The 72089-nt window shown below is 44.8% G+C and overlaps 1 protein-coding gene across 2 annotated transcripts; it reads right to left on the bottom strand.

Moving 5' to 3' along the window:
• Positions 1-28948: 28948 nt before the first annotated feature.
• Positions 28949-65902, bottom strand: WT1 (WT1 transcription factor). 2 transcript variants are annotated; one of them, XM_075047075.1, is made up of 9 exons: positions 65233-65902; positions 60710-60832; positions 60360-60462; positions 53954-54031; positions 44427-44529; positions 42783-42933; positions 35434-35523; positions 33700-33792; positions 28949-30270 (listed from the first exon to the last, which is right to left on the bottom strand). In XM_075047075.1, the coding sequence occupies exons 1-9, from the start codon at positions 65621-65623 to the stop codon at positions 30149-30151; spliced, it is 1254 nt and encodes a 417-aa protein (XP_074903176.1). In that variant the 5' UTR covers positions 65624-65902; the 3' UTR covers positions 28949-30148. The 2 variants fall into 2 exon arrangements, with proteins under 2 accessions (XP_074903176.1, XP_074903177.1); XM_075047076.1 differs by having other exon boundaries at positions 33709-33792.
• Positions 65903-72089: the final 6187 nt, after the last annotated feature.

Below are 72089 nucleotides of genomic sequence, written 5' to 3'. Positions count from 1 at the left end.
CGGCAATAAACAAGTCCTTATCGAGGTGTTGTAAGTATTACATATAAAATGGCACTGTTATATAGATACTCAGCAATGTCATAAGATCCACACACCTCCCCGCGCCCGCTGTAATCATAATTCTCCCAAAAATCACAAGTGAAAAACTCATGCTCACAAAACGTAACAATACTGTTTCAAAAATGATGATACTTCATGCAAATCAAAATATATTCTCCATGTGAAAGAAGAGATCAACCTAAGACATGACTTACCTATTTTGCAGTTCTCTACAGGGAATAAACCTAAAGACCATGGAAGGAGGTGCACAGTAGACATATCAATATAAAGCTAGTATTTAAAAATGCATGGGAAAAATCCATATATAATTGTATTTCACTGCAACTGTGGATAAACTAAACTGGAATTTTGATGAACATGCAAACAATTTAGTTACAGTTATTATGTTATGGATTTTAGCCTAATGAGGACAAGTTAGAATTACCTACAGCCCCACTGAAAACAAGCTGAACTCATAATTCACTGCATTTTGGCTTTATATCCATATTTATTAACTTACAATACAATAAAGATTTAATTAACAGAATGCTTTCATATCATCAAATAATTTCACTGGCCAAGCTCAAAGCATACCAAATCACTTTCTAAAAGACAGACAGAATGTGATTAGGAAGTTTTAGTTTGCAAAACTTCTATTACTGCATGTCACTTTTTTGGGGTGGGAAATTGAGCCAATTATGAATTTGCAGATATTTACTCTTTTTACTTATTATTGCACTCTATTATTTTGTGCTCTTGCACTTTGACTTCTTTTCATTTAAAATTAAATGAAAGTGATCTAACTTGTACTGTCCAGGACAGGGAAGAAGAGAAATCGTCAAATTCTGGAATCCTCGAATGCAGTGTTTCCATAGTTTGAGACTCTTGCAGGGATCTGAGACAGAGGATACATAAACTCCTATCAACTTAATTTCAGTAGGCTTGCTTTATTTTCTTATGCTTTGGTTGCTTTTCCAAGTGAACACAAGAGGGCACAGCTCTTGTGCAATCTCAGACTGTATTTGTATTCAGCATATGCCAAATTCAAATCACTTCTTCCTACATGCAAAGTGTCCCCCTGTGGAAAGCTCGCATGCCAAGATAAGGCGAAGCGATAGACCAGAAATCTTATGTACATATAATTTCAGCTATTATATGAAAACTAAAGTGCTGTAAGTGAAAGAACATAAGATTACCATGTGATGAAGGTAAATCAGGACCTCAAAAAGCAATGTGTAGCATGTACAAGTTAAAATACCTATTTCAGGAAATCTGACACTGATTCCGCTAACATCTGAAGATCATGAATATAAAGCATCCTGGAAAAGGAAATACGGAATGACTCAGGAAAAGGATCAGCCTGATAACTGGGGGGGAACAAAATGAGAATATAGGATTCTTCCCTGCATTAATCCTTTGTGGTCAAGCTTATCAGTCTATTTTTTAACACAGTGATTAAAAAAAAAGGCTGAGGTTGGAAGACTTAGTAGTTTCTGTACTCCACAATAGTAAATCAGGTATTCCACTAAAATATAATATTTTGTGCTCTGAGATAATCCAAAACAATTTTTAAAATTCTAGCTATAAAAAATAGGTAATCGTCAATAACAGAATTAACCTTTGCCAAGTTAAAACAAAACAAAACCGCGTAGTGTGGGTAAGCAATACATGTATTCAGAAGCTACGTGCAAGCACCAAGAAGCTAATCAAAAGTCAGGGGCGGATAAGAAATACTGTTCAGACTTGACTGTTAACACTGCTGCTGCAGCTTCTGCTCACAGCTCAAGCACCTTCTACAAACATTTTCTCCCAGTGCAGAACCTGACAGGTAAAAAACACCAGGTACTTGGCCATCTCCTCACTCCCCTGCTAAAGCCCTGGACTAATGGAAGAGCCCTGCCTTGGGCTGTGCAGCACCACACTGCACATAAGGCACAGAACTTTTCATTCAAGCATCTCCAGCCACACACAGACAAAGCCCACTGCGGTGTGGTACCACCACAGCCTACTTCTACGAGTCAGCGAAACACCTGGTTCCTAAAAGCAGGGCAGCGGTACTCGCAGCAGGCAGGCTGTACCATTTTATTGAGTTTGCCCGTGCATCTCTTGCTGTATCAGTTGCATTACTTACAGTATCACTTCTGCCTTCAGAGGAACCAAGCCCATGAATTCACCCACCCAAAGAAGAATGGTGCTCTTTTACAACATATGGTAACGTTACCAGTAAATGCAAGCAACTTCTGCTTTTTGCACATATTGACAATTCGTATAAGCAATAAACTGCTCTGCCTTCTTGGTTTAAAAGCACCTGTCTTCCTGGGGAAGGTAAAGCCTAAGGAAATCTACCGTGAGGTCTGGATGAGAAAGATGCAGTCTGAAAAGCGGCTCACAAGAAACATGCAAATGAAAATAGGGGTTGACATCAACTTTACAGTGGAAATCTGCCCTAAAAAGGACTATAATATACAGGCATGATTAGAGCATAGATTCAGTGCACATTCTGTAGTTTCTAGGATACATCACAAATCTGAAAACAGCTTTGGCTATAAGATTTAAAATCTTTTTTACATTGTTGATCTTAGCACACTGTTTTTCCCAAATAAATACTTTGCTTTTGCTATTAAAATTTTAAAAAGCAGGAATGGGACTGGAAAGACACTCCTGTCATGACATTACTGCCAATGAGACATCAGAGAGCATGGTTCAATTCATGACAGGACTTAAACATGGCAATGCTCAGCATCAAGATGCTTGGCTGTAGGTGCTCAGATGTGTTTGAAACTCCACCTTCCTCCTAGGTGAGACTCTATCTCACATGCCCAAAACCCATCCTGCTCTTCAGATGCCTGTGCCATCTTGTTGGATATAGATGACTGGCTCACTTTTCTTTGAAAGTAAGTACAGTGAAAACACCACTCTCTATTTAACAGTAATCAGAGTGTCCAAAAAGCAAGAAACCCAAGAGTACATCCTCCTCAGTGAAAAAAGTTCAACACTCCTTCCACCTTCCATGAAACTGCCCTAACCACTAGGCTGCAGGCAGTAGCACAGCGAAGGCATCTGCCACCTCTCCTACAACAGCACACCACTGAACACACACAGGTTCTGATCATCAGAAGCAAAAAATAACATTTTCCTCCTCCTTTCTTAGTATTACTTATATCAGCAAGTGTACTATGTCTGTTTGTCCTCAGTATAAAGACATAACTGAAAAATAAAATAGTTCTCCAGCTAGGGTAAAATGACAAAAAACAGTCCTAGTATGTCCGGAGTTGAGTACAATAAGGGAGCAAGTTCAGGAAAAGAAAGCAGAATATAGAGAGGAAGGAATAATCACATCATCATGACAAAAGAATAGACTGCTTCTATTATCAGCTGTAGCATATAATTTTAAGCAAAGTGATCTTCAAGATGAAAACCAATTTCCAAAAATTACAGCTCAACAAAATATAAAGCACATCTAACTATTTGCTTTCACCTACTTCAGTAGTATGATATAAATTTGTCATAAAAGCAGAATTAATTTTTAATTCTTTTCAGAAGTAACCATTTCAAAAGTAGTAACAGCCTTTAAAGGAAAGCAAAGATCACGTCAGTCTACATTAGTTTCTGGCTCCATTCTCTGAAATGTTATATGTTATCGCACACATGTTTGTTTTTATCTGTCAGTGTGGTTTATTGTTAGGGAAGTGTAGTATCAGCTGTCTCTTCCCTGCCATCAAAGCTACTTTGTTAAAGTTAATAGTGTTTGACTTCCAGAGGATCTTTTACCAAGGTAACACAAAAAACTTCTGCTCGTCATTATTTTTCCAGCAGTAAAGGCAGCAAATGGATGCAGTATCCCCTTTACCTTTAAAAAAAAAAAAAAAATCCATTGCATTAATCCATTGAAAGCATTTAAGAATTCTGTTTGTCATTTACTAAATTACTTTAGCTGTGAGCAACTAAAATGTTAACCACACACCATCAGATGGCAGACCACACTGAATTGATGAATATCTGCCTCGGTTTGCGGAAAACTACTGTACAAAGGTTCCTATGCACCTGTGTTAATCTGCACTGCCTTCTGTCTAACATTGCCCCTTAACGGTTGTAACCATTTGTGTTAACCAACATGAAACATTTAGCAAAGCCCTGCCTCCAGACCAAATGAACACATTATAATACTCTTAACTAAAGAACATTTAGAGAATATAACATTGATTTGATTAATAATTTCTGCTTGGTCTTAACTAATTATAAATTGAGAAGTGTTTGATAAGCTGTATAACTTTAAAAACTTCTTTTACACTTCCACAAACATATTCCTTTTTATGACACTGTCACTAGTTTTTAGTCTCTGCATTTATATCCCTCCTCAACTCTATTTTCTGCAAGATACTGTAACTACATCTGATTTCAAGAATAAGGCTCTTTTCAAATAACTGATGTTATTTTGGGGTGGGGGTGTGTGCCAGGTAAGAGGGAACTGGCAATACATTTTATTATTTTTTATCAGAAATTGCCAATTCTGTGCATATCTATTATATTAATAAAAATATTAATTTTTAGAACTGTGGGAACATAACCAAACATCGTTAAAATTCATGCTGAAAAATATTTATATTGAAAAGCTGCTTACCTAAATAAAATGCTGCTGCTGCTTTAAATAAAAACCTGTTAATTTTCATAAAACCACTTAGGGACTGAGCATATGGGGTTTAGTATAATACACATGTATTCTATTAACAGTAAAAATGCAAAGACATGACATAATCATCAGGAACTTGTTCCTGTATAGCAGAAGTTATCTTAAAAATAACAAAACCCAGTAATCTTTAAAAAGATCAACACAGTTTCGGATATGCTAGAATGGTCTGGTATATTCACAAATGTTTGTTAATTCTAACAAATGTTTATCAGCTCAAATACAAGAGGACCCAAGTTCAAATCAATTTTACTCTTAAGTATGTGATATATGCTATAAAAATCTTGTGAATCTCAATAACCTGCAGCAAAAGAAAAATAAGAAGTATTTTATGCGGTATTAAGAAACATCCAATCTCCTGAAAGATATTAAAATAAAATATTGCAAAAAGAGAGAGGATTCATCTAATACTTACAATAGTAAAATGAGTGTTTTGTAATAGATAGTTTTCCCATGCACACCCCCTTTTAAATACAAGGAGGAATTTTTTGTGAGCCATTTTTTACCTAATAATCTCAGTACCATCCTTTCAACATATACCAGTTCATCAAGACTACTCATGGTATCTAGGAATACATGAGGTCATTTAACTGCTAAATTGGCATTGCTGAGGAACAAGACACTAAGGCAGGTATGCACATCTTCCATTTTTAAAAATAGTGGGTTTTTTCAATATGCTCTTCATCTTAGTAAGTACATATGTGCGTGTGTATAAAACTATTTTGTTTATCAGAAAATCATGTCAACTGAAGCGTACAGAACCTAAGTCCAGCAAACAATGTTTCATTACATAGAACCTGAAGTATATTTACTTAATGATCAACTCCATGTGAAATTACTGAAGGCAACAAGGTTGAAAATAAACTATGTATATTGCATGAATCAACTATTAAGAGTTCCCAAAAAAGTACAAAAAATATACCTCTAGACGACGCCTGGGAACACGACGGGGTGTGAACAAAGCCCTCGGTAGCTAGCACAAGGGGGAGCAGTTGGGCAGTGCTGACAAGGCTGGTGACCCGGCTTGGAAAGGTTGAAGTCGCAGGTTTACAGAACCCGCTCGCAGGCTGCCGCAGCCTACTGCAGAGACAGCTGCTTTTCAGGAACTCCCTGACATGCCCTCAAACAAGCACCTACCAAAAACCGAAAGCTCACTTCACCAAGACCACCCTCTCCACCTGCCTACTCCAAAACACAGCTTTGGCAATTTCACCGTGCAGTCTGATGCAATGTTTGCAGCTGTTCTCTAAAGAGCAAAAAGAGTCATTACAGCTGCGGTCCAGTTGCTATTTTTCCTCAGTTGCAATATCCAAATGTTTGTGGGGAGGAGAGAACTTCTATACAATTATTTCATTTTGGTAATACAGCAACACTGCAAATCAAGTGAATTACAAGACACCAGAGAGTATCATGTAAGTCTCTATGTGCTTTTGCATTTCGATTAATTTCAAATGTTATAAGAAAATACTAAATGTCAGCTTTTCCTCCATCCTGAGGGAACTAGTAAGTTGCAGTGCACATTGAAATATACTGAAAGGAATTTGTAAGTCATTGGCCCATATGAACTTTGCTGTTTTACTGACAAAAGTGATCCTTCTGCAGAAATCTGAAAGGAGATCCTCAACCCAAGTTCGTTGTCACAGTTCACTGTAATGTTCTTCCAGATTAATACAGCTGTAGCGCTTCCTGTGTTTGCTGTCTGGAAATCACCTTCTCCAATACTCAGGACTGTACGCTCTTTAAGGACTCAGAATCCTTTTAGTTTCATATTTGCGAAACACAAAGTTAAACACAACAACCTTCTGGCCGTGACTAGCAATCTTTGCTGCTACAGCTAACCACTATTTCAAACAAAAGCTTACAAAATAATTATCACGATAAAAGATGTAACCTTTCACACTGAAGTGCCAAACGAAAACTGATTTAAAAAAAAAAATCACCAAGCTAATAGATTAGAAGCAGTAAAGCAGAGTAAAATGAAGAGTTCACTTTTAATCCAGAGCTTCAATCAATAACTGCTTTCTATGTAACAGATGTATTTCATAATGAATTTATACTATTATCATATCTAAGTCTTCATAACAACTCTGAGAATGAAAACTGTAAAAAAACAGGCAGAAAAATCCTCCATCCAGCAATTACTCTTACTAGTACTTATTCCACTTTTCAGATAACTTTATAAAATAAATTCATGTGTGCAAAACCCCACCCAAATTCCACAGAAGCCAGTGTGACTCCTTCCACAGAAGCCTGTGAGAGCTTCACTGATTTCATAGTGTTCACTACACCACAGACCACAATCCATCCATTAGCATTTTGAAAGCCACTAAAACACTAAAGCTTCATACTCAGGTAGGGTACCATAAATAATTAAAAAAAAAAAAACCACCACCTTTTTAAGTCTTACAATCAGTTTGATATAAGCTTTTTCATAAATTGAAAGGGTCACCACCCCAGTCAAATTTTAAAACTATTACTCTGCAACACCTGCAAGCACCTTTTATCTCCACAGAATTTCTGAAGTTAAATTTCACCAGGTGAGAAGACCATGATCATCATTAAAAGAAATGCAACAAAACCCCTTCAGTGCAGCAGAATCTGAATTGCAAGTCCAATAAATCAGCTGGTTAGTTTAATTATAAAGAGCATATTTATAGTGGAATCGCTCCAAAAACATTACAGATAGGCCAGTTAGTTACAGTCTTCCCTCAGGGTAAAGTGAACGTAAGCTGTATTCTTACTTCTGTAGGTTACATGAAGATTTTCATCTGGAAGAAAAACTTTTCTCATTTAAATCCATGTTGTTCTTTTTCTTTTTTACTTACTGCACACTGTTGTTACCCGAAGGAAAGATTTAAGGGTTTTTAACCAACGTATCTGTTGGAAGTTCCAAGTAAAGCCTTGACAGGGCCCAGCTTGCCAAGAACTGCGCTTTCTACCAGCAAGCAAGGAAATCTATCCAGCTTTTTTTTTTTTAATAGAAAAAAGACATTTCCTTTGGAATTTATTTTCTCTTCTAACAATTCTGTGTGCTCACTGCCCAACACAAACACACACCTTTTGCAAGGACAGGGAAAAGCTCTGAACCACCCCGGGGCCTGCGGTGGTGGTGAGGCGGCCCAGCCGGGGGAAGGGGACCAGACAGCCATTTTCTGCCTCAGGACACAGCCCCAGGCAAGGGGCCTAGGCCAGACGGGTGCTCCTGGGCTGTGGCTGTGCCTCCGCCAGCCGCACTGCTTCCCGCATCGCCCACAGGTTGTTTCTCGACGTTTTTGTGAGGAAGACCCAATGTTTTGTTCAGAAATGCCATCGCCTCCCATGGGTATGGACCTGGTGCCTGAGGCAGGAGGGGGAGCACAGGCACTGCTGCCAGAGAGGGCTGAGAAATGGTTGGGGGTAGAGAAAAGGTCTTAACCTTTGAGTATGTGCTTTAAGAAACAGGGCAGTCTTTTTAGGCCTTGCATTTCACCTCCCTACATCAGGAAAATGCTATAATCTGAAAGACTGCCCTTTTATTTTAAAGGATAATTTGTTCTAAATACATGCCTCCTTAGTAGGACAGACTGATAGATAAATAAAACAAGTGTGTTCCAAACCATTCACGATATGTTTTTATTACACAGTACACCGTACGTTATACTGCAACACTGACCACTTGATGAATCCAGTTCATACAATGGTGCTGACATCCCTGATGTGCCTATGAAGAAAAAAGACACTGGACACATCTAGTCTAGATGGTAAGAAGGTAAAGAGTCTCCATGCTGTCACCTGATCCAAGACTAGTTTAGCCAACAGCACAAAGCAGATCCGTAGTACGTGGTTATCTGGGGTTTTCTTCTCTATAAACTAGGTTGTATCACGGTGAAGGATTTGTACAATCTAATGAGAAAGCAGTGAGTGTATCAGAGCAAGCCCGGCTTTCATGGAAGTATTAGCCCTGGGCAGGTTATCAAAAGGGCCTCTGGAGTGTAGTCATAAAAAGAGGGATGAATTTCAAAGGTAACTCAACACAACAAATAGCTGAGCAGAAACAACTTCATGTAACTGCCAAGCAGAATATGGCTGACGCTCAAAAATTCAAAAAAAGCAGAAACATGATAAGAATAGAAAGGATGTTCATTTTCAAGCAGAAGATAAGATATGGATTAAAGTTCATTCTCAGAATAGTGCAGAGAAAGATTTTACAGCTACGCTAACCCCAAACCAGAAGATTCCTTACCGAGTTATTTAAGTAATAGGGTAAACTGAACCACAGTGCTTACTGTACACAATGTGTGCTGCTGTGGGATGTAAATCCTGGCACACTTACATTGCTTGGGATTCTGGTGGCCTTTATTCTGGAGTTGTGGTAGAATTAAATTTTTATAATCTTTACATGTCTATCTCTGATTTTATCTACATGGACATTAAATTTATTCATTCCTTTATGCTCTTTATCTCAGTCATTCAGTTTTTAGCTCTCCCTCAAGAAAAGGAAATAACCACAAAAAGGGTGGTAACTGTGTAACCTCTTACATACAAATGATGTTAACTTTCCTTCCTTTTTTCATTACATACATATAATTTCTACCCATGTACATCTTGGCCTAATGATGATCATTAGTTAATTCATTGGAGAAGGAAAGCTTGGGAAGGGAGAGGTGCTGGACAACAGGGGTCAGCTCAAGGAAAGGATTCCTTGCTTTCTGATCAGCATGGCACACCCTGCAAAATTAACTGGAGAAGCAGCAAATGAGTGGATTGACAAGGCTTATATCACTGGCAAAACAAGGCAGGGAAAAAGACTGGGGGCAATATTAGTTAGGAAGGGACAGGCAAAGCATGGTTTTTAAGCTAAGGAAAGAAAGTTGAAGTAGAACAAAAATCTTCTAGAGTAATTTGTGAAACTGTATTAAGTTTCTTATAGAAGTGGCAATGGAGCAGTCTGCAAGTATATATTTAGCCTTCAAAAGTGATCTAGGACACCCTTAAAGTGTATAGTGTGAGTATATTGAGTCCATTATTCAAAACAGGAATGAATATGAATGATCTTTGCTGTTAGGAAGCTCATTGCAAGATCACATACTGAGTCTCAGTTTCACCACCATTTTAGCTTCCTTCATGTCCTTGGGCAAATCCTGGCAGGTCTCTTCCTTCTTCTGTAATACAAATCTTGGTAATATTTCCCTTTGCCCATTCTTTGTCCAAGCAGACAATAAACTCTTCTGAACAAGGACAGTCTTTTGCATAAAAGTGCTACAGTAATAAAAGTAATGATTTCTGAGTTTTTTCAGACTATATATTCTTGGTTTACTAAGGAGAAATATCCAGGTTTGAAAGACTTGATGAAGTTTTCTGAAATGTTATTAATTATTATCTATGGGGATACACCAGAATTCACCAAAGTTCATTAGTCACCTTTTCAGGCTATGAAGAAGTATTTGATTAGTTATGTGGAAAGGAAAAGCAGACTTCCAGGGTCCCTCTTGTCCTACTGTTCCTTTGATATTTTTCTCCCACTCTCAGCTTCACTTCTTTTTCCATGTTGCCTCTTATAGTTTGAATAACTTCCCATCTGCCACATGCCAAATCTCCTTTAGATCCTTCCTTAAAACCTACTTCCTTCACATAGCGTACTTATGCTGATATTTTCACCAAGACATCTCCATTCATTCCCCATCTGAACTATTGTCCCATAAATCATATTTGTCTTGCTTAGATTGTCAGCGCTAAACATAAAGCATGTCCCGGACATTCTAGCAGTCATTCCTAGTCTGCTGCCACATGAATGATAGCAGGGTCTTGTATCAATTTCTGTACATTTCCCAGCAGGACAGAGGAGAAAAAATAATTCAAAGAACTTCACAACAGCCCTCAAGGCTTGTCTGTATTACACAGCTGGGAACAAACATTTCTTCCTCCTGTGAACTACAACTCACGACATTATTAGTTAACCAAAGGTTAAATGTAAGTAACAAATGTTTGTTCCTATTACACCCGACAGTTCCTTACACATATACAAACATCTCAGTAGATATTTAAATGTGCCTTTCTTCTTGGTTCTGGAAGTGAATGACACAGTAACTGAACTGGAATAGAAAGAATAATTATTAGTCCTTAACAGTCAATAACAAATATAAATTGCTTAAAATTTGATGAGAAAGATCTGTGAACAGTTTTGAAAATTAATTTTGTCAGGTCATATTCAGTCAACAGCTCTCTATTTCAATTGTGAAGATTAATGTTTTTTCCATTAAACTAATGCCAAAGCTTTGACTCACTGGAAATAAAACATTAGTTTAAAGAGCTACTCATTATCATTTGTTTTACAGTAAAAAATAAATTTCATGAATTAAGATATAAACCATTTTGTCACATAACAGTATGTTGGAGAAGACATGGAAGGTGACCTGTGTACAAATAGTTCATCCATCGTTGCCAAGTTCCCAACTACTGTAACACTTGCAGAGTTTACATGGACAGAGAGAAGTTTTGCTTGCTCAGACTGTTGACTTAGGTTAGCTATCCTCTGTAAAATAGAAATTATAATGCATACCTTATGGGAGTATGGTGATGACTGACTGTCATTTTCATTATCCGCAATGTGCAGAATCCTCCCCTGTATGCTAACACCCGCTGGCCTAATATCAGCACTGGCCTGGATGCACACTCAGTGGGATCTTCTGGGACACGACACCTTTACGCATGTGAGTAGAGATTTCTCATATGCACAGGAGTTTTCAGAAAAAAATCCTGGCATAGGGTAAAGAGGTTGTACAGGTTGTAACTACAAAGTAATGAGCGTTTCTTGGAAGTACCTCTACACCTTCAGCATGTATTGCTGCTTATGTGAAAGAACCAACAATAGATCCCAAGGTCACCTTCTTGCCTGCAAAGACTTTATTCCCACAAGAAAGCAGCAAAACTTGGGAGGTTCCAAGCACTTGTGGGAAATGATGAATGGAAATGGACAGTGTCCAGCATCTTGCAGGATAAATTCATGTTTGTTTGAAATCAAACTAAAAACTTTAGCATTGAAAATCTATATTAAATATCTAAATGAGACAAGAAAAAGAAAAGATAGGAATGATTTTTTTTTAATATATAATAATATTAACTGTCAGTGCTGGAGTATCAAAAAAATAATACCAGGAATTCTTGCAAATTTTGCAAATTCTTAACTTCAAATTCTCCTGTATTTCCCAAAAAATGCCGTGGACAGCAGTTGTTATTCTGTCATACACTCAGTAGGATGTATCTCATTTTATACTGCATTAAGGTTTTATTCTTTTTTTTTTTTTGCTTTGTGACACACTGGTTTTGTCAATTTTGCTCTCAGACCAGATTATTTTTTCAGATGTTTTTTCTCTACAAAATATTTACACTCATTCTTAACCTACTGAGATCTGGAACTGGTATTCTTGGCTTTAGGGATACTCTAAAATGACAAAGCTGGGAAAGCACTAGCAGATAGTGCCTTTGCAAGTGAGGACAGATGTTTTGCAAAGGCTGAGAAGCTAAGGAATCTGCAGAATTCCTAAACTCCAGTGGGTTTAATGCTCCTTGCTCTCTCTAAAATACCGATGCTTTGATGTGTGTCCCATTTCCTGGATTCACTAGCACTGTGAATTTGAGGCTCTTTGCAGAACATTTAAATTTTCACTTCTGAATATACATCCTAAATATTTAGAAATACTGAATTTTCTGAAGAAACTGCCAGTGAAAACGTTAAAGTAAAGGTAATTCAGAGCACATGTAAATAATCTGAAATGTATTTCCTCTGTAAAAGGTGATTTCTCCAAAGTTCCTAATGCTTGCTGGTCATGATGTTGGTTCTACAATATGAAATACTTTGAAAAGGTTGTGATTTTTCAGAGGACTGATGAGTCTTTTCAGAAAACAATACATCTTCTTTTTCCCACCTGGCTACTTAAAAATGGAAGCATTCGAAGTTTCTAGTTACCATGGATAAGTTGGGCATACATAAAACCACTGTGGATTCTTATGCTGACTGCCTCTTGTTCCATGTCCAAAAGTGCTCAGTTTGCAAATAGGAACCTCATCTTTCTCTTCTGCCAGCTTTCCAAGCTCATTTGGATCTTAATATTTACAAGAAAGACTTTTCATGCTTTTCACATTATCACAGACGATAATTATTCAGGTACATCTGTGAGAGCTTACCACCTTCATTTCAGCCTCTCCGGTTCTAATTCAGGAATGCACTTCAGCAAATCCATCATTTCTAAGCAGTGTGTAGACTACAGACATATTCAACAGTTTTCTGAACAGGAATGTTTTCTTATAGATCATACAGTTGGACCATACTAAATACTTATTGTCATGTAGCACAAGAATGAATTACATCCAACCTTCCCAAGGTTAACTGTTCCAGGAATAAAAAAATTTAAAAAAAAAAAAAAACCACACAACATAAACAAAGGAAATACATTGTTTAGAAATAAAGTTGCTAGATGCAACTGAAGGAACAGGTTCCTTGAACAAGCAATTTTACATTGCCATTTTTGAAAATCAGACTGAACTTGAACAGTTGAGTAAAACACAGTAGTTAACTGAATGCAGACATTACAAAACTGGGAGTTAAGAATGAATTTTAAAGAGACTGCCTCAAGGAGACAGTAAGATTTTGTTAAATTACCTTTGATGTTCTAATAGCCTGAGCGGTAGTGAGGGACACTGTTATTGGGAAACCAGCACTGCTGGACACAGCATAGAGGTAAATCCCATCTGTGCTGTGTGTGAGGGAGCGATCTAGTGCCTGGCCCATAGAAAGGATGGTTACGATCAAGGAAAATACTGTTTACATTTCAGAAGCCTGCATATTTTTACAAAAATAACCATCATCATCATCTGATGCCAGCTCCACAGCATATGCAGCGATTCACCTGATTACAGCAAAGTTTTTTAGGATCCATCCTTCCATCCCTTTAAAGAGTGCCAATAGTAGGACTTCAGGAAAGTCAAAGTATTGTGTCCAAGGGATATTGTGCTGAGCACGTTGTTCATTTCTTGATTCAATAAAATCTCCTTTGTTGAAGCTACTCAACATTACCACAGGATTTCCAGTCTACTAGCAAAGTTCAGAGCTGTTATCGCAGCAGTCTGTTCTGGCTTGCTTCATGACATAGAAAATATTTCTTGTAACTGATTAGCAATAGATTGTTTTTATAACGGTGTGTTTCTGTACACATGCCCTCCTCCAATATCCCTTCCCTATTCCCAGGACAGAGACACCAACTCAGTAGTCACAGACTACTATATTACATCAGAGAGTCTCATTAAATCACCGTAGACACAATTATCTTTTGTATCCATCAAACCATGAAAGGTTACCTGAGTTACTAAAAAATTCCAGGCGTGTCTTCCTAATAAACAACAGTATAGTGATTAATTGCTGAAAGAATCTCATGCTTTAGGAGTACCTTTTATTTGGAAAGTTTAACATACTCATTCACCAGACAACTGAACTCTCCACTTCTCACTTTCTCAGGTCACCTGCAAGTACTAAAGATTTATGTGAGCAAGAAATATTGTTACTTTTGAACATGGTGATGTTTTTTTAAGCAACATATTTCAGATAGAGATTTAGCCCCATGATGCATACAAAGAAAGAGACTTTGCCTTGAGAGGATTTGGTATGAACTGGGTCACAAAGGCAATTAAAAGTCGTAAACCAGATGTATTATGTCTGTTCTATCCTTTTCGTTTGTGTCAACGGGTGAAATCGTAGCATGGTACGCCCTGGTTCATTTTGTCATTCTAAAGCTAGAAATGATGTAAACAACAAAGCTGCTCTCTTATTTTTTTAGTATTCTGAAAGATAATAATTTTATTCCACTTAAATCAATGATAGATTTGAAGCTGAAAATGCATGTGTATTTTTAAAGAGTCTGATTCTACAAAGTCCATTCTGTAGTCTGGATTTGCTTTAATTGTGATTAATTTGTTTTCTTCTATATACCATAGTATCTGTACATAGGATGAAACATACGTAAATAAACCACACCATTAACACTGTGTTTTCATTCACCTGTGGAATCCTTCATAAGAATTACTGGTTCATTTAAAGTACACACTTTAACTTTCATGCCACTGAGCTGGGCTCCCAGTACGCCTTCTGCTTCCATGGAAGATTAGTTTAAACACAGTGAAATAAGTAAATCATGTATGTGGTTGCTCAGTACGGAGTTACTCAAGTTAATTATATTTCTGTTGTTTTTGGCTAATAACTAATGCTACAATGTTTACTTTAATAAGCTGAAGTAAGCTCTGAGCCTCTTTAAAATCACACTCTGTAGAGTGCAAAAACTGTAAACACTGCAGAATGAGGATTCCACTCAAAAATAGATTCATTATTTATTTGCCAAACTTTCTGCAAATGGGGGAGGATTTGCTAGTCTCAGTGAGGTATCTTTACAGGTAACTGCTGGGAAAACTGTTGCAATAACTTGGTGGCAGTGAGCAGCTGGTGTTGTGGGATCATTCCTAAATAAATGCCATCTTTGAGAGCCCACCCATTGGGGGACAGTAAAAGTCTTTTTGGCCTCTTTGCTACCTAATAGAGTGGAAATCAGTACCCAGTAAGTTCATAAAACTAACTAGCTTACATGTCCCCTTCTCTGCTCTAGTCCCAAAGAGCCACTGTGTCGGCTGCCCAGGACATCTCCAGAAACATAGGATGCTGGGGCATAGAGGCATTTCCCTCATTCCTTCAGGTTTCCTATATTCCCCATGACACCAGTCCCTGAGGCAGAACTGATCAAAATGGGTAGAGATTTCCATGACTGCACCTCAAAAAGTTAACCTTCATTAACCACCTGGTTCTTTCTTCAACTTGCATTGTTGGGTCATATTTGTGCTCTCATGTTCACCTGTGGGACTTTCAGACTCATGCCTGATAGAATTATCTGCATTTTGCGGGGGCAAAAAATGCCATATGTCGTCCCTAAATAGCTTACTTTCCACAGCCAGACAGAAATGTGCCTGTAATTTGCTTTATGCTGCTAATACTTTTTGTGAGAGGAAATTGTTGGGGCACTGGAAGTTATTTATTTTCCACTATATTTTACTAGGTTCTTTCCTGTTTTTCTTCCTTTTCCTTTGCTCTGTCTAATTTGGCAGATTGATTTGCTTCTTGCACTTTCCTTCCTATTAGTTTGTTCTCCCAGTCCTACTCACCATTTATTTGTTCAAATCTTCTGAACATCAGCTGAATCTTAGAAAGTAGAGCTGGCCAAGGATTTCAACATTTAAAATGTGGATAAAGTTTTTCAGCTAGTTTAAAGCTTCAGGGTTGCCATTATAGTAACGTCCAAATCTAGAAAACAGTCGTTTCCTCCATGATTTTTTTTTGCATATTTATTTTCCCTTTTTTATTTATTTTCCCAAAACTTTTGCTAGCCCCTGTTTTATCTTCTTCCTGTTCTCACTAAAGTCAGAGTTAGACTGGCCCAATTCTTCTACTTTCTGTGTTAGCACGTTCCATGTATTAGTATGTTCGCAAAAACCCAGGCACCTCAGTAGTTTTTCGACATTTAGACTGGGACTGGTAGAGGGCAAAAGAACTGGGAAATAACAAAACATTCCTGGTACTACCTGATGAGCGTTGGGCAAAACGGAACATTTGTTTGGGGTTACATAAGCTTACCTGGCCTAAGACCTTTGGTGTTGAACACTTTCACCTTCCTTCTCTGTTAAACTCAGTATAACTATATAAAAAACTTTTACTTACAGGTGAGTACAATATTCAGCTTTGGCCTCCAGAGCTCCATGTCTGTTCTGTACTGCATATTTTATTGTTGTGTTAGGAAGCTAAAATTGCTCATTGCATGATAAAAATTAACCATATTTCTCTGAAGGTGAATTTTCCAATCTACCAGCTCACAAATTTCTAGTGAAATGCTCTATGCTTCAGGAAACGAGTCCCTCTAAAGTTATGTGCCCCTCTAGACTGAGATAAATTGAACAACATTAGATGCATCTATACCTTGGGAAAAGGGATCATTAAGTTCAACTCACAGAGAAACAGCCCCAAGGGATCTTGGGCTTATTCAGGCTAGCCAAAGGCCATAGCCAGCACAGCAAAAATTCCAAAATTTGACATATTTAAGCTATTAATTTGAATTGCCAAATAGTCTTTAGACATATTGTTACAGAGCCCCGAAGTGGAATTGCTCAGCGGTTAATTTTACTCATCAGCTGCATCAACACATGTTCAGGGAAGGCAGGAATGTTGTGTTATTCTTGCAGCATTTTATGATTTCTCTCTTCAGAAAAAACAAATGGATTTGTATTTGTTTTTAACAAAGGCATTACTTTTGTCATAACTCTTCAAAATAAACAAAACTATTACAGCACACTATTGATTCACTTCAGCAGCACATAAAACAATGAAGAAAAGAGACTTACCAAAATGTTATCATCGCAAAACCCAAATGAGGAAAACTCATTTATTTTAATTACATACTTAGTAGCAACTGTGCACAAGCCATCAAAACTGGACAGGGAAACTCCTAACATGGCTTTCCTAATCAGTTTCTAAAATGTTATCTAGGTTCCAGCATTTGTTAACTAAGCACAAATTTCATAGCATTGAGGGGAAGCAATACACTCAAAAGAGATTACAGAGACAAGAATATGCTGATACTAAAGGCAGTGAAAAAATATTTTTTATGCCAAGAAAGAAAAAACTTGGGGTATGACCTGGAAATTTGAACACTTGAAGAACAAGGGTTCAGCATTTTTTATTTTTCATTTTTGGCACACTCCGTTCACTCCAATTTACTGCTCATGCTTTTGGACACAGATTCAACTGTCTCCTGTATCCAAGGATAATGACCTACCACTCCAGTGATTTAGTAAACCTCAACTCTGTGCAGCCACTCAATCAGTGATGGGCTAATCCCTTAATGGCCATTTGTGTCTTTCCAATGCACCCTAAAGAGTTCTGCAACACTCCGATTCTGCTGCACAGAATTATGTGCACTTCTTCCACCCTTGTTATCTTATCAGGTAGCTAATTCCCACAAATGATCATGCAGTTTCAAGTTTAAGATGAAATTGCAATTGAATCATAAATTTGTCACTCTCCAGACAGCTGCTAAGTCAGTAAAATCTTGATCAAGTGGGGATTAGTCACTGGATTGAACAATTAAGACCTGTGAGTGCATCTGGCCCTCTGTCAGAGACATGTTTATTGATAAAAAAAATAGTTTATGTAGAGGTTTAAAATGTTATTAATTCTTAAGTGGGGCATAATCCTTTATCTAGTATATTGTGACACATAGCTAACTATCCCACTAACATCTTGTTCTGCTCAATTGACTATTTAAACAGAATTAATCTTTTGAAATAATGATGACTGTGAGTCTTTATAAATTACCAGAGCAGAGTGCAGTGAGAGATGTCATTTACAAAAATTGTTTGCTTCCATGGCTTTTTTTTAAAATCTGTAAAGGGAAACAGCCTTTCAGATCATCACCTAGTTATGTTTTTATTTAAATGTTCATATACATTAAGCAATATATTTCCTACACAAGAAAAATATGTTTCCTGCAGAGAACTGACATATACGCACATCTCTGAGCCCTATTTTGAAAAAAAGTAAGGCACAATGGCATACTGGAATGCTATTTTGCACTGCTCGTTACATAATGGAAACAAATAAAGGAGATAAGCACTTCCCTCAAGTTAGTGACCCCTATCCAAAGTTTTCTTTAGTAGAGATTTTTCCCACTGTATCACGTAACCATGTTTTACCATGATCTATTTTTGTTAGTTTATGGTAGGAAACAGTGGATCTCTGAAATGTGAAATGTTACTGTTCCATGGCGTAAATTTTATACTTTTCATATTTTGAACATTGAGATAGTTTCTTAACTACCGGTATAGATGGTACTACTATAGTTCTTCAGTTACAGAGTTTTCATTGTGTTGACAACCAGCTGTGAAGAACTCAACACAAACTAAAAGCCTCGTTTCAGGCACGCTACTAACAGCACCAATTTTTGTTCATCTTTGTTCTGAGACTTCAACTAGTAAATTAAAACTAAATGATTTAAGGTATAATTCACTTATGATACCATGAGCATGTGCAGTCTTGTTGTCAATAGATTCAGTGCCTGCCAGCTCTGTAGTAGGTGATCATTTGACCAGGCTCTTCCAGTGCCACCAGTATCAGTTTTTCTGATTTATCTGGTGTAATGAAAAAAAACCCCAGCATTCCTGTATCTGTAGATAAAAATGTGGTTTGCTTGCCTGATGCAAATCTCCATGTTGTACTTGCTTGTTATGAAAATGATTCACTGGAATTACACCAGACAAAGGAGAAAACTGAACTTGCATTTTCTGCAGCCCAAATGCTCTCATTCCGTAGTGCTGAACACAAAACTTTTTTAAGCAGATCTGTACCCTTCAATCCCTTTGCTTTTCTCACAAGATACTGAAACAAAACATTCAGTTTGGGGTTTGAGAGAAGCATTTTGTTCAACTTAACAGTTTTTAGCATTTTATTTCCACAAAAAAAGACCCAAAAGATTAAACGTAAGTTTGGCCCAATGAAATTAAAATTTGGGACAGATACCTAAGTTTGGCTGCCCATCTGAAAAATCAATTCATATCCTTAATTAACTTGGCAATGTGCTTTATACTGCAGTGTTTCAGAGTTCAAAGCCACATCAATATAATAACAATGCATTAACTCCACACAAGAAACTAAGATGAATTAATGTTATGGAGGAAATTAGTATCTCCTTATAGTAACACAGCAGTGATATTTTTCCTTGCACAGTTACACTGAGCAGCGCCAAATGCAATATCATATGCAATAAACAATCATCATAATGTTTAGCTATGTTAAGTGTTCACAGAGCTCAGCTGGAAATAAAGGTATATATAATTTTGGCAGGGCATAATTCGTTCTGTACCTTTAAAACACTCTTTATCCACCACTTGTTACCAACTCCGTGACTGGTGCAGACTCTAAGTAAAGTGTAGAAATGAAACCAAGTATGGTTGAAAAAGTTCTCAAGGAACAGTTTAGTCAGGCAGGTACTTTTACCTGCGGTATAAATATTGGCTGGATTTAGCACTGGGATATGGTGGAAAACTTCAAGTCTAAATTAACTGTCTTCTGTTTTTTGAGCAGAAGAGCTCAACAGAGTCCCAGCCATTTCACAGACATCACAAGGAGGCCTCAAACTCTGATTTCAATGGCTTACTCATGCAAGCCAAAATTATACCCTCAGAGATACTGTTCGCAGAATCCCTGAAGTGCTTAATTCACAGGCAACTACAGGCTACAGCACACAGGAGGGGAAGTTTTAGTCGCTATTTAGTCAAAGGTAACAACTGCCATGGGCACCGGTTTGCAGAGGTGGCCGAGTCCCTCGGGACTGCTCCTCCTTTGGGCTTTGCTCAGTGTAGCATTAGCACCTATGGCTTGTTAGCTGGGGGTCTGCGGCTGAGCCATGTACACCTGCTGAAGCTGGAATGTTTAAAATTGTATTCACTATGGCAAATTCTCCCTCAGTATCACACCCTATGTTCTTTGTCAAATCACAGCTGAAGGGCCTCTTGCTCAAGGAACGCAGCCCAAATTCTTCTGACAACCAGGTTGGATGAGGGTGATTCACTTCATGAATCAGACAGAACATGCCCTACACTAGCCATTGCTTTTCCATGCTGCTCAGAAGCATAATTTTGTAAATACTTTAAAATCCTGCTCTCATGGGTCACAGTCATTTCATTTTGCCCTTGCCTGTGGCTGATTAATGCAAATTAAATTTCATGCCAGTCAGCTCAAGCAATCTGCACAGTGTACAGGAATCAAGAGTTTCCACTAGAAGGCAAAGTTGTTTTCACCAGTTACTAGTGTTTTCAGAAAAGGTCAGAATTCTAAACGCACTGATATAAAAGAGAAGAATTAAAAAATTCAATCACAATAATCTTTGATTTAAAAGTACAACTGAAAAATCCAGCTGGGTTACTTAAGACTTTTTTTCTGAGTTTGGTATATGCCTGAATAAAAACATTTAAAATGTAAAACAACAACCCTGCCTTTAAAGATGGAACTCTGCAAAAAGAGCCAGGAATGTACTAAGCTATTTCCAGCAAGTGGCCAAGTTAAACAACACACAATGACAAAATTTCCCCTGACTAAAAACAACGTTATGCATTTCATGACTATTCACTACATTGCTCCTAAAGTGAGTTCATATTTTGGGCCAGTATTTCAACTGGGTCTCAAGATTAGCTCATCCCCATCTTCTAACACTAAATACTTATTCCAGGCAGAGAGGGAAAGTTAAGAAAAACAAAACCAACCAACCAAAGACCAGAAAACCTGTCCTAGGTTTCTCTGCCACCCAAAATTTTATTCCACTTAAATAATACACAAATCTTACTGTGTTAAATGCAGAATCATGTATCAGAGATACTGGAATCCAGCTGAACTACATGATATATAGAATATAATCCCCATACATAGACCCTCCTGTAGTCTTGCTATCAATGTGACAGAACATCCTCTAACTGTATACTCATGAGGAATAACTAGGATACTAAATTTGGAATAATCAGGGGGTTTTGAACCTAATCCAGCAATTTTTGGTCAGGTAGAATTCGTACTTGTATTAACTTCAGGAATATGGGGCTTTTCTAAGTAAGAGTCTAAGATTGCAGATTCAGCAGAGGCTCATACTATTAGAAGTGCATTACATTATATTACATTTATTAACAAGGGAGATTTCTGTTTTAACTGGCTGGTCTCAAAATTCATAGTTAATTGTGAAATTCAGCCTTTAGTATTTTTTGGTTCCCTATAGTACCCAGTTCCAATAAATACTCTGGTGCCATTAGAAATTACGTTGCATATGTCTCTATTAAACAAAACATTTCAAGATGTAAATCCTTAAAAAGAGCAGTATACGTTTTGCTGAGGCCATCGCCCAAGAATTGGTTTGGGTCAATCCAATTTTTTATATGATTTTGCATATCTAGCCTGTACAAAACTTTCTGTAATTTAATTACATGAAACAAAATAGCACATCAAAGGAAAAAAGGTGAACTGTAGAGGCTCTTCACTAAGAAAAATTCACTTTCTTTTTTTCTTTGATGTTCTTTAATGAAGAATTTTAGCCCTCTCTGAAATGCTCAAGAAAATATCTGTTCACTAGGCAAACATCACCTATCTATCTATGAGGTTTTAAATGTCGTGGCTCTAAAGCAAGTGTCGCTGAATAGCCAAATAACATTACCAAGTTATCAGACGCTTCATGTTTGTCATTGTGGATATGGAACATTCTCCTGTTAGCTGACTGTCTTTAATTTAGCCCAAGCTCACAATAAAATGTTTGCTGGGATGATCAGTGACTGATGTGAGGGGAGCCTGGGGACGTCGGTCCAGCTTCTAGCGGCTGCACTCTCCATATGCGCAGCCATGAAGCATGAAAGCCAAAGACTGGGAGGGCAGGAAGAGCAACCTGTTACCTCCCCACAGGGTGCAACTCCAGGACTCTCCACTTTGGATCTGCAGTATAGTGGTAAAGGCCTGAAGTGAAAAATACATGGCTACTGCCTAGTATCTCTGTGTTGTGCAGCTAAAAACAAGGCTGTATCACTTGGGGCAGGAATATTTCCCCCTCAGTGCAGTCATTCCTTTTTTGCCTTTAATAGTTAGTGATTTGTTAAGGAGACAATGGAAACATCTTCAGTGCTTGATTCAGCTTTAGAAAAAAAGGGAGATTCTGAAAGACTTAACTATTAGACCCGTGTGTGGTAGACGAGAACTAAAGGGTTAAAAAAACTAATTGTGGACAGCCATCAAGCAGCTGAGAGTAGCAAACAGACTGGACACAAACAGGTGATAAAAGGCGATAAGTGAGATCACAAAATTAAGAAAATAAAGAACACTGTTATAAAGATTTATAGATCAGCTAAAGCAGAGCAAAATAAATGATAACAAACACTGATAAAAAAGAAATGGGGCATCAGCCATATAAACACGCAGGAAACTTCAATGCTTCTGTATAGTACTATGACACTGCTTTGTTTACACCAGCATTGACCTTTTGCTCCCAAAGAAGTTTATTAACCATCTTGGTCTTTCTTTGTGTTGCTTTACTCATCAGGAGAAAGTTGTACAGGGTTGATTCTGATGAATGGCTTTTTCAGAAAGTCAAGTTACCCTTGACTAGATGCAGATGGCCTAGTAAAAAATGAATGCTGCCAGCAGACATTGTCTTTATCAGTAGTAAAAGTTCAGCAGGGACTAGACTTCCTCATCTCTGGCCAGAGAAACCCAGCCTTCTGTTTCAGCACCATATCACATATTGTCCTAATGAATTCTTGTAACACACTGCAGCCCAGATAAATATGCTTATATTAATGTTTTTTGGCAGTCTGGGGCATGGTACAGAATTGACACAAGTGTTTGGATTCTGCCTGCAGCAGACACTAGGAATTTACACAGCTCAGAAATACTAGACTGTTGTTAGGTTGTTTGTCCTGTGTGATGACCTTCAGTATTGCAAACTGCAGCTCATCCTCTCCAGACTGGCTTCACAAAGGGGAAGCCTGTAGCAAGCCACGCTGAAGTCCTGCAGCTCGGAGCAGGGTGAGGAAGCAGCTCAGTCACTCATCCATTCCCCAACAGTACCAAAACTAATTTGAGATTTGTACTTCAGACAGTCCAGTGGACCTTCACAAGGGCAATATCCACTGCAGGCTATTCAAATCCTGCTGCCACGTGACCTTTCCATTCTTTGATTCTCTATTAATTCTTCCTTCTAACAACAGAAACATACATCTCCACACTTCTGAGGTAATAAGCAGTGAGTGATTTACAACACACCTCTCTCCAGAGCATGAACCACCATCCTAGGCAGCCTCAAGGACAGTAGGAGCTTGGCCTTTGAAGAGTGCCCCGGGCAACCAGATTTTTAAAACCCTGTAATTCTCAATAGCTACCCAGACCCCCTTGGATAAATGCTGTCATTACAGTAACAGCACAATACGGTCCTCAGGGTACTGAACTACATTTGAGTTGCATTACATGATCGTCTTCGGCTCTGACTGCTGTTTTGTAAGTCCTGTAACTTTCTGGTGCAAGGTAGGAAATTCCTCCAGCTGCAGCAGGCGGCTTGGCTGCATTGGGTTCCCAGGAACACAGCTGTGCTAACAGCAAGCAAACCCTCCAGGCTGAGCCGTCTAGTGGCTGAGAGTGAAACAGCTCTCCTGCTCTAAATACAGGCCTTTGTTGGGCTGGAGTGCTTGCCATACAGTAGATAAAAACTTCTTTATTTGCCTTTACAGTGTACCTTTACTGTGCAGCTAGACCGATAACTTAACCTAAAAACCTCAGCGATACACTTAAACATGTCAGAGACCTTCCTGGGAGGAAACACTAAGCAGACATGATTATTGTACAAGTAGAGCACGTGCACAAGGACACACCATTTCCCAAGAAACTCTGGGGAAGGATTTTTTCCGGGCAGTGAGGTTACTTTTTTTGTAATTATGTTTTTCAACATTTCACTCGAATGGGAGTTCTGGAGCATGACTCAGATGAGCATGAGCCATAAAAAGAAAAAGCCTGAGAATAAATACAGTTGTATTTCTCTCCTGCACCTCCGTACTACAGTGTCTCAGTGCCCTGGGTTGTTCTATAATCCCCTTGCACCAAGAGGGGTTTTTTGATGCTGGGGAAGGGCAACTAGTTTTATATTAGATTTATCCAGTCATTCAAGCCAGCATGACCAGCCACGTCTTTCCATTACTGTTCAGCCTATTTTTGCAGATTAAGATCTTGGTTCTGCCAGAGTTCATCAGAACATAACTAGCCTATTTCACATAAAAACCAGTGATATTCTAAAATTATATTTATACCTATGGGATAGGCATTTAGTCATCAGGAATAGAAAAGCCCCACGTGGGACTATACTTTCCCATTCAAGGTTTTCAGTGCCTTTAAACACTTCGTTTTTAAAACCTCACCTGTGGCTTGCAACCTCTTCAGGGCAGAGTCTTCCAGGTACTTGGTGTTCCTACAGCACTTACCACAAGATCTATGTTATGTGTGTCTTCTAGGAGAATACCGTCTTTCAGATCATCCTCACTGCTCAGAGCCCTTTGAGGTGTCAAAGCTAACTTTCTCAGCAGTAGAGACAGGCATTTGTGTTTGGATTGCAATCCATATAGAAAACTGCATTTTATTTATTCGATGCTCTGGCCTACTTCCAGTGGCCATGCTGGTCTTGGTTTAGCTTGGTCTTGGTTACTGTGCTGGTGGAACCACACCTGCTTGTCAGCACAGAGGTGGCCAAACCAAGCACTTAAGACTAGGCTTCATCATGCTGCTATTTGAAGCCACGGAAGTTCTGCCAGCTTTTTTTATGGGAATCGACACAGGCTGTGCTGACAACGTGAAAGCATGCAAAGCTTCGTACAAGCAAAGAACATAACCTTTGTATATTTTGTCTTTGCCTCATTTGAATCATATTCTAGCCAACCCTGTTCTTTACTGTACTACAAGTAGTCTTTCATGAAAAAAAAAAATTTCTTTCTGTTTTTTCTTTTCGTGTCTCTTTCTGTGCTTTGCATTGGTAACTTGCAAGAAGACAAGCTGCTTGGGTAGAAGTTCTTCAAAAACCTGCTTTTTAGCAAGTCTGTCAGGGCATCTCAGCAGTGAAACCAAGGGCAGCACTTCGGACCAGTGCATTGAGAGCACACCCATTTCGGTCTGCCAGGCTCATCTTCCTTTCAAACTGTTCTGGCAGTTTCCCTTCATCCCTCCCAGGACGCTGCTGACAGCCCTGGTAAGTCTCCCCCAAACACCAAGAGCCGCTCTGCTCCTCTGCTGAGCAACTGGGGCTCAGAGCACTCTCTGAGGCTATTGGCCCACCGTGCCTGTCCTCTGGGTTTATCTCAACTCTACCCCCGGTTTTGTCACTGTATCCTTCAATCCCCTCTCTCCCCATAAAAGTGTCTAGCTGTCTCTTAAACTCACTTTACCATTTGCTTCTTTGACCTCACTTGGCAACTTATCCTTGTGTTTATTATTTGAGGTGGAATAGTTCTGGCTACATTCCTGGTTTTAGTCTTAATTGTCTAATTTTTAGAATGGTGTCAGTGGGGTTGGGATTTGGGTTTGGGCTTTTTTTAACTCATTGCTCTTGTGACCAGGTCTTCTGTTTCATTAAGCTCCTTTGTGTCATCAGGACTTCCAATAACTAAAAGAATCCTAATGAATCTTTTATTGGATCTTCCCAAATATTGCAGCTGGGCTTTCTTGTCCATTAGTGCCATTCTGGACTGCATACACTGCCTATAATTACTTTTTTGTTAATTGGATGGGTGGGAGGGGGAAGGAGGATTTTCCCCAAGCAAGAAAGAGTTCCCCGACTAAAAAGCTGAGTGATTCTCCCTGCCCATACTTGCCCCAAGGGGAAGGTACAAACAGGGCTGAGCAGGACGGAGCAGTAGAAGTTGTTCATGTCCTCTGGCAGCAGACCTCTGCCTTCGTGTACCCACCTCACGCTAGGTCCAGGCAGCTCTGAGGTGTGGGGCTGCAGGCACCTTCTCGGAGCCCCTCGATCCACTCCAGAGCCTTGTCGGGCTTTCAGACAAGGTGCTGGGAGCAGCTTGCTTACCATATTGGATTTGCTGCCAGGTCACACTGACGATGGGAAAAGATTGCACATGATGGGGTTTTCTCAGTGCCTGTCTGGGGAAAGGGAAGGAGGAAGAAACACTGATTTAAGGCACCTACCTGCATCTTCAGGAACTGTTCCCACTTGCTGTAAGGTTGCTTGGTGGAGCAGTGAAATGATTCCTACTGACATCCTGAAACAGATAGGCCTGGTTGGAGTGGCTTCTAAAATGAACAACCTGTTTAACCCACCACGGAAAGAGAAGGAAAGAGCTACTCACTTGCAAGTCCCCCCCTTTCCCTTACAGGAATCAGCACTTGTCTGAAGAATGCACTGCCTTCAGGTTGGTTGCTTAACTGCAGCAAGATAACGCCTTTGTACCCCCTGTTCAGTCAGTACAGTCCATACCCTTAAAGACTACGACATGCACCAGAAGTAGATCATGTGGTTACAATTCAGGCATGTTAGCTCTCATGTTTTCCTAAAGTAGAAGGGACACTGCTGGATTCACCTACCTTGAAAAAACTGGTGCAAGTGAATCCTTGAATCTCAGCTGACACCACTGGAGAGAGAAGAGATCACGTTCCCTTTCCTACGTAACACATCTTGGACATCATGAAGTGACAAGAAAAAGTAGAAGTGTTATCTGCACAATTAACATTCTCCCTTCTGGGGGGCTATGGAAGCTACAGGACAGGAATAGTGTGCCAGTCACAGTAAGACATTAACCATCAGCCAAAATAACATCAGTCACTATTTTCAGTTTAAGAACAGAGGGCAGAGACATAAAAGACTTGCTCAATTAATCGTGGGATTGAAAATTTTCCAGAGAGCTAAGGATACTTGTAAGATATAATAGAGTGCAGCCCCCTCATCTTTCATATGGAGGTCAAGCTCACAGAAACTCGGCCTGCTGAGCAGTTTCTGCTTGCCGCAAAATGAGGAGTTGCAAGCTGCAAGAACCAGCATCTGGGGGCTGCTTCTGAGAAATTCATGTAGTAAAGCACTTCAATAAAGGTGGATTACCTTGCTGATAGAATCCTGAAAACAGGGAAATGAAAGGGAGAGACATAAAATGCCTCTCATGACAAAGACTGTAAAATAACTAGGAATAAAAAGAAAAAAAAATCTTGTAAACATTTACCATTGCCCTCACTGTATTCAGTGGGTTGGGGATGTAATGATCATCAAAGAGCAGAGTAGCAATAAGTACTTTCATTGAAAAAGTGGCGACAGCAAAAACAAAAGGACATGCTCTGTCACTCATCAACCCACGCTTCATTTTTTGTAGCCATATACCATTATTATCTGGCATGCAATTCACTAAGCAGCAAAACCATGGCTGTAGTTGTTTACAGGTCACTGGAAGCATGGCCTGTGCTGCAGTGGAGTTTTGGTTGCATTTCACAAAAGATACTTTTATTTATGTTTGACTAATGCAGGCACGACTGGAGGCTGATTTTTCTTTTTTTGGCTTTTAGTATAAACACTTGTGGCAGCTCTCTATTTTAGGTGCAGACTGAAAAACAGATTGTTTTGTAGTTGCAGAAGACTGCTGGATAAATCAGAGGACATTGTTATTGCGACTGAACTTTTCTCTCAAGAAAACAGGAGGAGTTGCTTTATTTTTTAATTCTGTGCAGTTTTATGTACACCATTCGTTCCAAGTATTTGATGTTTGCCACACTTGTTATGAGTTTCTCCAGAGAGGTGCTGTCTTTTGGCAGCAAAAGATAAAGTTGACTGATACAAATGAGTCACAGTACCCCAACAGTAATTAACAGTGATGCAATACCCATGCGAAAAAGAGGACTTGAAGAATTAACTGTTGAGTTTTCTTGACGATGCAGCTGCACTTTAAGAGAGAAAGCTCAACCCATCATAGAAGTCCACTGTGTACATTAGAGAAAAAAGCTTGGCAAGATACATTAAAGATTTTTGCTAAAGAGATACAAATATTTTGCAAGGTCAAAGGGCATTGAGGCAGGCTGTACTTACTTCCAAAGAAAAGTAGGCAGTATGACAAAGAAACAGTATTTTTTTTTATCTTCATTTTCACACTTCATCATCTAAGAAAGACTGTCTTTTTCAACCTGCTGAACTGATTTAAACCACCCCAACTCTAAGTTAACTTTTACTTAAAAGTCAGTGTATGACATCCTAATCTAAGAAGTTATCTGTGCCTGTGGTTTCAGTGCAGTTCTACAGAAGGCCAGTACTGCTATGTATAAACTGGATTTTACTATTCTATAAAGTTCTTACACAAATCTTACGGGTCAAAAGAAAATGAATAGTGTGGTAAGAAGATGAACAATTGAAGCAACTGCTTTATAGCGCAATATGAAACTTGACACTGTTTTCTGCTGCCAGTATGATTCCCAAGTGAGATGGATAAATTGTGGTCAAGACCTGGACAGGTTAACTAGTGGTCATCAGTGCTGGTGGTACCTTTATATACAAAAAAAAATTGGATACTATTGGACAGGGCATTTGAAATTTAATACCAGACATGAAACAAGACATCTGTTGGACTCTCATTTGTTTCTCTTTGAATGGGCTTTAATTGAAAGGTCAGTGAAAAATGCAGGTTACATTCTTAGTGTTATCAATAGTTTGTAACAGCAACAACATCAGAACAGTGATGCATCTAATATTTATACACTTTCTAATTTTAGATGTCTAAGAGCAATACATTATCAGATATATATATACACACAATTTCAAGCAATTAAAAGTAAATAATAAACCCCTCCTCCCAAAACCCTGAAACAATATATTTCCTTACACTAATAATGTCTTTTTCACATATACTTGACAAAGAGTCTTTTTAAGTTACTTATCTTAAGAGTAATCTGTTAATGGAGATCCTGGACCAGCCCCATTAAAAGTTCAGTTTTAAGTTTATACAGCTTGCTAGCCACATAACCAGTGTGGCTTTACATTGTAAACAAATCCCAAATGTCTACAATGATTGGAATTAGTTTTGTGTAAAGGAGATCTATGTATCTCATGATAGAATAAATTTAAACCAATACATTAAGAAGAGAGAGAGAAAAGGAGAGAGTTAATTGACAAACAAAACAGTGTTGGGGGATCAATTATGTGATTATAAAAAACAAGTTAACTTAATGGTGTAAGATTCTTATTTTCTGTACAGAGAGGCTCTGGTTCATCTAGCTTTAGCTGCTCTAGAAATACATCCTTTAAAAAAAGGTTTGATTTGTGAAATTCAAAAGCAGAGCTTCCAACTTTAAAAGCTTGCCCTTTGGCAGTATGAATACAAAGTTTATCAAAAGTATCTCAGGTGATTGTTCCATCTCATTTTGTGAGGGTAGCTGTACTAGCATTTGGAAACCTCAGCATATGCACGCATGAATTAAGTGTAAAGCTTACCTTCAACAGGGAGGAATCACCCTACCCACTGCAGGACTTAAAAAGGTACAATTTGTACCTAGAAAAGTTCAAGTGAAAACAAAACCAGGAAACTGGAGACAGACGTGAAAGGTAAGCATAGTTTACAGAAATCTTGAAACTGTGGCAATCTTGCTTACTTTTTAACAGAATTACAGATAAAAATCTATTGAACTTATTGAATAGGAACTTGTGTAAATCCAAATGGAAGACAAGGCTGAGCAGAATCCTACGGTTTAGTTAACTTGTGTCAAATGGGATGCGAAGACAGTTGCAGCTTTCTGACAGAGGTGATCAAAGATGGCTGATAAAGTTTGCAGTAGCTCATAATGTCCCATCTGGTTTATTTACTTGTTTGAACTGTCTAAAGGGCCAACTGCAGTTTAGTCATGTTCCTCTGGTGCATGTTGTGATGACGAACTAATTCATCAGACCTGGCAAATTTTTTTTGACAGCTGGGCCACCGGCAACTGAAAGGCTTTTCACCTGTTAACAAAACACCCTGTTATTAACTGGGTATACAGCTTGCCTGAGACACTGCTATTTGTTTTCTTTCTGCAGGGCTGTGAGGAGCTAGGCAGAGCCCCTGTCAGGAGGAAAGGCATCCCGGGCTGTCCTGAGAGAGTGTGGGAGTGCCCCCAATTCCCGCTCACATCAGCGCTCAGTGCTTTCCTACATCTCCCTCAGCTGAGCTTTAACAACAGCCTTTTCAGATGACGTAGAACATTCTGCAGTGGTTCGCTCCTGAAGACAGGCCCCTAATGAACACCGTGTTGCCATGTCTACGCGACTCTCAGCTCTCGAACGAACCAGTTTAAAAGTCACTCTGGCATTCGCACAAGCTTCAGTCACACCTTGGACTGTGGCGCAGACTTACTGTTAGTCACTGTGAAAATTGTCAGTGACTACATAGAGCTTGACCTCAAGTCAAGGAGAGTTTTCCCAGCTAGTTCAATGAGTTTTGGCTGAAGTTCTTTGAAACTGGTGAGTGTAAGTGAATATGGTAGAAGCAACAGAGTTCAGCATGAAGTCTGCTGAGCTAAACTGGAAGTTTTCCACTACTGTCTAAATAAAGGAGATTCACATCTATGGGAGATGTTAAAGGCTCAAAATATTCAGTATTTTTCTAGCATTTCCCTGAGCATAATATTCACTAAAAATTACCCCAAGCAAAGCACATTCAATTTTAACAACAAAAGCCATCACCTTTTTACAGTTTAATCTAGTCTCTTGATCTTCTACAATGTTTAAGTGGAATTTCAGACCGTGTTTCTGATGCCGCAGGAATGCTGATGGAATGCTTTCATTAGCTCAGAGCAGTGCCCAGTGACTCATGGTTCTTTTAGAACTGCATTTTCTTTTTTTCCTCAAAAAGTAAATGCAGTATTTTAAAGTAGGTTCAGCTCTGGGGCTGGGCTCTTCAGTGCTGTCTACATACCTCATACTCTCCAACTCAAGACACACCGGGGTAGTACGAGCTCACCCTGACATCTTCTCCTCTTCTTTGCCTCACACTTTGTGCATTTCACAAACATCCAAATTCAGGCAAAAGGGGATCTGGGACTGGCATAAATGTGTATTTCTGTTTGCAAAATCTGGCGCAATACATTTAAGGGGAGGTGGTGTTTAAAATCCACTTCACCCACTTAACATACATGCTGGCAAAAGCATCGGCTATCTCACAGGAGTGCATAAAACATCATGGGACAGAATTGATCTGGTCAGACCTACCATTAAAAATCACAGATTATATAAAAGTGGTCTTCTTTCATCTCAGCAGCATTAGCAAAACCATCCTGTGAACCGATGTGAGTTATCTTTTACTGAACCACCACAGTAAAAGCAGCACAGTTTTGCCATTTCACAAGCAATTCTGGTTGTCCTCTCACAACAGGGGGCAGCAATCTCTATTAGTTCCGTGCTGGGCACAAATTACTTTGTATAGCTTCACTGTACAGATATCAGAAATCACATTTCCATTGCTAATAGTGTGTATAGATGTATGGAGCTTTCCTTTGATTCATTTTTTTGCGTTCTACAGCAAAGATTGCCGTCACAGCTTGTGGAGACAAAACCCCCTGAATTTGTAGCTTAACAAATAGTTTGGCAGTTGACTTAAACTTAGGATGGAATTAGATGGAAGACACCTGGGCTTTGCTTCATCAAGATTTAACACGGAGCAAGTTAACTTGAGCTAGGTGTTTTGCTGCAAAATTTAGGGGATACAAGAAGGAGAGAGGAATGAACCTACAGGGCGAGATGGAGATGAAAAATCCCCACCCAACTCTCGTGCTCATTCCCCTCAGGATATGTGCATTTTAGTCAAAGGAGCATGACACATCCAAAACCACTGACAGGAGCATCATCACAGCAGCACGCAGCTGGGCTGCAGAACTCCCACAGAACCTGAGCCAGTGGCAGGCAGCAAACCCACGCAAAGGTTTGTGCTATGAGCTTATCAGTGCTCAAGTGAGGCTGCTTTCACCAATGAATGCAGTGTGGGCTTGGATCACATGGAGCAAGGAAGAACTAGAATGGGCAGATGAGTTTCACTAGGAAAAAGAGAGCAAGTTCTTCACTGATTTAGCAAATCTGGGGTAAAAAATTACCAGAGTCATGAAAGTCTTGAATTAGCAGATCAGTTAGCAATGAAAGGAGATAGGGAATGTAGTTGATCCTGGCTTGCTAGCATGTGACAACTGCTTGCCATTTTGTCTCTACCAGAATGTTACCTCTTGCTGATTAAGAAAATATCTTTCTTCATGCAAATGCACACAGACCCAGGCCCTGCAACTCATCATGAGACTATGGGGAGAACCCAGGAACACAGCCGTGCCCTTTACCATTTGCAGATTGCAAGTGCAGATATGGCCATTACTTGAAGCATTTATGTGGCCAGTGCCACAGAAAATGCCACTGTTCTCAGGTGAATCATTTCCTTTATTAAAATTTCTCTTTTATTTTTGAAAGTCTTAAATACGTGTTTTTATGTTCCAGAAGAGAAAAAGAATCCTTAGCAGGGAGAAAAAGATTTTCAGGCTCCTTCTCCATCTGTACAGAGACTGAATTTAAAAAGTTAACACCAGTATAGAAAACACTGTGACATCTAGTAACATGTCAAAGTGCTCAGTAAACAATTACTTGTTAAAAGTATTGCATACATAGTGGAAGGGAACAGAAAATGTCAGTTCATAGGAATAATTCTAAAACTTAAAACTAAAATATAGAGCTTGCTGCAGTTGCTCCTTAATGGTGTTTACATTTACATGAGGGCAGAGTAGACTAAAATGGCCTCCTATTTTTTACCCTGTATTTATATGAAATACTATGGTTTCTACAAAAAGGTCTTTGAATATTTGAGTAAGCTTTTACTTTAGTGTCTGTCAGTGTGAGTTTGCAAAAGGCACTCCTTTTATCTTCTGGAGAGATTACAGTACACACAGCAACAGCAAGAGCTTTGCTGTGCTATCCTGCATTAGGCTCAACTGACACTTAGGAGGAGCATGAGTAGGCATGAATACTTTAGATTACAGACCTTCAGCTGAAGCTAGAATTAAAATTTCTATCTTGTAGGGTTTCTTCAGTAAAGGCAGTAGATCAACTTGACATCTGTGGGCTGAGACCATGATTTTCATTTCATAATATCTGACAAAATATATTTTGCCAAGCTGAAATTTCTTTAAACATGATGGAAGAAAGTGTAGTTTCCAAAATCACCTAAATCCCTTTGTGAAAAGCGACTATGACACTTGGGAAATGTAGTCACATTGAAAAATCAGCACACTTTGAAATTCCTTCTGTTGTTTTGAATATTTAACTCCTGGGTAAGAGACTTTCTAATCGTGTAATTTACAACAACATTAATTTAAACTTAAAAAAATAATGAAATATAAATGTGAAGAAAAGTTTACGCACTTGTTTTACCTGTATGAGTCCTGGTATGAGTCTTCAGGTGATCAGATCTGGAGAACTTTCTCTGACAGGTTTTACACTGGAAAGGCTTCACACCTGAAGAGACAAAAAAAACCCTATTCTTATATCCCAACACCTTTTGGAAGGGTGAATGAAATCAGCTATTTCTGAATTTTCAAAAGCCTGGATTTTTTTGTACTAGTTACTGTAACTGCTCCACCCAGCTTCATGCCTACACATTACAGAAAGTCATTAATCAGGCTACCATCCCTTTGTCTGGGTCTGAGGCATCCAAACAGCACCATCACAAAAAACCACCCATTTACGCTGTAGGACTAAGGAGGATTTGTAGAAGTTGTTAATTCTGATCCTGTGGCTTGCCACTATTGGTATCATGTATGAGCAAATATGACATAAAAAGAATAGAGGTGCAGAAGTATATTTTTATACGCTCCCAATAGGCTTAACTTACTTGACACTTCTATGACTTTATGCACTACCCGTAAGTCTTGGGGCTGCTTAATACAGATATGTTCTAGCATACAGTTGCTAAAAATGTATCATCCCAATAGAGTACTTTTACCACCAGCTTTCAGAGACACTTCCTACATCTCTGAATAACACCGTTTAAGTGGGATAGAACATCTTTAATAAGAAGAGTAGCAGGCAGAAATCCACCACAGAACAGTGACCAATTGTCAGGCCACTCCCTGAGATACAGGAGACCCAAACGCAATTTCTTGCTGTGAGTCAGGGGAGCACTCTGAAGCCCTTTCTCATGCTCCATGCAGAGTGCCCTCATGGTTCTACCCCCAGCCAGGAGGCTGGAATCATCACCATCTCCTCTTCTGTGACTTTGACAAGGGCAGCCGTCTCCCCTGTCAATCTAGTCTAGACCTCCAAAACCTCCTGAAAATCTGAAATGAGCTGTCTTGACATTTCCAGAAAATGGTGTATGCACAGAAAACAACATGCTGAATGTGGACTGAACTCACAAGTGGTTTTGGCTGTCTCGGAACATTTCACCCAGCAAATGATTCACAGGTCTAGCTAGGACCCAGACCCATTCATGACTGCTGGTGCCCTCTCTACTATATGTGAACTGCTGTACACTTTCCAGGCTATTTTTGCAACCCAACCAGCCAGATCTTTGACGTTTCTTTCCTTGCTGCTCCTAGAATCCCTTCATTGGCAGAATTCAAGAAAGGCTCAAATCTAAGTGGTTTGCTGAATTAGGATCTTAAGCATTACAGCTGGTGTGACTTTTCCTGCTCTGCTTCTGCTTTCCACATATAAGTGCACAGTAATTCCACCAGCCTTTCAGGTTATGCACATGCAGCGTTCACCTATTAGGATTGCCTCACAAACATTAGACTACCAACAGTAGTGTTTATCAGGTTACTCACTGGCAACTTTTTCTTGCAGAACTGTTTGGTTTTTAAAAATAGTATACTCCCTATATTGGGGATACAGTATAGAGCAGTTTCAGTAAGAAAGCTGTTTCAAAAGATGATGGCAGGATGAAAGGGTCACTTATACAACCACAGTAGTGCTGAAATGCCAATAAAAAAACTCAGCTACAGTCCTCTCCTAAAGCTAACTTCAATAATTTGGCACTGGGTATTGTGTATAAGCAGACACAATATCAGAAAAATAGAAGTTTAGAAGTACACTTTTTGGATCGCAATTCACATATAAAGATGAACTCTAATGAGTAGACATATGTCGTCAACAAACCTGTGTGTCGTCTTTGGTGCCGTTTGAGTTGGTCTGAACGAGAAAATCTTCGTTCACAGTCCTTAAAATCACACTGATAAGGTTTTTCACCTGTAAAGGACAAACAGTTTATCAGAAAATGGGGCTAAATGAGGAATACCTCAACTAGAATTGGAAGATGAAACATGTTACACTAAAAGACTTAGACTCCTCTCCTGTCTAAAGCAGTCAAGTGGTACACCAGGACTCATTTGCTATAAAACCATACAAATGTGCTGGAATCAGTGGGGAAAGGCTGGCATAATTCTACTGAATTATACACTGATAATACACTGATATTGAATCTGCTCATTCTAAAAAATAGCCCATTAGGTTAAAGCTACAGAACATTTCAGGTTGCATGAAATATTTTTATCATTTTCTGCTGGAAAAGAACAGAAATCTCTTGGTTTATATTTCTCTGAAAACCATATTAAGCCTTTTCCACCTGTTTCAGTAATATCTAATTTGTACAAGGGAACAACTTGCAGTTTGCTCTAAATTGGATTCAAAGCAAAAACTAAACAAATGATATCCATGTAGGTGGCAATTTTAACCACACTAAATGAATCAAAAGAAACTGAGCAAAATTCAACCACAGAAAAATACATATTCTTCCCCAAAACACAAATTATGTTTCTTCCATAAAGCACCATTAAATAGAATTTCTCACATAGTTGCACACTTCCCACAGGCAAGCATATGAATTATTGCAAAGCCTCATGTAAATATAAACTCTTCCTCCACCTCCCATACAGTTCAGCAGAGATCCTCAGGATGGGTTTTCTCTGCAATGAAAAGTAAGACTCTGACTTTTTTAAAAAATGAAATCCCTACAAGCTAGTGTCTCAAATGAACATGGTTTTTAATGCAAAGGACTTCACCAACCACATAAACATGCAAAAAGAAATGCAGCAATCGAGGAGCTTGAGGAAAGAAAGAGATGCTGCTGGCACATAGCATGCCACAGAGTTGGTGAAATTTGGCCAACACCAAAAGAAACCCAAAATCCTTAAGCTGTTACAGAAGGAGCTGTATGATCCTTCACATCTGATTCCATCTAGTCTAAGGCCCGTTTGCACAACACTGGAATCCTGCAAAAGCCTCAGATATAACTACATTTATACCTATATAAAGTCTGGTTACAGTGCCGCAGCCCTGCACAGAGGCCTCAGCACAAGAAGTAATGAAAAAAACTCTCACTGCAAAGCTGGGAGGATCCTGGGTTTTATCTGGAAGGTACACACAAGACCAGCTGGGACCTGCTTTGTCTACTGTGGAAAGCTGAGATGTAAAACAAAGGGCCAGAAGGAAGGACCTAAAGAAAAACATCAGCTGAAGTGGGCAGTGGGTTTAATTTCTCTGGCTGTATTTTTAAACACATATCACTTTCATAAATCTTCACTGCAAGTGTCTGCATTTCTGACTTTATTATGATGAGGAAATGTATTCTGGTTGTACTGGTATTCTAGTTCAGTTTAAAGCAGAAGCCTTCTGATCTAGATGACACAGTGTAAGTAGCATATTAAGGAGAGCATTCTGAATTCATACCGGTGTAGCTAAGATCCAAACTTTACAAAAGCAACTAAATCTGCAAGAACAAGCTAACTTCCTGTGACAGTCACCCAAAGGAGTTTACTGATTCTCAAACCGAGGTGTGGACAATTTCCATGTCTGCTGTGCTTAATTTATTAGCATAAGGGATTAAAGTTGCCACAGGTGTTTGAAATAGTTCCGTACACTTTGACCGCAAGGACTCCCTGGGGGGTGCCTGCTCTTCAGAAACCACTTACTTCCAAGGAATTCAGTCCTTTGGCAGATTTAAGGGGGTGAATGTCAGCAGAGCAGAATGCAGTGACAGGATGATTGTCTGCTAATTGCAATATAAACGCAGAAGATGGTTAAGGAGGAATTTGAATAAAACAGTATAGCAGGTCTGATGGCATGCACATGAAAGTATTTCTCTAAATACTTTGAAATATAATCTTGATTAAATTAAGGACAAATTTAACCAATGCATATATTAATGGAATCAATCTAAGATGCTTACACAGAGGTATGATGACACTGTGTAGAAAACAAAAAAGCAAACAAACAAAAAGGGGCACAATATTTGGACAGAAATCCTAATTTCCCTTTCCTTCTACATCTTCCATGTCAGCTAGAGCCAAGCAAAATGCCTGCCAAAGCCAACTGCCACATACCTGTTAACTCCTGTAAGTTTTATCAGAACAGGACAACAGAAATGTCCCAGATTAGAAAAAGTCTGCTAGTACCTCATTAAATCACTATACTGAGAGGGGTTAGAGCAGTGTCTAGTTTCCCCAGGCCTATTAAAGCCTCGCCAGTAAAAGGCTAAAGTCCCTTAATGTATGAAAAATATCCCATAATGCTGTCACCTTCCTATGTGACCACATACAATTTCAAAACAAAACAGATTAAGATGAAGCTTCACCAGTCCTTCCACCTGTGACTCAGAGGCTTCCATGATTATTTACATTTCATTACTGAAAGAGGGCACACAAAAGAAAGGCTAAACTTAGTGCATAATGAAATAGTCAAGATGAGAGAGGATAGAGGGAATAGCAGTTCTTTAATATTTAGGAAAATATTTAGAAAAAATAAAGCTCAATAATCGCAGAACAAGTATGAATCAGCCTTTGCACGTATCGCAATAAAAGCTTCTAATAAAATAAACCTATTTGCTAAAAATTAGTTAACTTAAACTAGAGGAAGCATCCACATTTTCTCTGGAGCAAATTCATTTGCCCAGATGCATGGGAAAACAGAAACTCCTACCACTGTAGCAGTTGCACAAAATATTCATAATCATTGCATTTAATTAAGGACTACTGCAAGAGCAAAAGCCCACTGCTAACAAGAAAATGTGAGGAGAGGAGGCTGATTTTGAAACCAGAGACTGCAAGTCTGAGTGAGAATCTGAAGGCTTGTCTATACTCCCTTCACCAATTTAAACCCCTTTCTTGTATACCCACTTAATCAAACAAGCCCAACCCCATAATCACAACTTTACCTCACTAATATAACATTTTTCTATTCAATATCATTTGCTTTAGCAAACTTAGATAAAAAGTATGTTTTTTTATTTAGGAGGGAGCCTTTATAGGTAACGTTTTCTGTCATCTTCACACTGTAGTTCAGGTGTGAGATGTCATTACTGTTTTGAAACTGATCCTGTATTTTAAATACGTAAGTATTCTTATTTTATGCCATAGAAATGAAAGCCTAAAAGCAGTCCATGCTGGGTGAGGCCAAAGGTCCATCCAGCCCAGCAGTCTCCCACATGGCTCACCAAAGATGCCTGCAGGAGAGCAGAAGATAGCCAAGATGCAGCAGTACTTTCACTGGACACTCTCCTAGTATCCAGCAGTTCATGAGTTAGCAACTTTCTAAACCAAAGGTGGCTTCCTATTTAACACTCATTAACAGAGTTTCTCTCCATTCATTTGTCCCGTTGTTTTCTGAACCCACGTAAGCTTTCAGCTTCCACAGTATTCTGCAGAATGGTATTGCACGGCTTAAGTATGAAGGTCAGTATTTCAAAGTAATATTAATGAGAGTGCTATCCTAGAAGTTACCACACTAGACTCTTCAGAGAAGAGCCTGTGCAGTTCCCAGCTCAAGCACAATTACACCCATTTATCAATTTATCATCTCTGTATGTAGAGGACATAGTTTTGTCTTTCAAAGGTGTTGTAATGATGAACTGCACTGCACTCATGACTGTAAAGCATTTAGCAGCACGGTGGCACATGCCATAGTGAAAGGATATTTGCTTTCATCAAAGCAAAATCACTGTTAGATGATTAGCACAAAAATCATTATTAGACTGCATTACTTACATCCCCCAGAGCCTCAGAAATTCACCACCAAGACCTGAGTTCCCTACCACATAAAGGACAACCTTCCTGATTTACAGATTCTCACACTTCATTGTAGAAGCTCATACCTGCAGTTGAGCATATTTAGGCTGAAGAATATCCCTGGCAAACAGGCAGAGGATATTTTCTCTGCAAAGATGCTCAGCTTTCCATTAGGATAAATCCAGTTTTTTCCAATGTGTGGCACTGAACCCAAAGGGTGTCTGGCAAGAATGCTGATGTTTCCATCATAAATGAAATTTATGGAGGTCTAGGCATTAATTTGTTTCTGCAAAGAAGTCTCTGAAGTCTGACACAGGATGACAACTCACATTATTTGCGGTACTGTTGAAAAGTTATATGTATTTTTTGCATTTCCTTTCAGAGGCCTATCTACTGCAGCAAAATACACCAAGATAAGAAAAAAAGGGTTTTGGCTGTACGTGTTTCAATAAAGGCATCGTTAACAATGGATAAGCAGTCTTAGAGAGTACAAAATGTCAACATATTTTCAACTACGGCTGTGTTGAAACATTGGTAAAAACTGATTACAGAATCAGACTTCGTGTTTCAGGGCCCTGCTTGATTTTGCAATGCTGCAACTGGTGAAGAATGGAAGATCTGATGAGCCAGTCCTCTGTAAGTATCTATTATAGAAAGAAAAAAGATAATCAAGAGCCAACATTATTCTGCAAAGATACAATCTGCTGATTTAATATCAGATATATGTAACAGCTTGTTTTCAAATCATGTATTTGTAATTTAAAAAATTAACTTACCACTACACTAACAAAGGTGGAAGAGCTTCAAACCCATGAGTAAATCCAGAACCACGCTACAGGAGGACTAATAATCTTACAGGAGGACTAGTAAAATTTTTTGTTGGCTGTAGAAAGGTATACCAAACACAACCAAATTATCCTCCACTTGAGCTGACATCTGACAGCTCTCCTGACTTTAGGCTGTCTAGTCAGGATTCCTCTCCATCAAAATATTGAAGAAGAAGAAAAGACACATCCCTTTTTTTATTAAGAATATTAGGTGTTATGTTTGCCAACTACTTTCTGTCTAATATGCTAATTCCACCAAGCCCAATTTCTGTACCTAGCAGAGAATTCTAGAATAGGGTTCTGGAGTTCATTGGGTTACAAACAGAAAGATGACCAGAGACCCTAAGAGACAGCCACATATAATTATATCCCCATACATATAAAAACAAGCAGGTGGAGAAAAGAAAGAAGGTGCAAAGAAGTGTGAACTGTAGCTACTATAACTGTTAGTAACAAGACACACACATTCTTCATAGTGATGATTGATCTGCCCTTGGAGAAAACTGGTTTCCAAATTTTGCTTTTGACAATCAGCTTTGCCACACGCAGGTGACAGAAATCAGGGTTAGGCAGACAAAGACATGAAGTTACAAAGGAGACTGGAAATGGCTTTGCATCACAACAGTCGGTTCAACTGCCCAGGACACCTAAAGAGCATGGGACTGAAAAAGACCATTACGGTCACTAAGTCCAGACCCTCCACCACACCAAGCAGCCAAGAAAATAAGTTAACTCAAAAGTGTTTGTAGACTATCCACTCCACATGCTCCCATACAGCATAGTTCACCAAGCACTCCCAAACACTAGGACCAACAGACCACAGGAGAAGCCAAGAAATGAAGAGCATCATATCCTAGAGCAGCTGGGAATTTGGTAAGTAAATTTCCAGACAATAGTCATAGGAAATGGCTAGTACCATAGAACAGGCTGAGGACAAAAGTCTGCCAGCCTGATAAAGGGGAGAACTCCCTTCTGATCGTAAACCTGAACACATCAGCCAGGCAAGTTACCCAAGCAATTCTCACACCAGCAATGCACTATCCCTTGCTTCCTCTCTTTAGCTGCAACCAACCTTGAAGGCTTACATAGTGTTCTCAGTGGCAATGTTCGTATCAGCAAATACAAGGTTTGGGAATCAAGTTGGTCTCTTATGAAAAGTAACTTGCAAAGGTTTGAGAAATAAATAAGGTTCTTTGTCAACACATCAAAATATAGGGGCAGAAAGATCTGAGCCCTCCTGTACAGAAGAGATGTTTGAGGGGAAAAAACTGTTTTTCCCCTACCCTGTTCCACTATAGTGTAAACCAAAGAAGGGGCATGTATGACCACAAAGACAATGGGAGAAGTCTCTCTAGGGATGTTAGATGGCCATAGTCCTACAGCCTATGTCTTTTGGGGCTTTTGTGACCCTACATGCCTAGATTATATGTGGTATACTTCTGAAAACCTTCTTCAGTTAAGGGAAAAAAAACCCACAGATGTAAGCTCAAGTCCTTGTGAAGCATCCATAAATAAAATTGCAAAAGCCAAGCAATTAAATGGCATAAAATACAGAACCAGAACAAACAAATTATGACTGTTACAATAGAGAGTAAATCAATTTAGGAATGAAAGAAACAGTGATTACGAGAAAAATTCAGAACTCTTTAGGCATACTCAAGAAAAATACTGCAGTTAATGGATCTCAAAAGACCTCCAAATTTTCTTGTTTCCAATTTATTTACAGAAAATAGAATAGCATTTCTGTAGACCTTCATCTCTAAAGACTAAATTCCCATTACAATCTAAATTATCTTGAATGTGTAATCCAAGCAACACTGAAGATGTCTATCTGAATATTTTGTGACTTGCCCATTCAGAAGCTAAAAATGCTTTGTAATGTTCATTTCTCACCTATAAGTATTTTACACAATTAACTAATGTCACTAGATGGTTTCCAGAAGGAAAAGTTTGCAACTCTTTTGTATGAAATATTAGACAATCTGCTAGATCACAGCAGTATGGATTGCCTTCCTGTTATCCATTTCATCCCTTTGACCTTCTGTCATATTAATGGCTAACTGAACATCCATATTTACAGATTTTATCCACAGATTTCTAGATTAGCACAGAAAGAACTGTCTAAATAAAAATGCGATGGGCAATCAAAAAAATGCATAAGGAGCATATCTAAAGGCATATAATAATTTTATATTTCCAACAGTATAAATCTCCCAATAGGGGAAATAATTCTGTTTACTCTTTGGCAAGGTGCAGCAGGGCATTTGATTTCCACGTTTTCAGATGTAACTTATATTGCCAGAACTCAGAGAGAATCTAGATTTTAGTCTACAAATGACTGACTTCAGGCTCAATTTTTCATGGAAAGATCCCATAGCAAGGAATCTCATTTGCCAATCCCTGACTCCACCCCCAACCAGAAAGGGCTTACACAGGAGGACAAGAGGATGCTAAATGTCTGAGTTCCTCTTGCAGAGGAAACTTCTTAATAGTTAACAGATTCTCACTGCCCCTGATCTGGCAGATCATTTCATGCACCTTACGCTATTTGAAAATCACCCTACCCACCTTGCTGTCCAGTGCTGTAATGTGCTTTATACCAATCCATGCTGACACTTACCAGTGTGCTTTCTGCTGTGCATCTGTAAATGGGACAACTTAAAGTATCGCTTGTTACAGCCAGGGTATGCACACATGAAGGGACGTTTTTCGTTTGTCTCACTTGCTGATCGGACAATAGTTGGAGCTACACCTGGCACCCGTCGGACATCCTACAATGACAGAGACTTGTTAATGCAACGTGTATGTTCTCAAGCTTTTACTTAACATATTCAAAGACAAAGAGAGGCACTTCTCCACGAGAAAGAGGTACTTAAAGATATTATACTGCAAACAGGCAATCTTATTTTATTCTAAATTTATTTTATTTTAGTATATTCTACATTTTCTTTATTCTACATTAAAATACATTCTAAATTTTATTTGATTCTACATTAAATTTTACATTCTACATTTTATTCTACATTAGCCATACAACGAAGTATAACCTTAGTATACCTTAACCTGTTCTTTGGAGAGTATCAAAATTATTTGAAGGTGAAATACAGTGAAATCTACTTATTAAATTACCTCACCAATATTTATATGCAAGATTAAATGGGCCACATTCTGATCTCATGTATAGTCACACAATCCTGGAAGAACAGTCATTGGCATATTAAATAGTTTTAGGCTTATACCAGTGTAAGAGATAAGAGCATGAGCCAGAGTAGCGTTCTCCTCTTTATTTTAAATACTTATATGAAGTTAAAGGACAGGGAAATTAATATATTGGGTTAATACAAATTGGTAAAAAACAAAACAAGAAAGACTATCTGGGTGGAGCTGGTGAATAGTTCAGCCTTAATGCATTTTGGCCACTGTCACAATGTTCCATCAAAGATGATCTTCTACTTCTGTGACAATTAACTTCCCTAAACAATGTCAACTGCTTACTTTTATTCACTCAACAAAAGCTGGCTCACGAGCCTATTTCTGAGACCTTGCCACTGAATAATGACTTGTTAAACTATACAGAAAGGGAAAAGGAGAAAAGATGCTATCTAAAAACATTGATGTGCGTTGACAACACAGAGCAACACAAAAGAGACAGATATTATGTAATGACTTTGCCATCAGTTTTAAGAAGGTATATCTTTCACAGAGGCATTTATTGATGATATGACCGTTTCAGAAAGGGAGGAAATTAACTCCCATGAACAGTAAGTTCCTTCCAAATATTCACTAATTACTTAGTCATTAGGAAACAATCACTTATTATATTTTGTTTTAAGGAAATATGTTTGAATTAGTAAAGTTTAGAAATCCGTAAAAGCAAAATGTCATCTAACACTTTCTTATATGTAGTTGTCAGACATAGTCCATTGTAACCACAGAAGCTTCACACAGCCAAAGCGATTGGAGCTAGAAGTTGGAAACTGGATCATATATTTTGGACCATCCTGAGAAGCTGGTAAGGAATATTGCCTCACAGACACACTTCAGAAGAAGAAATAAACAATTTTAAATGACTGTGTCAGAAAGAAATCTTACATTATACTTCAGTGGCTTCACTGAAATTAGGACACTTATGCAAAGCATTTCTTGATAACAGAGGGAAACCACAAACCAAGGATGGATTTATAAATACCAGTGAAGTAGTAAATGAACATTATAAACAGGCAGCAGTTTTACTTCCCTACGAAGAATGCCCTACTATACTCACTTGTATGCCTCTAAAAACTCCATGGGTGTGTATTCTGTATTGGGCCCCACAGCTGTATAGCATGGGAGTGCTGTGGTTCTCATTTTCATATCCTGCTGTATGGCTGCAAATAAAGAGGGGAATAATGGAAAAATTAAACAGTTTTCAGTACTCAGCTCCATGTGAGAGGTTTCATTGCTTAAGTCAGTGATAACATATGCAGAGTTCACTTTTATAGCCAGGATATCCAAGTTCAAACGCAATTCACCAAAGGAAGCCTGCTCTGCCTTCGTATGGATCTGCTCCCGCTGGCACAATACACTGACTCCATACATACATCTATTAGTATCCATTAAGACAGTCCAGTAAAAAAAATTGTCATGATTTGAACTCTGATGTATTTCCACAAAGATTTTAGGTAAGAGGAAAAAATCCACATAGCAGCATAACTGTGTCGTGCACATGTACACATTATTTATCAGTTAAATGTGGGGCTGACTATTGCTAATATCTTTTGGAATGAGCAAAATGCCTCAAGTTTCACATTAAGTGCAGTGGATTTTTGTCAGCACCTCATGACTCAGATATTACCAGATACTACCAAGAAAGTGATGACATTTATAAGAATAGCAGTCATGTACTCATAAACAGAGATTACAAATCAGTGTCCGAACTATTTATCCCACATATCAGCTTGCAGGATGCGCTACAAATTAACCCTTTATAAAAATAAAATAAAAAAACAAAACCAGCCTATCCCTACTAGGTATACATTTTCAAGATTCCTCATGCAGCAGCATCACAGCAATTTTAAAAATCTGTAACCTTTGTTGTGTTTTGGGGGTGTCACAACCAGATGTTTTATCTAACTACATTCTTCAAAATCCTATGTTCTCCTGTCTAGGATGTTAGGCACATTGCTGCATTTCCTGTTTGCAACCTTCTTAATGTCAAAATTTTGTAAACATATTTTAGGTTTTATTTTTAAATTACTATGTTACATTAGTGTGTACATTGCCATATGTATTAATATACATTGGCAACAGTAAGTGTTCATGTTTTACACCGCACTAGAAATTAGAAAGCCCAGAACAAAGCCCAAGGGCACACAGCTAGGGACAAAGATGGATACATAAGATGTTATCCCAGTCTTTGCCAAATGCTTGCAATAGCAATTTGAAGGGGTCCCTCAGGCCCAGACTCTCATTTCACTGGTCCTTCCTTTCTCTTCACTCAAAGTTCATGTGCAGAGTAGAATTACAAGGAAGTTTTAAACCTCTTAAGTGATTTGCAGAACAGCCAGTGGAACTGGAATGCGGGAGATGTCTAAATGGTTTGTGAACCTCGCTAAAGAGGAGGGAAGCAGCATTTGTGCACAGCTCTTAATGCAGCATGTAGGTTGCATTCCTCATTATTCGTCCCCGTAGTAGCTCGCAGGCTGCCATCTGGCAGATGTGTTCCTTTAGATCGATTCCTTTGCTGCTTAAAATACCAGTTTCAAATCCTGGCTCCACCTGGCTATTCAAATCAAAGGCTACACTTTTTAGGAAGGTATGCTCTGTTTATTTCAATTTTAAGTGGCAAAAGAGTGATCATAATGAAATAAGTTACAGGGTGGCAGCAAGAAAGTATGCCTGACCTGTAGTAATATCTGTAATAATAGATAAAGGAAGATACCATTATCTGATTTAAATGGATTAAACTCTTCTCTAGATATGTACCATGTTCAACTAAATAGGGTCTCCTCTCTGCTCAGGGCCCAAATGTGGCCTTTCGTTCCCTACTACAAGTAACAAATTACCATTTGCTATTACCATTTGCTCAATTCAGGTTCCCCACCAGCATGAAATTTTCCTCTCTATTTAAAGGCAGCAAGTCCATAGATGTTAAAAAAAAAAAAGGTTGAAAAGCACCCAAGCCATGGTGACACCCATAGTGATCACAAATTACGCAGTGCATTTTAAAACAGAAATTAAATGAGAACTACCATTTATAAGGAGGAATTGCTGCAGTAGAAGCTATTGCTGATCTGTAATGTAGCAGCAAATCAAGGGTAAATATCAACTTCAGCATTAGTCACCCTGAGTAACTGTAGCCTCTCATTCAGGTCTGTACTAGCAACCTTACATGCTACAATAACAAGAGACACAAAGTTAGATAAGAAGAATTCCCAGGACAGAAACTTTAGAAGGAGGAACAAGAATATGCAGTAAAAGCTTATACCATAAAACACAGCCTAACTTTCCCTCCAAATTCACATGGTTTTCATCTTTCAGTGATAACCTTTTTTGTAAAGACCAGTCAGTTATGAAATAATTCCTCCCAGGAATAAGCAGCAGAACAAAGACCCTGTCTGTGCCCTAAGAAATGGCTCTATGAACAGGAGGTATCCTCCAGATGATCTCCATCTCAATTTTTATTGGACAGTTGGGAAGCCTTCCTCAACATTCAGCCTTTTTCGTATTTCTTCCCATTATTTCTAGTCACACGTCACCAAAACTGTACATACAACTGCAAAGCCTTGAAGATTCAAACTTACTTTCTGAGGCTCTTCACCCATAATACACTAAGTAATGAACAGCCATCTACTTAACCAGCTCCCTAGGACAGACACTTTAATAATCAGGAACCCTAGTTCCCATTTTACATTGGGCACATTTCTGTCAACATTGGCTGCTACTCAGCGTGGTCATATGGATGATGACAGCAAAATGTATCACATGAGATTTCTTGCTTAAAATACTGTTTATTCACTATGAAGCACTATGGAATAATCTGGCCTTCAGGAAGATAATTTATTAACAGGTGAATGTTCATTCCAGTTGGTGGAGAAACTGGAACAGTGAAGGAGGAGTTTTCACAAACCGCCCCTACCCCACTGCTCTCTTGAACTTCAGCCTTCACTCTTCATTGATAATAACCTCATTGTGAAATACAATTTTTTTTCTGCCAGCCTCTTTACTCAATGCATCCATGATGTATGCCACAAAACGTATACCACAGTTTGCACAGTTGGCTTGTTTCATACTGCTGCAATTTATATACTAAAATAAAAGCACTGATAGAAGAACCAATATAAATCTCCTAAATACATTACTGAAACTCAAACACCTGCTTTATTGCATACAAGAGATAATGATCAGATGCAGTGCCAGATACATGAGCAATACCAGTAACTGATGAATTTATACCTGCAGTACATTAACTAAACCGAAATTTGAAGAGGGTAGGAGATTCCTTAACTTTCACCTTTTCTAGTCAGGCACTCTATGTTTAACTAGGCAAAGAGACAACACCTTATACACTTAGGCCACCAAATCTCTAAATATAATAATGAAAAATTATCCTGATAGACTCTCAGGACTAGGTAACAGCCTAGATCTCCACCAAAGCACTGCAACGTGTACGCTGTACACCCCAGATCCACTAACAATACATGCGTTATAACTTAAAAAGAAGACGGATTAGAGATTATACTGCACTGTTCAGACAAACAGTGATCATCCAGGGTAGGTAAACACTGATTCTTTGGGAGAGACAGGCTTCTGGGACCAGGACCAACATGTTCTCTCCCAGCAGGATGGGCTGCTCAGGCAACACCAGAGCAGCCTGGAGAACTGCCAACGGAGCCGCTCACTGCCCTGCTGCAAGTGCACTCCGAGGAGCACGGCTGAGAGCAGGGCCAAAGCTCCTGCCTGGTCTTCCCCTGCTCCAAGGGCTGAGCAGCCCCCAGCAGAAATTCAGCTAAAGCCAGGGGGATAATCAGCGGGCAAACAGTTGAATTAACCAAAGAAGAAAAGAAAAAAAAAATTCCCAGTAAGGCCCAGAATTACAGTTAGGAGAGACGCTAGACCAATCCCTTCACAAGTCCTAAAAGGAGTCAGAACTAAGCAAGGCCAGATGCAGCCAAACCGGCCTGCCAGGATCCAACAGAAATTTTTGTTCGAGTAAGGACTGAAGGATTTGGCCTCACAGTCTAGTCCTGCCTTTACTTGTAAATACACAACTCCCTTTAACTTCAGTGGGAACTGCACAAAGGCAGAACTGGACTATAAATATTTAGAATTCGAGTTAGTTGGTGAAAAAAAGGACTCGGGTGTATTTTGTTTTCTGGTTCTAGGCAGCCAGAAACAGACCTGGAAACATAGCCATAAAACGTAACTCTAGATAACTGGGAAACAAAGACTGATACTTATGCAACATAAAACGCTAAGCAAGCGCTATGTGTTGTAGAGTATTTCGAAGTGCTTGCATTTACCATTAGCCCAGCAAATCCTTAACACTCGGAGAGTAGCTCTTTTAAAATGATTAATCTCAAAGTTGTACAGATTGTACGAAGATTAATAAAAATGAAGGTTTTACAGATGAGAATGTGTGACGAAAAACAGAGCAGCTTTAGAGAGTTGTATCAATCTAAGTGGTTATAAAAAAACTCATAAAAGATGACACTCTAATCTGAATATTTTAAAAAATAATCAAGCTGCAATTTCTCTCTCACACCATTTTTACTTTGCTAAACTGAAATTGTCTGTCTAATGTATAAAGCAGTTACAACCTAATCTGAAGAGTCAAGCTTTTTATTATTATTTCATAAACCAAAAAAGGGAAGCTTTAGGGCATACTGAGGAGAGTTAGAAAATTTCAGATGAAACGTGAATACACATTGATTCATGAGATTCAGACTTGGAAGAATAAAAAAAGCCAGAAAGCAAGATTACATAAAACAGGCACCACATTAAGCATCAATTTAATTGTGTTTCAATGCAGGAACAGGAATTTTAGGGTTTAGAAACAGAGCCAAAAATGAGGCAAAGTGAGGGTGTGGGCTAGTCCCGTTGATAACAGAACATAAAGGAAGAGAAGTAGAGTTAATTCCCTCTGCTAAAATATTTACCATCCTAGCACCCTGGGAAAAATATGTATGGAGACAGCAAAAAGATTCTGATTAGTTATATAGAAGATCATGTTTCTGCCTGTTTTTTGTCTAATACCATTACAGAGGGTGGAGTATAAAGCTGCATTTTTATCTGCACTTTCCAAGGCAAAGGAATACTAAAAAATCTGATTTCACAGATTACAGCCCTTCTGCCATCTTCAATGAGAAAACCAGCTGGTTGATGAAAGGAAGGCACTGGATTTTCAGGGGACCCTAGTCTCTCTGACTTCAATAGTCCTTGTTTGGTTTGGGTTTTTTTGCCATTGACCTGAGTGGAATCAGGATTTCACCCAACACTTCCCTTCAAAATGAGACCCTCGGCCATCAGTGGGAAAGGGGAAATTCAGTATTAGAGACAATAGGTCATTGTCCATTTCCAATTCACCTTGACTGCAGAACTGAACCCAAGTAGGAAGTTTTGCACCTCCAAACTTTACTAATAATATCACCAAAGCTAAACAGAAAAACCTTCACAATTCACTCCTAGACAAAATGTTTTCACTGTTTTGTTTTAGATGCAGTTTTAATAGTGTTCTACAGAGATCTTAACTTATTTTCCTTCCAGTGAGCCTGAGCAAACAGCAACAAGTACAAATTTCCGTGGAACATGCTGACTATTTAACACCCAGGCAAAACCAAAAAGGGAAAGAAACAAATTTTGTTTAGTTACATACTCCATTTCAGATGACTGTTGGAAATATGGATCAAAACTTTTTACTCCAGCAGCTGAAGAGACAACTATGCAATATTTCTGTTAAGTCTTGCTGTTGGGTATGTGGCTACACTTCTTGTCTACCATGCCATATCATTTCCTGCTTGGTAGGTTATTTCCATGTCACTTTTATATAGAACCCATCAAAATATCAAGGAGGGTTTTATAGTCAGGAGGTCTACCTCTACAAGACTATGAAGGAAAACAGTATTTTCCACATTGAACAAATCAGAAAGCAACGCAAAAATATTAAGGACAGAAACTGAAGGGAAAGGTGTCCACTAATGTGGGACATCCATTTTGAGATGTCTGGGACCTGACTTCTCAGGGTAATAAGCAAAGGACCCACTGACTTTCCTGAAACAGTATAAACCTGATCTCAGCTGCTCCAAGCAAAATACCACAAAATGGGGAACAAACCATTAGCAAACAGCCTGAAGAGATAAAATCCAGTCCCACAGTGATGTTCACTGCCTTAACCATGAAGCTTTCCTTTCAGATCCTTGAAGCTGCCAGTTTGTATGACAGTTCTCGCAGACAACAAGCCAGCCCTCCCTCTTGTCTACCCAAAGTTCAGAAGGTGACAGAGAAGTCCCTGGACAAACAGGCAACACATAATCAACGCACTAGCTCACAAGGCACTGTTCTTCCCTCACAGGAGTTATAAACACAACTTGAGCTCAATCTTTGGCATTCAGAACCTAAGTGAAAATCTACAACACAGATTCAGGTCACTTGGACTATATGGTAGCAGTAGTGGGTTGTCTTCTTTTCCAGGGCCAACTCCTTGCAGAGAGAAGCTCAGTTTGGGCCATCAGACCTCCTTTTGGTTTGCCAGCAAGTAGAAACATCTAGAATTCACGGCTGCAGCCATTTCTATCTGCTTCCCCATCTACACCTCTATCCCCTTCTCCTGCCAGTCTACCATGTTGTTGCACTCTGCCAGAAGACAACATCTCTGTTCACCTTATGTGTCTCTCTCCACCACTTAGCAATGGCTGGCCAGGCAATCTGTTCCATACCTTTTACTGCCCACTTCTGCTTGTCACTCAGGCCATGTCTTCTGCAGTTCCCTAATACTTACACCTACTGAAAGCACTCAGAGACTAAAACCCCCCGAGATGAAGAAACTTCTTGCCCTCCGTTCCAATATCTGACATTAAAACATCCAGGGAGGAAAAAAACACTCAGGAAAAAAGCCTTCTAAGGCCTTAAAGCCATAGGCTGAAGCAGGGTCTCAGCAGATAAAGTCATCTGATAGTTTAGACGCCAGGCTCTTGCTTCTGATCACACACAAACAGGACTGTTCAGAAGCTTGCAACTCAACGGGAATGATTTTCACAGTCAGTGAAAAGGACACAGCTTTGGCCACCTGACAGTACTCCTTGCCAAATTTCAAACTTTCAATCTGCAGCGAGGAGATTCTGGAGCTGATCCGTCAAATATTGGCAAGAACGTAAACAGCAAAAAACAGAATCCTCTCAGATAAACTGCTAGATAACTTAAGCATAGAAGCTGTTAACTAACTCTACCCAAAATGCATGGCAAGAGCTTCATTTCAGTATACTAAACTTACGCTAAACGTGAACCCAGAAAGCAAGCTACTGAGCTGGTCTACTGTCAAGTATAAAGTGTATGACCATAAGTTTCATATAATTGCAGAGTTCTCTAACTATTTGCAGAACTTACTGGTAATGTTTTCTTCCTTCTTATAATGTGCAAAAGTCTTATCGAAGCCAGGAAGAAGTGCTGGGCAGAACTCAAGGCAGGGAGCTAAACAAGGACTGTCATCGTTGGACAGAACCTAGAAGCTCCATATTTCAACAGAAAGATTGATTCCAAAATTCTTAAATTACAACTGCAAGATTGAGAAAAGCATCTGAAATACTAAACGCCTGGGAATCACTTATGAACAGTTCATATATTTTAAAGATGTAAATCTTGGGAAGAATACCTTATGTTCATGGCAACTGAGATTGGAGGTACTGTGTATTGTAACTCTCAGCCAGAAAAGACAGATAACTATTTTGGCTCATATTACCAGTGATGAGGCTATGTCTAGCACTGATTTTCCACAGATTCTACAATCTTGGCCTATACCAAAACTTTCAGCTTTGTTTTACCATAGATCATTCATCTTGATTTCTTCCCCCCGCCCCCCCGCTTTCATGCATCCTAGGTCACATACTTTACACTGCTAACAGTCTGACTCCTGGACAAGTAAGAAGCCATTTATTTTGTTCAGTACTCCTTTAATATTTCTATTGTGTCGTCTTTTTTTTTTTTTCACTGAGTTCCCCAAAGAATAACCTCTTCCTCGCTTTAATAACTTGGACCTCGGTCAAGGTTGATGTGTTTCTCCATTTTGCAGGATATTTTCTTCAGAAGAGACAAAACAGTGTCTAATATTGCAATGACTGATCTTTAAAGGGTACAGTTTAAAGAGGAAATCAAAAACACTTACAGCAAAAAAAGAAGTCGGAAATAACCTTTACAAAGAGAGGATCGGCAGCAAAGACACCGAACTGTACACAACGGTAGGATTTGGGGATCTCCTCTAACCACAAGAGAGCTCCTTGACGGATCTCTTCAGGCTCAATTCTCTCGTTCATTTCAATACAAATAGTTTACAGTGCTGCTATCTTCTCCCTCTAACCTTCAAACACCATTTGCGAATGAGCGAGAAGCAGACCCTTAGTATTTTTTCCTTTGTGATGCTGCAGCACTGCACACAAAGTCCACCCTGAACAAGGTTTTCACATCTATGGACAACCACGTGGAAGTATAGATCTGTGCGGGCTTTTCTAGACTTCTGTTGTTCACTTGAGACTGCACATGCCTGGACACCGAGAACATTTCAACGCAAGTTGGCGATACCTACCTTCGGTAGGGGAGTTTTCGTAGCCAGTTATCTACTGAGGGCAGAGCAGGCCATCTTTGGCTTTCTCTTGGCCAAGATCAAGGGTGGACCTTTCGCCCGCGGCAGCGGTGGCAGACCCAACGAGGTGAAGCCACGCTGCTGCACCAGCCCAGCGGCTCTCGGCCCTCCCTCACGCTCCCCCGGGCGCGCCACAGGGCGACTGGCCGGGAGGGAGCGGGACTACTGGGGGCAGCGGGCTGCCGCCACCGGCACCCCGGGCTTCGCGCCGCCTCGCCGGCCCCTTCCCCCTCTCCCCCCGCAGCCTGCCGGCCTCGCCCGCCGGGCCGGCCCCGGGGGAGCGGGAGGCCGGGTGCGGGCAAGGGCGCAGGCCCGGCGGCGGGAAGATGGCGGCCCGGGCCCGGGAGCCGCGGCCCCCCCCAGCGGCCGCCACCCCGGCGGGGCCCCGCGGCGCCTCGGGGCCTTCCTGCCCGCCCAGCGGCAGGAAGCCCCGCGGGGGAGGCGGGCCGGGAGCCTCTTCCCGGCAGGTGGGAGGGCGACAATGGCCGGGAGGAAGGAAGCCGGGAGGCGGCAGGGCCGGGACACAGGACGCAGGGCCTGGCGAAGGGAGGGAAAGGGAAGAGGGACGCTAGGAAAGGGGCGACAACTCGAGGAGGAGAGCGCCGAGGGGCCGCAGCTGCCCCGCCGGGACCCGGGGACGCCCCCCACCCACCCCCGGGCCGGGTCGGGTCGGTCCCGGCGGAGCCCCGCGGGGGCAGAGCGGGGCGGCCCCCGGGGAGCTTCGCCCCTGCGGTACCTGCCGCCCGACTCGGTGAGCCCGCAGCAGCCGGCACCCGGAGGCCTAATGGGGGTTATTACAAGTGTCTTTAAAAAGAGCGTCAGCTACAGCCAGGGGACTGTCGGAACCGGTCGGTATCTTTCCGTGCTAGTGACCGGCTTCGAGTCGTAAAATAGGAGATAAAGTTAGCTCAGTAACACAGCTACGCTGGGGCAAAAGATAAGAAAAGGATAAAGCACCTTACCCCTTCAGTGTGGATCCCAAGTTCATTTGATTCCATGTCATGCACTCAAGCTGTGAGGTCATTTGGTATAAATTGTCGCTGTTGTGAAAATATGTAGAATTAGAACTAAAATGGCAGCGATCGAATAAAAAACAATACGTCAAGACAGCAACATTTTCTTCGCTATTGTTTTTAAATATATAACGGTAGAAAGTGAAATTATTTTACATAATCCCTTTTATCGATGTATTGTGAATTAACAAAAAAAAACAAAAGGAAAGGAAATAGAAGAATGGCTGTGGATTGAAAAGTCCCTTTGAATCTGCAAGCCTGTCAACTTGCAAATAGCTGGAAGCGGAGACACAAAACTTTTTCCTTACAGAGCAGTAATATCCGATATTGGCACACTGAAATTAACGAAACGAATATAGGCAGCCTGGCGGGCTAACGAAGCGGATTATCTGTTTTAAAAAGGCAAATCTGTTAACTGTTTTAACCAGGAGTGTGAGAGACCACGTGGCTAGCGGAGTGAGGCAGCTATCGTGACTCGTGATGGATGTTGCCGCGCAGAGGGGCTTGACAAGCGGGAGAAAAATGGAGTGGCCGAGCGATAAACGAAGCTCGCCGCTGGAAGAGGCTCTTTCCCCGCCGGTACGCACCGAAGGCAGCACGGACGGGGGTGGGGGGTGGGCTGCAGACCGCCGTTTCCCGACCACCGTTCTCCTCTCCGCGGCGGCGCTGGGCGGGCAGGGCCGGCCCCGGGACGCTGCCGCCGCCGCCGAGCCCCGCGGAGCCCCGCGGAGCCCCGCGGAGCGGCTCGCCCGGCCAGGCCCTCCCCAAAGCCGTCGGCTGTGGCATGCAGCCCTCCCCCGGGGGCAGGCTGCGGGGGCTCCCCCCGCTTCGGGCTCTCCCCAAAGCGCAGCTCCCCGCCCCGGAGAGCCGCCGCGGGGAGGGGGGACACACACATATGAGGAGGGAGCCCCCGGGCCTTTCAGCCCGGCTCTGTGATTGATGCCGGGGAACAGCCGCTCACAATAAACGCACGTCTCGCTGTTGATTGATTACACCTAAATTCGCTGGACTTACGCGGTGAATTTAGATCGTTCTGTTATTAGGAGAGGGTCTTTTTTTTTTTTTTTTCTTCGTGGCAGGTAGAAGCGACCTAAAAAAGTCAGATTCCAGTGGGAAGCTTTTGCATATAAAAACAAATTAAGTGACTTCAATCTCGAAGTATGTGTAATATCATTTGTCAGTATCACTGGACACTATTATTCATTAGTGTGTCTGAAGTGCTATTATGCTACTACAATGTCCTGCATATCAGCTCAGGAATTGTTAAACTCTCCTGCAGTTTCCCCATTTGCAATAGCAGTCCGTGCTGGTCTGTGCCAACTACGTTTTGCAATTCCACGAATTCTTCCTGTAATGCTGCTGTAATTAATTCCTCCAGGACCCTGATTTTTATTAGAAGTGCCCGCCCGATGCATTTACAGCAGGAGATTTCCCTTTAACTTTCTTTCGCTTGACAGTTCATTTATAAGAGCCTCCCCCACAATATCCACTTTTTCCCCTCCTTTGCTTTTTCATAAAGCAATACACTTACTCATCTTGTCACTAGCTCGCAGCCACTGTATTGCATGCCGCCTTTGGGTGACAGTCTCCAAAACAAACCGCTCCGAAACCAGCGCAATGTCCAGCGGCGAGGTGAAGCCGCAGCTCCCCGTCCAAAGCTCCCTCCTGCCCTCCCCGATTTACCGCTGCGCTTCGCTCCTGCGTTTGCAGCTCCGACAAAAAAAAACCTTACCGGCGGAGCCCGAGCTGGCTTCAGCCTTTGAAGGGAGCCCGGAGCGGCTTTCGGGCAGGCTGGGCGTCCTGTAAAGCACTCGGAGAACGAGAGCGAGGGAAAACTCCGCTCCTTCTGCTAAACCCCGCTCTGCCGCAGCCGGTCCCGCTGGCTGGGGCCGGCCCCGGCAGAGACCCGCAGCCCTCGTCCCTCCTTGCCCTCCCGCTGCAGCTGCCGTGGGGCAGGAGCCGGGGGAATGAGTGCCGGGGAGAGCAGGCGACCCGGCTCCGCACCCCACGTCACCCCGGCCTCGGCACCCCACGCCAGGCCGGGCCGCCCCCCCGGCGCCGGAGCCGAGCGTGGCCGCGTTTCAGCTGCGAGACTTGGGGAGAAGGAGACAAGTTTGACTTGAGGCCCCGACAGCGGATTCCCGCGGGATGGGCTGCGTGGGCTCTGCCCCGTCACCGGGGTGCCCACGAAGGGGCACCCCCACAGCCCTCACGGGGGCTGCAGAGAGGGTCTGGGTGATCTCTGCTGCCGGCGGTGGCCAAGGGGAGAAATTTCTTTTCCGTGGAAACTCTGAGCCCACGACCCTGCGAGGGTTTTCCATCTGGAAAAACCCGGGATTGCCCAAGCTTTGGCTAAACCCTGCGAGAGCCGCCCTGGGGCGGGAGGCGGGTGGGCGCCGCCGGGCCCCGCGCCCCGGCGAGCCCGGAGCGGGGAATGGCCACGCCGGCCAGCGTTTGCCCGAGGGCCACCGGGCAACGGCACAGGATTAAACATCTCGCATCTGACATGTGACAGAGAACAGGACATCCCTAACTCCGTTTACGCCTTGCCGTGGTTTGTTATTGACAGTACCGTGAGATGATCTCATGGAATTAACAGCTCCTCTCAAAATCTCGGCTTTGGATGAAGTCTGAATGATGAGACGGAAAGCAGGGTCTCCGGGGATACGCCTGCACTGATTCCAATCTGAATCCTTGGCCATCCAAACGGCCACAAAGAAGACACTAAAAATAACTTATTTTCATTACAGAGATGCTTTTAAAGAGAAACGAGAGGAAGAGGGGGAACATTTCTGCAACGGGGATTAATGTAAGTTGGAGTGGAATAAAAGGAAGTCAACGCTGAGCAAAAAGGGAACTTAAAAGGAAACCAGTAGTAGATCATATAGAGTTTGTTTTGGCCTGCATTGCAGTATTACCGAGTTCTTGACCTCTGCACAGAAAGAGCTATAATCTGAACCGAGACTCCTCCACTTTTAAAGTCTTTGTAAGTGTGACTCACAGTAAATTTTCAACATCGAGCATGTTTACTACATTAAACAGCGCGAGGTAGAAAAGTTCACATCACCATTTTAATGGACCCACAAATGCTAGTCATCTAATGCACACTTGCAATCTGCGCGGGTTTGTCATCCATGTCCAGCTATCAACAACAGGCGCAGGATTCCTTGGCAGGGGAGCAGGCTGCACTATAAACAGAGAGCAAGTAGTTGCCGAGGCGAGAGATTTCAGAGATACTTTTGCTTCCAGTATAGGAATTACGATCCTTGAACCGTTTCTTTCAAGCCGTCGCCTTCCCGGCTGCTTTGCCTTGGTACGGGAGAGAAGGCGATGCTCTTCGGCCGCAGGCCCGCCCCGGTACCCCTCGGCACTGCAGGGGGGGCTGGCAGCAGCCGGGCCGGGACCTCTCCCGGCCGAGGGACCAGCCGGCGAGCTGACGGGGAAGTAGAGCATCAGGTCGGGGGGGGGATTCACTCCTGCCTCTCCAAGCGGCTGCTGTCTCTCTCCACCTCCGCTTGGGGAAGAATTGCCCCCCCGGGTCGCGTTTCGGCGCTGAGAGACCCCAGACGGGGGATGAAGGAGGGATGGGGCCCGGCGGGTCTTGGCCCCGGGGGTGGGGGGAGGATGGACAGGGACCGCAAACGACGCCCGTCCCGGGGAAGCGCAAAGGAGAGGCGGTGCGGGGCAAACAGCGGCCGTGGCATCCCGCCGGGGAAAGAGCTCGGTTCCTCCGGCCACGTCGCCCCCTCTCCACCGCTAAAGGCGAACGGGAGCGCCTGCTGTCCTCGGCCAGTGCGAGGAGCGAGAGACGCGACGAACCTCGTCACGCCGGGGATGAGCAGCATCCCCCTGCGGGCTCGCTGCCCGCAACGGAGGCGCGCAGCGGGCACGGCCGCGGCCGCGGACAGCCTCACCGCCCCGGCCCTGCCAGCCCCGGCCCTCGGGGGCGGCAGCCGAGCCATCAGGTGTCAAAGCAGGGCTGGCAAACTTGACCTGAACTGGGAAAAGCAAAAGACACCTTCGCAAAGGAGGTGCAGAATAAATAGGGTCTTAAAATAATAATAAAGATTCTGCCAGACCAATACGAATATTGACCAAGATAGTGCGGTCCGTTTTCGGGCCGTTGGAAATGTGGCTAACAAGTCACGCCCGTGAGTTTCTGCACAGTAAGTAGTCACCCACTTTCTAGGAAGAAGACGTGTGTAGTAGGAACAAGAGTTTTTTTCCAGATGCTTTCGAAGACGTGCAGGAGGGGACGAGGGGAGGCCGTGCCCGGCTCACCCACCTGCTGGGGCTTAGATGCGGAGCAGGCTTTGTACAACGGGAGCTGCCCTCGACATCGAACAAGTTCTGCCCTGACTTACACCCCCACGCATCAGTATTGGCTCCCGTGAGGTTTAAGGGCTTAAATCCTTATCCTACCGAAGTAAGCAGTAAACCTCCCAGGGAGCAGAGTAGGGTCAAGGCTAAGGTCGGGGAGAAATCGGCCGGGACCCGAGTCCCGAAGCGCTGGGCGGGAGGTGGCCGCGTTAGGGCGATGCCAGGCCGTGCTACCCTCGTTGGAGGCACACGGAGGAGAGAGCTCTCGGCACAAGCAGCCGTTTCCTATCGGAATCACACCTCCCAGGGCCGGGCTCGCTCCACTGAAGAGGACAAGCGCCCGCCGTGCCGCCGCCGGGAGCCCCGACATGGGAGCCCCGGGGCCCGGGGGGGGCTGGGGAGAGCGGCGGCGGCTCGGAGCTGCCCTCCCCAAGCCTCCCTCCAAACCGTATTTATAGATTTCCCTGCGAGGCGAGCAATCTCTGTCACTTCAGCGCAGGAGTTCGCCCCGCCAATTATTCTGCGAGCTAATCTCTCTGGATAGGCTGCTTTCCTTCCTTCATTACCTCATTCCCTCCTTCCCTTGACGTCAACTCACGTTCATTAGCGAAGTGGCTTCTGGAAGTGACAATTTTGTTGTCCCACGTCCAGTGTTGATTAATCAGAGATGATATAACCGGCCTACAAGAGGAGCCGCTCGCGGCTTCCTTCGCGGAGGCATATTGTTTTGTGTGCGAGAGTTACTTAGCAACTCCGAGATACGGGACTGGCTCCAAGTTCACAAAAAGTTGAAGAATAAATTTGGGGAAACTTCCTTGCTCGCTAAACACGTTGTAAAACTGCAAGAGACACGCCCGGCCCCCACGCCAGATCGAAGAAAACGGGAAGCTGCGCTTGCAACGGACCCGTCTGTTGGCAAAGAGAGTTCGTGCATGGACCAAAGCTCCAGATGCACCTTTCTCCCGGCGAGGAAATCCGATAGGTTTATTGCCCCGTTTTCAATACATAACCTCCCTGCAGGCCAGTCCCCGTCGCTCCTGGGAGCCATCGGAAGGGCTCTTGGTCTTCAAGACGAAGCCCCTGGACGGAGCCGAGTTTTAATTGCCTGCCCCATTCCCGTACCACGCTCTGGCCATCGCTACTGCTCACCAGCGAGCGCTCCCGCATCTTCCCGGCCTCGGGGAAGAGCGGCGGCGGGGAGAAGGCGCAGGGGCAGGGGCCGCGCCGACCGGCTGCGCCTTGCGGGTCGGATCCTGTCTCCGGAGCGGGCCGGCTCCGCTCTGCAGCCTGAGCCGAGGCAGAGGGGACGGGTGTAGGGCGGCGGTGGAGGGACCGCGCCCGCCTCGGGCAGTGAGGGGATGCTCCGGAGCGGGTCTGGGCCAGGCTCCGCTGGGCTGCCCCGGGCACTTCGTCGCCCCCCCCCCCCTCCCCGGAGCGGATGAGCGCACCTGGGCAAATCCCAAACCCTTCGCACCGGCGGGCTCCGGGACAGGCGTGCTCCGAGGAGGCCGGGCAGCCCGGCTCCCCCCGTGCCCAGAGGCGGCCGGCACCTGCCGCCGGAGAGCGGCTGCCCCGAGGCGGGAGCAGAATGCCCAAGCCCGGCGGGGGATGCTCGGCCAGCGCCGAGCGGCGCCGGCACCCCCCGCCAACCCCGGCCCGGGAGGGCGAGGCGGCCCGGGGAAGCTCCGAGACACGGCGGGGCCCGGGGCGGAGTCTTTTTTGGTTTTGTGGGGCTTTTTTGGTTTTGTGGGACTTTTTTGGTTTTGTGGGTTTTTTTGGGTTTTGGGGGTGGAGGTGCGGTTTTGTTTTGGTTTTGGTTTGTGTTTTGGTTTTGTTTGTTTGGTTTTGGTTTTGTTTTGGTTTGTTTTTTTAACTTGTGAATCTTTTTTTTTTTCTTTTGAGAAGGGAAAAAAATAAATCTGTTTCCTTCCAGAAAGGAGAAAGCTGTTTGAACGGCATGTCGGGGGACAGAGCACGTCCGAACAACAACTCGCGCAAAAGGAGGCAAGGCAAAGCTCCCTGCCGGCGGAGGTACCTGTTGTAGGGGGTCCGGAGGAGCAGGGCCTGACTGCCCGTGCAGCTGTCGGTGGGCGTGTGGCAGCCGTACACCGGGGGAGGCACCGAGTACTGCTGGTCCCCTGCGAAGAAAGCGGCACAGAGTTAACCCCGGCGGCGACCGGCCGTTCCTCCCCCCCACGCCGCCCCGCTCTGCAGGGCCCCCTCCTCCGGCGTTTTGCGCAGCTCTAGCTCCGTGCTGGGCCTGCGGGAGGGGGCAGCGGTGCGACTCCGGAGCCGCTCCGGATTTGCCGGCCGGCCGCCAGCGCTCTCCGAGACGGGGGCCCCGCGGCCGGGAGCGCGGTCCGCACCCGCGGAGGCTGAAATTACCTAGCGAGGGCTGCTGGCTGATGGGGTCCTCGTGTTTGAAGGAGTGGTTTGTGAACTGGGCGGCGTGGTGAGACGGCGTGTGGCCGTAGCTGGGGGTCCCGTCAAACGCCACGGTGCTGTAACCTGCCGAAGAGACCGCGGCGGGGTTAGGAGGCACCTTGAGCCCGCGGGGCCACCAGCTCCCCGCGAAGCCTCTCACCGCCACGCACCCACCGCACCGCCGTGGGCTGCCGAGATACCTGGCCTTTACCGCCCCGTGCTGCCCTTCCCCCGGTGCTGCTGCCCACCGTGGGGGGGAAAGGCACGGGCAGGCCGTGCCCCTTCGTTCACTCTCCCCCCAGCACACGCACTTCGCAGGGCTGCGGGCGCGGGGAGGTCCGGGTGGGACCCCGTGGGACGCCCCCCCCACCCCCCCACCCCCCCACCCCCGCCGTGGGGAGAGGAGAGCCGGGCAGCCCGCTCCGAGGGGCGGAAAGTCGGAAGTCTCGTTCGTCTTTAAAGAGAACAGATCGGCTTCGGTAATAAAAAGGATGTTTTCATTAATTGTTGCTCATATTAAAGAGGAAGATTCCCATCTGCTCAGTGTACTCCTCTGCCGTTTCCAATTTAGAAGTTACCCTTTAATCTTTCTTACTTTTTTTTTCTTTTTAAGAGCAGCTTTCTGAAGAGTCTGCAATAAAGAGGCGGAATGTTACATGCAAAAATAAAACTCCTCCTTTCAGCGAAAATTGCTCTCCAAAATAATAAACAGCCTATTTTGTTTCCTACACCGAGCAGATTCAGATGGAAAGAGACCACCTCTGCTGACCCCGGGCCGACACGAAATCGTAAATCAGGTGCTTGGACACCAACTTTCATTAATGACTTGGAGCTGGCTAAACAACTTCAGCTAAAAAAGTAATTACAAAGTAATATTATCTCAGAGGCTTCTTGGCTCATCAGCATTTACCCCGAGAACCAAGCTCCTCCGAGAGTCACTCTTCCAAAAAACCAAAACAAAACAGAAAGTCCGACACGGGCTGGGAAAAGAAACCAACCCGACGAGGAGCGCTCCCTCCCTCACCCCGCTCTCTTAACCCGCTTATTCCAGCACGGGCATCCTCCACAGCCCGTCTGGATGTGGCGTGTGGCCGGAGGGTGACTTTGTTAGTCGAGAGGGAGCACTCGGGACTGTTTTGAGGGTCCTCTCAGTTCCCTTCGGTGCCGAGTGCTCGGCGCTGTGCAGGTCTCTGCTTCACCACCGGCGATCACAGAGGATTTCAGAGGGAATAAAATGGAGAGGCAACAAAGGGATCCGGTTGTTGCTTCTCCATTTTATTCTCTCTGCAGACAGCCTAGATCCAGCTACATTACAGGACTTAATTGACCTGCGGCGTTGCACGGGAGAAATGAAGGGAGCAATGGGGCGGAGGATGGAAAAAAAATCCAGAAGACTTTGAAACCTTCGCCTCCGCGATGATTTTAAGCTGGCCCTGAGACTGCGGGGCTGGGACAGAATTGGGACTGACTCGTCCCCGGCCAAATCTCTCTGGCATCCCCCTCACCCTAGGAGCAGAGCTCCTTTCGCGGCGATGCGAGCAGCGTTGACAGACCGGTACCTTACGGGCTCCCATCCCACAGCTGTTTCTCACTCCTTATCTCCTTCCTTAGCCCTCAGGGTAGAGGCTCAACCTTCAACTCCCTTTCCCCCATTTCCCTCTGCGTCTTTTTTAACTTTCAGAAAACACTGACACTTTCTACGTTACTTCTGGCCCGGCGCAGACTTTCGGTGACCTTCAAAACTCAGCTCGGAGCAGAACGAGGTTTTGGCCGCATTTTCCGGTGTTGCCTGACCAAAGCTTCAGGAATGTGATAAGAAAGTTGAGTTCTGAACCGAGCTGCCGATAGTGAGGTCTCTTTAATTAGAGCGTTATCAGAGCCAGGCCTGATTAAAATGTGCTGAAAATAATTGAAAGTTGTACATCTGCTGGAGAACGGGGCCTGCTGGAGGCATCCAGTTGTTGGAGGAGCCCAGCTGGATGAAAGAGGCGAACGAGAAGAGGAAAATTGGGCAGAGGTTTCAAAGCCTTAGCTTCCTAACCCCCACCCCATCCCAGGCTTGGCAGAAATGTCATCGCAGAGGCAAGGTAGCGTCTTTCCCACGGTTGGAGGAACCGGCTAAAAAAAAAATAGTAGTTCAACCTTGAGGAGAGCCAAAACTAAAACATTTTATCCAATCACGGGGGGGGGGGAAGCAACCACCGAATTCCTCCTTGCCGAAGGAGCTCACTGCGTGTTGCTGAAAATAGTTGTGGCTAAGCCCCAGTGCGGGGAGGCAGCCCCGAGCTGAAGGGACACCCCGCACCCCCCCTCCACGGGCGCAGAGAGCGGCCTGGCGGGGTGCGGGGGGAGCCGGGACACGGCCCCTGCTCCCCAGGACACAGCCCTTTCCTCCGGGGTCTTGCAGGGCCTTGATCCGCCCGACCGGGGCCGTGGCAGAGCAGAGCTGTAAGGCCGCTGGGCCCCGGCTCGGCGGGCACGTACAGGTGTGTGTGGGTGTGTGTTTGTGGGTGTGGGTGTGTGTTTGTGGGTGTTTGTGCGCAGGGCTTGCGGTGCCGCAGACCGTGCACTGCCCGCGGGGAGCCGGAGACCGAGCAGAGCTCACTGCGGGCTCCCTGTTCTGGGGTGTTAAAGGCTCCGTTTAAAGGTGGTTAAACTCAGACGACAGGATGGCGCAGGGTCGCAGCTATTTTGTCCCTCGCCCACCCGCTCACCCACCCGGGCCCAGTTTAATTCCCTCACCCTCCTCTCCACCTCCTCGTCGTTATTTCGGCCCAGCGATTACAAATCCTCTCCGATGTTTAAAATCCCTTCAGATGTCTTAAAAAAAATCCCCGGCCGGAGCTCCCTGGCCCGGCGTGCTCTGTGCTGGGGCTATGGCAGGCCGCTCCCCGCCGGGTCCCACCGCTCGCAGCCTGGGGCCCCGGGGCCTCGCCGCCGGCCCGGCGCGGCCGAGCCTCTCCCCGAGCTCCGGGGATGCTGCCCATCTTTCCCAGCACGGCCCTGGCGCCCCGCACCGCTGTTTCCGACGTTAGAACCGGGCGCCGGGCGGACAGCGGGGTCAGGGCCCGTGGGCCGAAGGCAGCAGAGCGGTGGCTCCGGGACTGCGACCCGGCACTGCCCGGGGGAGGCGGCCCCGTGGGCGGCCGCGCTGCTGAACAACCGCTTCCCCTCCGCCGCCATCGCCTCTCCCGGCTGCGAACGTCGCCTCGGGCCGCCACGCCGGCCCCGGGCCAGCTCTCGGCTGCTAGTACACAGAGCGCCCGCCCGGCCTCGGCCTTCGCTCCGGCTCCTCGCCCTGCCTCCCTTCGCCAGCCGCCAGAGAGCCGGGGGGACAACCCGAATCGCCCTCGTCCTCCCGGGGCGGTCGCATCCAGCCCCGCTCTGCGGGTACGCCGTTACCCCCGCGGCGCACAGCAAGCCCGAGCTGCGGGCTGGGCGCGGACGACCCCGCGCCGAGAGCGGCGAGACCCCGGCGAGTCGTCCCGCTCCGGCCGGGCCGCGCACCCTCCGCCCGCTCGCCCGTCCCCCGAGTCTCGGGGCCGCGACGGCCCGACACCCCCTCCCCCCCCTCGGCCAGAGCCCGGAGCCTCGCCCGGGGCCGGGGAGTTGCGGGGCAGGCGCTCGACAGCCCGCGCCTCCGGGGCCAGCTGAAGGAGGGGGAACAGGACCCGAGGGGTCTCGGGCAAGCTCTCGGCACGCTCGCCCCCTTGCCCTTCTTCCTCGCGTTTGCACCAGTAGATGTTTATACTGCAGCGTCTGGAAGAAAAACGATTAGATGATGATGATGATGATGATGATGATGCCGGTGCCACGCGCAGGGGGTGACCCACCGCCCGGCCCTGCAGCCCACGGGAATTTCCCAGGGCGGTGCAAACAGCAGCGTGTCCTGGCCACGGGGATGCTGAACAGAAACCGCGAGGCGCCCCTGCTTGTATTAGCCCGGCCTGGGGGCATTCGGCGTTCCCGAGGTTAATTCGACGAGGGGCTCGAAAGCGCTTACGTGCGCACAGCGGTTTTCGGATACAGAAGGAGGTTTGGACGGACACCCACCCCCACCCCCGCCCCCGCCGCCAAGATCTGTAGAGGGAATTGTCTCGGGGCACCGGCCCCATCTCCATTCCAGGACTTGCGCCGTCTCCGGCCCGAACAAACCTTTGCGAGGCGAGAGGCTGCTCCAACCCGGGGAGGGGGGCGGAGGGGGCTCCAGCCCGCCCGGTAGAGCCGCCCGCTGCAGCCCGCTGCCCCACGGAGGCGTGGGGGCGAGCGACTCTTGGCTCCCCAAACTCCCCGGAGCGACGTGGCCGCCGGCACGGGGAGGGAAAGGAGGCACGGAAGAAGGGCTGGCTCGCCTAACCCTGCCCGACTGCTGCGGAGAAAGGCCGGGCTCGGTGTTTACATCAAGCGCGGCCCGGCGAGGCTAAGCGGACGCCTCCGGGGGCCGTCCCCCCCGAGCCCGGGGCGCCCGGGCGCGCTGCCCTTACCCTGGTTGCGGATGGCTTGCTGGCTCTCCAAGCAGTTGGGCAGGTAGGGCCCGTTGGGGAACATCCGAGCCTGGCCGGAGGGCGGCTGGCTGGGCGGCGGGGCGCCGAAGGGCCCGTAGCGGCAAGCCCCGGCCGTGCCGGTGAACTGGCCGGAGAAGTGGACGGTGAAGGCGCTCAGGTATTGCTCCTCGTGCGGGTCCGACCCGTTCCAGCTCGGCTCCTGCTTGATGAAGGAGTGCGGCCCCAGCGAGCCGTAGGAGGCCCCGGGGGGGAAGTCCAGGACGGGAGCCCACTGCGCCGCGCTGCTCACCGGCATGGTGCAGTTGCTGTTGCTCGGCAGGGAGGGCACGGAGGGCAGCAGCGCGTTGAGGTCTCGGACATCGGAGCCCATCTGCTCGCAGACCTTCTGCCTGCCGCCGGGCAGCCAGTCTCCCCCCGGGCCGCACTTGTTCCAGGACACCTGGCCCCTGCCCGCCAAGCCGGAGGCCGGCTCCGGCTGCAGGCACCAGGCTGGCGAGCTCAGCCCTTTGGGGGAAGTTTGCTCCGCGACGCAGCTCCCCGGGTCCAGCCCTGCGGGAGCCGGCAGCAGCGACAGGGAAAGGTTGTTCTCCAGGATCGCCTCCGGGGTTGCACCCGCTCGCAGCGCAGGGCAGGGCAGGGCGGGGTGTGCGTGTGTCGGGGTGTCCGCGCGGGTGCGTGTCTGTCTGTCTGTGCGCCTGTCCGTCTGTCCGAGCTAGGGGGGCACAGCCGCCTCGCACGCCTCACCTCGGATGCCTGCTCCCCCTCAACTTTGCAAAGCTCAAATAGAGGCGCTTGCAGGGGAGGAGGAGTCAGCCACGCCGATCCTCCATTCACACAACCTCCGCCGAGGGGCTGCCCACAGCCCGCTCTGCTGAACCCAGCCGGACCAGACACGCGGGGGGGGGGGGGAGCGGGGGGGGGGGGGAAGACAAGGAGAGCCGAGGATGGAGGGGGAGAGGTTACTGTGGGAGAATATATTTCCCCTACACATCACTCCCACCCTTCTTCTGGTGCAAGCGCCACTAAATCTCACCCTAACGTCCCTTCGCTTTAGCAGAGACTTGCGAGACCGTTAGAGGGATCCAGGTGGCCAGTAAGTACGTGCCGGCTGACTTCCCCCGCCAGCTCCGTGCGTGTCCGTGGGGACTCCCGAGGGCGGCGGGGTCGCAGGCCCTGGGGACGGCGCGGAGAAGCCTCCGCCCTTGCAGGAGCCCGGGGAAGTGACCCGGCCTGGGGCGGGCGGACCCCGTCCCTGCGCGGGGAAGGCGTCTTTCCAGGTGCCTCTCCCGCTATGGGAGGAACCCGCGTCTCCCTGAGCTCCTGCGGGGTCCGGGCCGCCTGCCCGCGCCCCCGCCCCCGCACACACCGGCCGCTCCCTTGTCCCGGGTGGGGGGGGGGGGGGCGCCGGGCCGCGGCACGTCGCGCAGAGCCGGCCGTGCCAGGGTACCGAGGGCTCCCCCGGCGAGCGGAGGGGAGGGGGCCCTTTGCAAGGGGACCGGGGCCGGCGTGGGCCCGGTCCCAGCCCCGTCCCTCCGACCTGGCCGGGTGTGAGAGGGAAGGAAGCGGCTGGGCGGGCGGGGGAGGATGGCAGCGCTGTGAGTAACCTGCATCGGGGAGATTCACCTGGCGCTGCTCCTGGGGAGCCCCGGACTCTCTCTTCCCTCCCCAGCCTCCCGGACAGCAGCTCCCCAACGTGCACCCTGGGGGCGGCGGCGGGAGAGCCCCCCCCCCCGGCATCTTTCGTACACGTTATCCCCGGACGACGGTCCTTGCAGGCGACGCGGCGGGTTTCGGGTCGGCCCTGGCAGCGAGGGATGCCATGATTTCGGAGGGGCGGGCGGCAGAACCCCGCGGGACGTGGCGGTACCTGCCGCGGCCAGGCGCCTGCCGGGACCCGGGGCAGAGGCGAACCCGCAGCCTCCCCCGCGGGAGCCGCTCTCACCAAAGGCGAGAAGAGGCATCCTGCCGTCTTCCTTCAAAACCACTCATTAATAATCACCCGGGGGTGGGGGCGGGGGAGGTTAGTTCCGACGAGCACGCGTGGGACAGCTCCTGGGAGCTGCGCCCCGAGGCAGTGTACGCGGGGGGAAGCACCGCCACCCGCGGACCCCGGCCCTTGCGCATCTTCACCGGCCGCCGTTGAAACGGCGGCACCGAAACCGCCATCGCTCGGCGCACAGCCCGCAGCGCACAGCCGCACCCTCCCTTTGCAGCTAAAATAATAAAAGAAACGCCACGAACATTTACCTGCCGCTGGAAAGACCGAGCCCGTTGTCTTCCCCGTGACAATTTACACTTCGGTATTTCCTTCCCCCCGCGGCATTAAAGGTTACCGCAAGCATCGCCAATCTTGAAACGATGTTGTAAAATTCAAGGGGTAAATGCTACAACAAAAGAAATTCAATTAGCTCGTTATTAGTGTAGCCGAGTATAATTTCATTTTCTCTTTAAACTCTTTAACCAAAACCGTCGGGTTTTGTTATTAGTGAAACGACTTTATTTGTCACAAACTATCTTCAGAGGATTCCCTCTTAAAATCTCTCTTTTGATGCGTAAATCTCTTTATTACGGAAATCTACGTGTAACGTGAGAGAGAAAGATTTGTCGATTATCTTTGCCGACATTAAAGATCGCCTAAAGTTTACAGGATCTGCCTCTCCTTAGGAACACACACACAAAACTAAACCATTCTCGGACGGCGTTTGTGAACGCAGCCGGTGCCGGTGAGGGGGGGCGTGAGCTGCCCTTGCTGACACCGCCGGCCCCCGGCGCTTGCTCCCGCTCTGCTCCCCCTCCCCGGCCGCTCCGGGGCTCCCCCCCGGCCGCAGTCCTCCGGTGCCCGCCGGGGCCTGGCGGGGCCGCGGGTAGCGGCAGGGCCGGGAGCGGGGCTGCTCATGGGTTTGCTCGTTTCTGTGGCGGACCGACACCTGAGGCTGGTCCCTTTCATCTCCGGCTCTAAAATCCCCAACGTACGTACAGAAAGAAGTCTTTGGCCAGCCTAGGCGGAGTATTTAATTTCCTGTGAAAACTAGACCTCCCTTGGTACAAACAAGAAAAAGCCTTTCCCGCAGCGGACTATTTTTCGAACTAGTGGTTTGGTTTGGTTTTTTCTTTTCTTTTCTTGAAATAACCTAGCTTGATAAATCTTCTTGAAAGGGAAAGATGTTTTCTTCATCCCTTAGGTCTGCGTTATTCCACCTGGGAAGAAGAACTGCCGAAGTCCTTCCAAATCTTCGCCTCTCTCACCCTTCCCAGCGGTGAAACACGAAGACCCCTTGGCCATCAGCGCATCCTCCCTCCCCACGGCTGCCGGCAGCGCCAGCAGCGAGGCTGGAGAAAGCAGTGCTCGGCCGGGGAGGGGGGCTCCGGGGCTGCCAGCTCAGCCTTGTGCAGCGCCGTGCACCGGCACCTGCGCCCTCCCGGGCCACCTCAGCCCTGCGGGGCACGGAGCGGGGCCGGCGCGAACAGGGTGGGGATATCCCGGGAGAAACCTTCAGGGCTGCAGCCTGAGGAGGAGGAGGGAAACCCGGACTCTTCTACGCCGGGACGGGCTGGGGACTTTTGGGAAACGGCCAGCGCCACTTTCCGCAGCCGTTCCCTTCTAGCCAGCACCAGGGAGAGAGAAAAAGCTCCCGCCCCGCACTTCCCTCGCCCAGGCCGGGAGCGCCCCGGCATGCTGAGAGGAGCTGCTCCCTCCGTGCAGGGGACATTTGCTCGCCTCTTCTCCGGAGATCCCGACCCCGATTCCTGTCGCATTCAGGCGTAAATCACCCCATGCCCCGCAAACCGGGCGCCCGCGCCCGGGCCTCGGTGCCTAGCTGAAAGCAATGGCCGGAGAGATGGCAGTTCAGGGACAGCATCTCCCTCGCCGGTAACCAGACCCAGGCGGTCCGGAACTTTTTGCCCTTTCCCCTGCAAACACGGCCCGATCCAAATCTCTGCCAGGCAGCAATCAGACTTGTTTTGCCCGCTATTCCATAGCTATGGTGATTCCTGATAAGGCTCAATCTTCGATTGTGCTCGAAGCATACTTTACAAGATTAAGCAACAGGTATTTCCTGGACGAGGATTATTCTACGGGGAGTCCCCCTCGATCCCGGGCAAAACGGGCTCGGGAACCTGCTCCAACCTGAGCAGCTCTGAAGCACCTCCCCAGCCGGCGTTTTCCCGTTCCGCTTTCTCCCCTGCCATGCTAACCAGTTCAGGGACCGGTAATTCTTACTACACTTTACTAAACTCATAAATGATCCCCTCGCGGCTCGGAGATGGGGGAGACTGACTTAAACAGAGATAAATCCCCAGCCCTTCCAGTCCTGCTCACGCCGCTCCCAGCGCGCAGGGGGCTCTGTCTCCTTTCACTCGGGGAGCTGGTCGGAGTTTGATTATTTAAGTGCCAAGAGCAGCAGAAACAAAGCTGCGAAGCATCTCCGGGAGCACAGGAACTCATCACGGCGGGCCCGATCCCGCATTCCTCGCTGCCTCCCCGCGCCCCGCCGAGCGCTGCGGGCACCACCGGGAGCCGGCAGCCCCCGGCAAGGCGGGACCGGCTTTCCCCGCCTGGGCTGACGGGGGCACTGGCACGCTTTCGAGCCGGGGAGAGGACATTTTGTTTATTCTTCGAGGGGAAAAAAAGCCTTTTTTTTTTTTTTTTTTTTTTTTTTTTTGTCGGCACAAGGAGGGACGGTGCGTGCCCCCTCCCCGGCTCTCCGCCGAGCGGAGCGGAGCACAGGCGGGTCCGGCACTAAGCTCCCGCCGAGGCCGGGGACCCGGGCCCGGAGCCGACTCCCCGGCCAGCGCGGAGAGGGTGCGAAGGAGCAGGGGCCAGCTTCGGGAACAGCCGCACCGGGGCGGCGCGGTGGCCAGCCCCTCGGCGCCGGGGGACCGGTACATCTCCCTTCGCCCCGGCTCCTTCCCGCAGCTCGGGGGAGCGCGGCCCGGGGCTCCGCCGGCTGAACGCTCGCCGCTCCGAGCGCGACCCCCGGGCCGGCACCGGGGAGGGGAGCGGCGGCGGCGGGGCGAGCTCACGGCCCCCGGGCCGCCTCGCCAGCGCCTCGACCGGCGTGCGGCGGCGGGGCGCGGAGGACCGGCCCCGGCCGGTGGGGCTCTGGCCATTATTTTACCGTAAATCTTTGAAACGCTGGAACTAATTACGGAGAGGATATGTCTCAATTTGTTCCGCATTAGTGCCGCGCCGGGACGCAGGCACCGAGCACGGGAAATTGATGAGCCCGGCCCAGCCCAGCCCCGCGGCGCCCCGCCGGGACCGCGGCCCTGACCCCGCGTTCAACCCGGCGAGCGGCCCGGGGGGCGGCGGCGCTCCGCCTCCCGCACCTGCGGGGCCCCCCGGGCCGCTCAACGCACCCCCCCCCCCCCGGCCGCCGCCGCCGCCCCCGGGCCGGGCGGTGCCCGCCTCAGCGCTGGAGGGGTGCGAGGTGGGGCTCAAGCCAAGTACGCGGTACTACGGGGGCTCTGGGAAATTTATTGGCGTCCTGCTAGGACGAGGCTGGGTATAAATCACAGGGCTGTATAGGGCCATAAAGTATCCCTATGTATCCTGCCCTCGCCCGGGTTCTGGTGAATAGGAGTTCACAGAAAGCTGGGTATCAGTAACATCTCTCAGATCTGGCGCATGTGACGTTTTAACGGTCTTAGATATACAGTGGGATATACTTACGGAGCAGCTAAAACTATTATATAGAATTTTTATAGGTATTTGGTACTTACATACAAAAGAAACTGGGGAGGGGGGAGCTCTTGGGTAACATGCTTGGTTCTTGGCATTATCTCTAATGGTTTTGAAAGTAATAAAATTATTATTTGGGGGGGAAATAAAAAATATTCTAAAACTTAATACATTATAAAAGGATGTATGGTAACTGAGATCTAAGGAATTAATTTCTCCCTGGTTGTAGAATGCAGATCCCACTATAAAGGCATCCTCAACTCTAAATGTCATAATACAGAAACAAACCAGTAACAATACCTGTCATGGACACAAATCCAAAGAATTCTGTGAGCCACCTGGAACACCATCTTTGAATATGGGAAACATAAACCAAACATTCATACATTCAAAAGTGTTAGGAAAGCTCCAGTTGAAGTGGACCTGCTGTCCCCAGCCACGCGCCGTGGGATTTCTGGTACCTCACAGGTAAGGAAATGCAGTTTGTAACTGATGCCACCAGCAGCCTCAGGTCTCGCTAACCGTTGGGGATTACAGGACAGGGACAGAAGATGAATTGTCCTTTACCTGTTTCTCCAGTAGACTGGCCATGAACATGTTTTCCTAAACACTAACCATCCATGCCTTTATCTTGCAATTTCATTCTTGAACAAACACACTTTAACAATGCAAGCAAAGTTCTTGCAAAGGCTTTTTGTAGCCCTGTGCAAAGACACTCTCTTGACCAGTCCTCCCCAGTGGGAAACTAGTGGGGCTCCAGTAAGGCTGGTCTGTCTTACCTCAGCTGAGGATCTAAATCCCTTTTCACGGGATTTTGTTCTCATCCTACACACTTCAGAGGAATTCATGCATGTAACCACCTGACTAAGGGTGCTTTGGAGCAAGAGTGGTCCCACTGAAATCAGTGCTTAAGGACTTCAGTCCACCAGGGTCTAATGCCTTGTACTATGCAGCAGGGAAAGCCAAGCGTATCCTCTTTGCCTACGGATGTTCAGCGAGTGCAGAAGACAAGCAGTGAAGACAGTGTGCCTAGTGCCTAAAGCAGACAAGTAACAAAAGCTCCTGAGTTCTGTTCAGTGCCTTCTGCACGCTCCAGAGAAATGGAAGAGGTGACAGTAGTTTTGCCAGAACACTGGGGGACTCCAGCGGTATT

Source organism: Buteo buteo, chromosome 16, assembly GCF_964188355.1.
Source record: "Buteo buteo chromosome 16, bButBut1.hap1.1, whole genome shotgun sequence".
NCBI lineage: Eukaryota > Metazoa > Chordata > Aves > Accipitriformes > Accipitridae > Buteo > Buteo buteo.
The sequence above is the reverse complement of the archived record's forward strand: the minus strand, read 5'-3'. Positions and strand labels throughout refer to the sequence as shown.

Bases quoted from the DNA above. Each gene is read 5' to 3' on its own strand.
- WT1 (XM_075047075.1), bottom strand. From the start codon at position 65,623: ATGGGCTCCGATGTCCGAGACCTCAACGCGCTGCTGCCCTCCGTGCCC. The intron at 33,793-35,433 runs GTTTGTTGACGA...TTGTCTCTTCAG, and splicing joins GCACCAAAGACGACACACAG to GTGTGAAGCCTTTCCAGTGT. The intron at 30,271-33,699 runs GTGCGTAAACTT...TTTTGTTAACAG, and splicing joins GACTCATACAGGTAAAACAA to GTGAAAAGCCTTTCAGTTGC.